This window comes from Quercus lobata, chromosome 6, assembly GCF_001633185.2.
Source record: "Quercus lobata isolate SW786 chromosome 6, ValleyOak3.0 Primary Assembly, whole genome shotgun sequence".
NCBI classification, from domain to species: Eukaryota; Viridiplantae; Streptophyta; class Magnoliopsida; order Fagales; family Fagaceae; genus Quercus; species Quercus lobata.
The window spans coordinates 3,914,774-3,986,862 of NC_044909.1; the positions used below are offsets into that span (position 1 = coordinate 3,914,774).

At 35.9% G+C, this 72,089-nt stretch overlaps 5 protein-coding genes, 1 long non-coding RNA gene and 1 pseudogene across 8 annotated transcripts; 1 reads left to right on the forward strand and 6 right to left on the reverse strand.

Moving 5' to 3' along the window:
- Nucleotides 1-12,713: 12,713 nt before the first annotated feature.
- Nucleotides 12,714-14,044, reverse strand: LOC115994720. Its single transcript, XM_031118949.1, has 3 exons — nucleotides 13,768-14,044; nucleotides 13,508-13,687; nucleotides 12,714-13,433 (listed from the first exon to the last, which is right to left on the reverse strand). Exons 1-3 carry the CDS (start codon nucleotides 14,042-14,044, stop codon nucleotides 12,943-12,945), a joined length of 948 nt encoding a protein of 315 aa, XP_030974809.1. The 3' UTR covers nucleotides 12,714-12,942.
- Nucleotides 14,045-21,150: 7,106 nt separating this feature from the next.
- Nucleotides 21,151-29,778, reverse strand: LOC115994488 (signal peptidase complex subunit 3B-like). Its single transcript, XM_031118657.1, has 6 exons — nucleotides 29,410-29,778; nucleotides 29,235-29,282; nucleotides 28,494-28,556; nucleotides 24,784-24,837; nucleotides 21,892-21,978; nucleotides 21,151-21,547 (listed from the first exon to the last, which is right to left on the reverse strand). Exons 1-6 carry the CDS (start codon nucleotides 29,533-29,535, stop codon nucleotides 21,422-21,424), a joined length of 504 nt encoding a protein of 167 aa, XP_030974517.1. The 5' UTR covers nucleotides 29,536-29,778; the 3' UTR covers nucleotides 21,151-21,421.
- Nucleotides 29,779-30,861: 1,083 nt separating this feature from the next.
- On the reverse strand, nucleotides 30,862-33,810 carry LOC115994489 (probable aquaporin NIP7-1). Its single transcript, XM_031118658.1, has 5 exons — nucleotides 33,409-33,810; nucleotides 31,970-32,194; nucleotides 31,684-31,878; nucleotides 31,455-31,516; nucleotides 30,862-31,354 (listed from the first exon to the last, which is right to left on the reverse strand). Exons 1-5 carry the CDS (start codon nucleotides 33,586-33,588, stop codon nucleotides 31,168-31,170), a joined length of 849 nt encoding a protein of 282 aa, XP_030974518.1. The 5' UTR covers nucleotides 33,589-33,810; the 3' UTR covers nucleotides 30,862-31,167.
- An 830-nt stretch (nucleotides 33,811-34,640) lies between these two features.
- On the forward strand, nucleotides 34,641-38,341 carry LOC115993699. 3 transcript variants are annotated; one of them, XR_004093048.1, is made up of 5 exons: nucleotides 34,641-34,802; nucleotides 35,628-35,726; nucleotides 36,898-36,986; nucleotides 37,645-37,709; nucleotides 38,202-38,341. It is a non-coding gene; the product is annotated as an uncharacterized LOC115993699 (long non-coding RNA). The 3 variants fall into 3 exon arrangements; XR_004093049.1 differs by having other exon boundaries at nucleotides 35,628-35,633; XR_004093050.1 differs by lacking the exon at nucleotides 35,628-35,726.
- A 7,068-nt stretch (nucleotides 38,342-45,409) lies between these two features.
- LOC115993641 (probable aspartic proteinase GIP2) lies at nucleotides 45,410-46,955 on the reverse strand. The gene has a single exon (XM_031117588.1). The coding sequence runs from the start codon at nucleotides 46,776-46,778 to the stop codon at nucleotides 45,531-45,533; it is 1,248 nt and encodes a 415-aa protein (XP_030973448.1). The 5' UTR covers nucleotides 46,779-46,955; the 3' UTR covers nucleotides 45,410-45,530.
- Nucleotides 46,956-53,359: 6,404 nt separating this feature from the next.
- LOC115994722 lies at nucleotides 53,360-53,752 on the reverse strand. Its single transcript, XM_031118952.1, has one exon. The coding sequence runs from the start codon at nucleotides 53,750-53,752 to the stop codon at nucleotides 53,360-53,362; it is 393 nt and encodes a 130-aa protein (XP_030974812.1).
- Nucleotides 53,753-65,014: 11,262 nt separating this feature from the next.
- LOC115994725 lies at nucleotides 65,015-66,494 on the reverse strand (annotated as a pseudogene).
- Between the last annotated feature and the right edge of the window lie 5,595 nt (nucleotides 66,495-72,089).

Here is a 72,089-nt window from a genome sequence, read left to right on the forward strand (position 1 = left end):
TTCATATTAATTTTTTTTTTTTAAAAAAAAACCCCAAGATAGGGAGTGCAAGGAAAATTGTGGTGGGACTGGGATCCACCCAAGTGGGAAGGATTTTTGGACCTGCATAATGATTAACTTGTGATGTAGATTTAGGTGGAATAATTTCTGTGTTTGGTGTGCAGTAGATACAAGGGGGGACTGGCTTGTCCAAGTGGTGAAAAATCCAGATCCCAGTCTCATCTTAAAAATAGAAATAAAAAAATAAAAAATAAAAAAAGAAGAAAGAAAAAGGAGTAAAAGGAAGAATATTAACGAAAGTTAAAGAAATGACGTGTAGATTCATTGTGGATAAGTTCCATACCAGGGATTGTGATGGGAGGACAAGTGAGTGTGGTGCCCATGGTTTTGCCGATGGCCCATTGTTTGAAAGGATTGGTTTCGTGTCATTATTTCATTCATCGGATACAGCATGTTTACTATTATAAGATATAGGTCTCATAATCGTATGAGACAAATAACTTTCGAGAGACTCATCAAAAATAGCTTACAAGGGTGTATTTGAATACTGCTAAAAATTAAAAATATTGTAATAAAATAATTTTTAAATATGTAAATAGTACTGTAAAACGTATTTTTAATAAAAAAATTGTTGAATAAAATACTTGGGAGTCCCGTGAATAATGCACGTAACCCACTGAAAAAGCATAATCTGCTCTTCTAATAAAAAAAGAAAAAGTGAAACGTTGGACGTGGAACATAGACTCAGTATCGAAACAGGTACTTAAGATGTATTTGGATACTGCTTATTTTACTAAAATTGAAAAATTATTACTGAAAGTACTGTAGATTGATTGTAATCATAGGCTTGTATGTGTGAGAAGAATGTGTAGAAAATATGATTATAAAAAATTTAGAACGTCAATTTATAGTAGACTTGACAAATAGGTTAGGGAAAAAGTATTTTATATTAAATGATAATATATCATTCATATCAAAATTCAATAAGTGAGAAATATCTGTGTAAAAATAACTACCTACTAACACGTGTCTTTTATTTGTTAGTGAGGTAGTTATTTTTTTGCTGACATGTCTTACACTTATTGAATTTTGATACCATTGACATGATATCATTTGATATATACCAAATACCTTTTCATAGGTTAGGACTCAGGTAAATCGAATTTAGGTTAGACTTGAATGGATCATATCCAATTCGTGTTAAAAACAAGTTGTCCTAAACTAATTACAAAGCTTATACCTTTACCTGATTTCTTAAGTTTATACATTTCAAGGTTTACTAATCTTATTATCAACACAAAAAAAAAAAAAAAAAAAAAAAAAACTAGGTGCACTTGTCACTTGTAAATAATGAAATAAAGATAAATAATCTACAAAGATAATTTAATATAGGCAAAAATGCAAAACTGACTCTCTAACTTTCAAGTTTTGTCATTTCGGTCCTCTAACTTTCAATTTTGTCATTTTAGTCCTTTAAGTATTAATTTTTGTCAATGTAGTCTTCCGTTAGAACTTAGTTATCTTTTTCTGTTAAGTGATCAAAACTACACCATTTTGACCTTTTTTTAATAATAATTTTCATAGTTAAAAGAAAACTAAAAAAAAAAAAGCTGTAAAAAGGAAAAAGAAAAAAACATGTCGAAAAACATATCGAAAATGGCGAACGCAAATCCAGAGGGAATCGACAGAGTTCGAATGAGTTGGAACGTGTGGACATGAACGAAGGTTGAAGCGAGCAAGTGCGTAATCCCACTCGCTGCCTCCATTTCTCCAATCCGCCCTCACCCTGACATCCTCACGCTCCCCTACGCTCTGCTTCACTGCAAAACCTGTGCCTCTGTTCTCAACCCTTAAGCTTGTGTCGTCTTCGTCTTCGCTGCAAAACGGGTTTTCGTTTTCGTGCTCAATACTTGCATGATCGAGGAGGAGATGGGCTATGTCAAATCGGCTTTGAGGCGTGCGGCGTGCCATTGGCTTGTTGCCAGAGAACGCCCTTGTTGGCTACGTTTCATTTGGGACTCAGATGTAGGTTCATGAATTGGACTTCTCCAACATGTTCAAGGTTTTGATTTCTCAGGTAAGGGGAACAACGTCATTCCCCTTACTTGCTTTTTTTTTTTTTTTTCCTTTTAATTATGAAAATTATTATTAAAAAAAAAAAAAAAGAGTTGAAAGTTAAAGGGTCACTTAATGGAAAAAGATAACTGAGTTCTAACAGAAGACTACATTAACAAAAATTGAAACTTAGAGGACTAAAATGACAAAGTTGAAAGTTAGAGGATTGAAATGACAAAAGCTAAAAGTTAGAGGGTCAGTTTTGCATTTTTGCCTTTAATATATGAAACTTTTTTGAGTAAAATATACTGTGTTAGGTAAAGAAAAATAAGTTTCTTAAAAAAAAAAAGTAAAGAAAAAGAAGTAAATATTTAGTATAAATTGAACCTTAATCTACTAGAAATATTCATATTTAAGAATTGCATCTTAAGTTGGAGATTAATTTTGTTAATATTTTCATTTTGAATATATAATTTAATATAACTTTATTATACAATAAAAATGGGTAAATAAATTACATGGATTATATATTACTTTGTAGGAATTTTCAAGAGATTGCCTGCAATTAAATAGAACTCAAAAAAAAATTGTAATTCTTTTCTTTTTTTCGAAAGAGAACATCCAACTTTATATGTAGCTTTTGGTTAAGTTTAATTAGACTCTTCCAAACTTATCTTCCTCTTAAAAAAAAAAAGTTTTGACTCTTTTAATTTTTAAATACACTGTGTCAACTTCAAATTCCTAATACAATTACACAAAATTAGAAAAAAAAAAAAAAAAAAAAACCCTTAAAAAAAGTCTACTAGTGTTACCCATAAGTTGATTCACCCCAACTCGCCATATAAACAAGTCAAGTATGACACCAATTTGTTATGGAACAGTTTTAGATTTATGATATATTAATCTCTATTTGGGGTGTGGTCTGTATGTCCAAATAATATAATGATGCTTAAAGTGAATTTGGTTAGCTTATACTTTGATAATTTGTTTGTTTAAAGGCAAGGTAGAAAATGATTTTAAAGTTTAAACAAATAAGTTAACTTATGTGCTTAAAGTCAGCTTAAAACTGTTGTTTTACTTCAGTCTTAAGCAAAAAAATTCTCCACAACATAAGTCTAGCCCAATGCCTACTTAATTTCCTTTGATTAATGATTAGTACTTGAATAAGATTTTCAAGAATGCGATACATGAGTAGTTTTCAGCTAGTTCTCAAGAATCTTATAGAAATTATTTGTGTTGTAATTACAATACAGAGAGGAAATAAAGATTGACAAGGTGAGAAAATAATTATACTTTTTTAGTCAAACAAAATAAATTAGGGTATAATTATTTTATAAAAAATAAAAAATTCACAAAGTCATGGAATCCGTATAAATAAATAAATAAATAAAAATCCATTTTTCCATAGAAATCCATTGTAAAAATAGGAATGCCTTGGGTAATTCCCGCTAGTTAGAGATTAATAAGATAAGTGTTAGAGATATATTAGCCCATTAGCATAGGCCCAAACCTAATTCTATTTTGTGTGCAAGCCAAGTCTCCTACTTGTACTAGAAGTCTATTAGTTTAGGGTTTAGTCTACTATATGCACACATGTTATAATTCATTGTAACACAGGATTTGTACTACACTTTAATATATTATTGATGTAGCCCTTTAGGGTTTTCTCCGTGGATGTAGGCCGTTAGGCTGAATCACGTAACTCTCGTGTGTTATTATGTTTTATACTTTATGCTTTCGCTTCCGCATCTATACTAGCATATTCAATATGGTATATGAATGCTAATATTTAACATGGTATCAGATCCACCTTCCTGTGGCCATGATTTTCTGTCTTTACGGTATATTTAAGAGCAATCTTTGTCTTCCTCGATGTTTTTCTTTGCTGCGTTCATCTTCTTTGGCTTCTTACTGCTGCCGTCAAAACTCTCTGGTATAGTCAAGCCATCATTAGAAGTCGCATCAACATTGCAAGACCATTGCCTTCCTCAAACTACCATCACAGAGTCAAACTTTATTCAATGGATTTTCTCAACCTTATTAAATCTCAAGATTTCATCAAACTTCCATCTTGAGTTTAAGAGGGAGTGTTAGAGATATATTAGCCCATTAGTATAGGCCCAAACCTAATTCTACTTTGTGTGCAAGCCAAGTCTCCTATTTGTACTAGAAGTCTATTAGTCTAGGGTTTAGTCTATTATATATACACATGTTATAATTCATTGTAACACAGGATTTGTACTACACTTTAATATATTATTGATGTAGCCCTTTAGGGTTTCCTCCATGGATGTAGGTTGTTAGGCTAAATCACGTAATTCTCGTGTGTTATTGTGTTTTATACTTTATGCTTTAGCTTCCGCATCTATACTAGTATATTCAACATGATGTATGAATGCCAATATTTAACAATAAGAATCTTAAAAAGTCTGGTTCTTAAAAAGTCTGGTACTTAAAAAAAATAAATTAAAATGTCTAAAATATTGAAATTAAGACGTCGTGAACCAAACGGCACGATAAATTGATAACAAAATCGAAAGTATAAAAATTCAGCTAAAAGGACCAACAAATTAATGAACTGAAATTGATGGCACACTGAAGGATATATTATATAAATAAACATATATATATATATATTTATTTATTGTACAAATTTAGATTGTAAACTTGCAAAAGATGGCCAATATTATATATATTTTCAAAAAATTGTACAATCATTTTTTGTGTGTTTACTTGTATTAAGTTTACATTGCAAGTATAATGTAAATATAAAAAAAGTAATTAATATATATATATATATATATTCTTTTATATAGAAAAGTTGTGCAAATAACTTAGAAGCATTTCTTTATTTATTGAATAAAAAATGAGCAAGAGAGCATTTCTTCGTACGCTGATTGCTGACACAATTTGTGACACATTTATTAGCACTATATTTACGTGTTGAGTTTTTAGGTAGAGAAGAAATCTAGGAGAGAGACTGAGAGAGAGAGAGAGAGAGAGTAGAGACTAATTAACAATAAATATGGTGAGTAATAAATGGTGAACATTCAACGTCTTCACCAATAATTCTACGGATTTAACTAAGCAATCTGCTACATGGTGACGTTTTGGCCGGGTTCCCCTAGACATGATTAGGTTTTATATCTTGTTCTTGTGCTTTGTGGTTCAAGATAACTTTTGAAGTATATTAGAATCATTAATGAAGATGATGAAATATATAATCTGATGGGCCTATCTTAAGGGGCCTGACGGATTGGGACTGTTTGGCCTGTGTGAAGATGGTCCCACGCGCTTTTAAGGCCCATCGCTGACAGACACAGTATGGGCCCATGATCCGAAATCCGTATCGTCTAGAAAAGCCCTAAGATCCGAAAAGGGGAATCCCGGCCCACCACGCTTTTGGAGAATTTGTATCAGAGTCCCACATTGGAAAGATCTGGAGGTCAAGAAGAAAAGCCACCTCTCCACTGCTATAAAAGGACTAACATTCTCGCAAATCGAGGTATGATTAATTGACCCTACCTAACACTCTAGAGTAAAGAGACAAAGTCTGACTTAACCTTCGGAGAGTATTTGGTCGGCCCCACACCGGTGCTCTCTAAAGGTTTTCTTTCGATCGTTTTTATCGTGCAGGTTCGATTGAGTCGCGAGTACGGTGTGACCCATTGGTGACAATTTTCAACGTCATCAGTTGGCGACGTCTGTGGGAATCGACGTGTAACACCTCATCGCTTCCTAGACAAAAGAGTTACATGGTACTCACACGCTCAATGGCAACCACAAATGACGTTCAGGAAGAAGAAGCCCCAACGACTGCCCTTGAGAAACAGGTCAGGACGCTCGCCACAACCGTGGAGCGCCTCACTAAACAAAACCACGACCTAGAAGAACAGCTGAAACAAAAGAATGCCGCGGAGAATAACCAAGGAGCGGATCAAGAAGGGAACAGTGCTGATAGGAGAAATCAGGACGGACCACAGGGGAGTAACGCCCTGAGTAAACAAGTGCGACGGGACATTAGCATCCCTTCTCTAACGGATACGGCTCCACAATCCGTTATCGCGGAGATGCAGGCGATGAAGGAACAGATGGATGTAATGATGAACGCTCTCAAGGGGCGAGTGTCAAGTGATCTTGACGACCTTGTAAACCGGACTGACTCGCCATTCACGGCAACCGTCAACTCTTTCCCCCTGCCGAGCAAGTTCCGTATGCCAAATATGGATAGTTACGACGGAGTCAAGGACCCTCTAGATCACCTAGAGACTTTCAAGACCCTGATGCACCTTCAGGGAGTGGCAGACGCGATTATGTGCAGGGCCTTTCCTACAACCCTGAAGGGAGCAGCAAGAATTTGGTTCAGCCGGCTAGCGCCCAACTCCATTTGCACCTTCAAGGAACTAAGTGCTCAATTTACTACGCATTTCATCGGAGGACACCGACATAGAAAATCCACGGCTTGTTTAATGAATATCAAGCAGCGAGAGGAGGAGACGCTGCGGGCCTACATATCACGCTTCAACAAGGAAGCACTCTCGATCGACAAAGCCGACGACAAGATATTGGTAGCAGCATTCACGAACGGGCTGAAGGGGGGTAAGTTTTTGTTCTCCCTATACAAAAACGATCCCAAGACCATGACGGAGGTGCTTTACAGGGCCACCAAATATATGAACGCTGAAGACGCGCTACTAGCCCGAGAAGATAGACCCAAGAAAAGGGAAAGACAAGAGGATCCCCGACAGGACCAGGGACGGAAGAAAGGAAGAATGGGAGATCGAAGGGAGGACAGACGTCCAAAACCCACGGGCGGAAGATTCACAAGCTTCACCCCGTTGACCTCGCCGATAGACCAAGTCCTAATGCAGATTAAGGACGAAGGGTCCCTGACGTTCCCGGGAAAGCTGAAGAGTGATCCCAGCAGAAGGTCCAAAGACAAATATTGCCGCTTTCATCGTGACCACGGCCACGACACGGCCGATTGCTACGACTTGAAACAGCAAATCGAAGCCCTTATCCGACAGGGGAAGCTGCAGAAGTTCGTCAACAAGGGAAGAACAGATCAACCCCCACAGGAACAACACCTCCGCCGAGAAAACGAGCGACCAAGACCCCCAATTGGAGACATAAGAATGATAATCGGAGGAACTGCTGCGGCCGGATCGTCAAAGAAGGCTCGCAAAACATACCTTCGGATGGTACAGAATGTCCAGTTGACGGGTAGAGTGCCAAGGATAGCAAACGGAGAAGGCCCTATTGTTGGGTTCACGGAAGAGGATGCACGACGCCTACACCATCCACACGACGATGCCCTCGTCGTCAGCGTGCGGACAGGAGACTACAACGTGCACCGAGTGTTGATCGACAACGGCAGCTCGGCCGACATATTGTACTATCCGGCATTCCAGCAGATGAGGATTGACAGGGACCTGCTAATACCGACAGACGCCCCGCTCGTTGGTTTCGGAGGGAGTAGGGTATTCCCTTTGGGCTCGGTAACGTTACGAGTGACAGTAGGAGATTACCCCCAACAAATCACCAGGAACGTGACATTCTTGGTGGTCGATTGCTCGTCCGCCTACAATGCCATTCTTGGACGACCTACGCTCAACTCGTGGAAGGCGGCAACATCAACTTACCACCTAATGATCAGGTTCCCGACGGAGTATGGGGTAGGAGAGCTACGCGGAAGTCAAGTTGCCGCACGAGAATGCTACGTCGCTATGATGGAGATGCAAGACCAAATCCAGGCCTTGAACATAGAAGAGCACCGAACGGTGGCGGAACCAACAGAGAAGCTGGAGGAGATAACTCTGGACAGTTCCAATCCGGACAGAACAACCAAGATCGGAACGCTTGCCAAACCCGCAATCCGTCAAGATCTCGTAGCTTTCCTGAGGAGCAATAAGGATGTGTTCGCCTGGAGCCATGACGATATGCCGGGAATCGATCCCTCCGTCATGGTACACAAATTGAATGTATTGCCCTCATTTCCACCCGTCCGACAAAAGAAGAGAGTGTTCGCAACGGAACGAGACCAAGCAATAGCGGAGGAGGTCCGCAAACTCCAAGAGGCAAGCTTCATCAGGGAGGTCTACTATCCCGATTGGCTGGCGAATGTGGTAATGGTAAAGAAAGCGAGCGGCAAATGGCGTATGTGCGTGGATTTCACCGATCTTAACAAAGCATGCCCCAAAGATAGCTATCCCCTTCCAAGAGTTGACGTTCTAGTAGACTCGACGGCTCAACACCAATTATTAAGCTTCATGGACGCTTTCTCGGGTTATAACCAGATCCGCATGCACGAGGCCGATCAGGAAAAGACTTCGTTCGTAACCAGCCAAGGGCTATTCTGTTACAAAGTAATGCCATTCGGCTTGAAGAATGCGGGGGCAACATACCAAAGGCTAATGAACAAGATGTTCGCGCAGCAAATCGGCAGGAATGTTCAAGTCTATGTCGACGACATGCTGGTGAAGAGCCGAAAGGAGGAAGACCACCTGGAAGATCTTAAGGAAACGTTTGGTACGCTTCGATCCTACAACATGAAACTCAATCCGGGAAAGTGCGCATTCGGCGTAACGGCAGGCAAATTCCTAGGGATCATGGTATCCCAGAGGGGGATTGAGGCTAACCCGGACAAAATCCGAGCCATAGTGGAGATGGCCCCCCCGCGAAATGTGAAGGAGATACAAAGCCTTAACGGCAAGGTAGCGGCATTAAATAGATTCGTGTCGAGAGCCACGGACAAGTGCTTGCCCTTCTTCCGCACATTAAAGAAATCCTTCGAGTGGACGGACGAGTGTCAGCGAGCGTTCGAGGAATTAAAGTCATACCTATCTTCACCACCCCTATTGAGCCCCTCGCAACCTGGTGAAGAACTTTTCCTCTACTTGGCTGTCTCCTCCGTCGCCGTCAGCGCAGCTTTAATTAGAGAAGAGGATAATGCACAGAAGCCTGTGTACTACGCCAGCCGGGCGCTCCGCGGCGCCGAAGAAAGATACCAACCTATGGAGAAACTCGCTTTCGCATTGATAACAGCGGCTCGCAAGCTCAAACCTTACTTTCAAGCCCATACCGTGAACGTAATGACCGACAAGCCCTTGCGAAGGGCACTGAGTAGTCCTGAAGCCGCAGGTCGACTGACGCTGTGGGCAATAGAATTGAGTGAGTTTGATATCAAGTACCGTCCGCGTGTGGCCATTAAAGGACAAGCTGTAGCCGACTTCATAGCAGAGTTTACGCGTGACGAGGACAAGGGGGCAGAAGAACCCCCCAAGTGGAGCATCTACACCGACGGGTCATCCAATCGGCGAATTGGAGGGGCCGGCATAGTGTTGCTGTCACCAGAAGGAGACAAGATCGAATGTATGGTCCGTCTCGACTTCCCAATTACCAACAATGAAGCAGAATACGAAGCGGTGGCGGCAGGACTTGACCTAGCCAAGGCCGCCGGAGCTGAAAGTGTAGCCGTCCATTGCGACTCTCAGGTCGTGACCAATCAAGTAAACGGAGACTACGAATGCAAGGGGGAAAGGTTGAAGAGATATCTTGATCAAGTGAGGGCAAGAGTTAACGGGTTAAAAGCGACGGTCGTCCAAATCCCAAGGGGAGAAAATGAGCTCGCCGATCGGCTAGCCAAAGCCGCCTCAGCAGAACATGTGACGACGCCGGGTAATGTACTTTCCTTTGTTCAACTCTTTCCACTAATAGACCCCGACAATATGCAGGAGATACGCTCTGAAAGAAACTGGACCACCCAGATAACTTCGTACTTGAAGGACGGGTTACTGCCACAAGAGAAGAATGCAGCGAGGAAGCTGAAAGTCCAAGCTGCAAGATTCGTCCTGATAAAAGACATTCTTTACAAGAGAGGTTTCTCCCGCCCTTACCTAAGATGCCTCGGGGTTGAGGAGGCAGACTACGTAATGAGGGAAGTACACGAAGGAATATGCGGGAACCACTCTGGATCGCGGTCGTTGGTGCACAAACTGGTACGGGCTGGGTATTACTGGCCAACCATGCAGAAGGATGCCGAGTCTTACGTTAAAAGCTGCGACAAATGCCAGAGGTTCAGCAATTTTATCGGACAGCCAGCTGAGGAGCTGACCCCTATCACGGCTCCATGGCCGTTCGCTCAGTGGGGACTGGATATCATGGGACCTTTCCCAACAGCGGTAAGGCAGCTGAAGTTCTTGGTAGTGGGTATTGACTACTTCACAAAATGGGTAGAAGCGGAAGCCTTGGCCACCATTACAGAAAAGAACATTAGAAGTTTTGTTTGGCGGTGCATCGTATGCAGGTTTGTTTGGCGGTGCATCGTATGCAGGTTTGGTATTCCTAGAGTCCTTGTCTCGGATAACGGGAGGCAGTTCGACAACAGCCACTTCCGGGATTTCTGCACACAGCTAGGAATAAAAAACCACTACTCATCACCCGCCCATCCTCAGGCCAATGGCCAGGTTGAAGTCACGAACCGATCCCTGCTAAAGATTATCAAGACTCGGCTCGAGGGGGCAAAGGGAATATGGCCCGAAGAATTACCGAGCATACTATGGGCATACAGGACAACGGCGAGGACTCCGACAGGAGAGACGCCATTCCGACTGACATACGGGAGTGAGGCGGTCATCCCCGCAGAAGTTGGCCTCACAAGTTACAGGGTTCACAACCATGACGAAAGCAGGAACGACGAATCTATTAGGCTACAGCTGGACCTGATAGATGAGGTAAGGTCGGTGGCGGAGCAAAGGATCGCAAGATACCAGGATCGCATGGCCAGACATTACAATTCCCGGGTCCGACACAGAGACTTCCAAGTAGGAGACCTGGTACTTAGGAGGGTCCTGGGTGCAGCTAGAGACCCTACACAGGGAAAACTCGGCCCCAACTGGGAAGGACCTTACAGAGTCACGGCATGGAAAAGGAAAGGAACATACCACCTGGAGACTACAGAGGGGGAGAAGCTACCGCATCCATGGAATGCTGAGCATTTGAGGAAATACTACCAGTGATAGTAACACGGCGAACGGCAACCAATTTTCCATTTGGCTTTTATTATAACTATTTATAAGTTTTTTCTTTAAACTGTGTTTCTCTTGCTACAATCTTGTCGTGCCTTTTTTTTTTTAAGCCCAAGGGGGCAGGCACTTTTCCTTTACGCATCTCTATAATTAGATACAATTATGATCTTCTTCTACATGGATGTCATTACAATTGTCCTCAAAGTTAACGAATGCTAGTTAAAAGTCCACAAGATGGACGGACACAAAATAAAGTCCACAAGATGGACGGACCATCTTACACGGATGTCACCATCCCACAGATGATTACTTGAAATTCACAAGATGAATGCCCGACAGATCACCAAGACGGTGAGAATTACACAAGTCCATAAATTGGACGGTATAGCCTCCACAAAGTGGACGGAGACGGAGAGTAATTCTACGAGTCCACGGTATTTCCGACACAAAGTGGACGGATCACCCAAAACAAATACGGAGAGTAATTCTACGAGTCCATAAAGTGGACGGTATTTCCGCCACAAAGTGGACAGATCACCCAAAACATTGAATAATCCTACATGTCCATAAAGTGGACGGATCACCAAAACGGTGAAAATTATACAAGTCCATAATTGGACGGTGTATCCGCCACAAAGTGGACGGATCACCGCAATTCAACACGTCCATAAATTGGACGGTATGTCCGCTACAAAGTGGACGGATCACCTAAAATGTTGTTGAATAATCCTACATGTCCATAAAGTGGACGGATCACCAAAATAGTGAAAATTATACACGTCCATAAATTGGACGGTGTTTCACCCACAAAGTGAACGGATCACCTAAAATGTTAGTAATTCTACATGTCCATAAAGTGGACGGTATAGCCGAAACAAATTGGACGGATAACCCAAAGCGGTGAATAAATTACACATACATAAAGCGGACGGTGCAACCGCCACAAAGTGGACGGATCACTGAAAACGGTGAGTAATTTTATAAGTTCATGAATGATATGCTCCCAACACGGACGGTTCTAAAACGCCCACGATGTGGACGGACAACATGACGATATAAGTCAGCTTAAATAAAGCGGACGGATAGTATATCGTATACGTAATAGACGGGTCCGATTAGAGGTGAGAAAAGTTTTTAAGTGGACGGATCAACAGACCAGTTTATGCAAATTAACACTTAACATACAAGTAGACAAAAAAATCCTTAACGGATACAAATAACGAAGAGACAATGAATGGAAAACATTGTTCAGTACAAAATCATTCTTAAAACAAACCGTCTACAAATTACTAACAGTACATAAAAAGGGGACGGATCCTCCTCAACAATTACAAGGGTTAGTCTGCTTTCTTGGGGTCGGCAACAGGCACCTCATTCGGCACAGCGGACTCCCCGTCTCCTTGGACAGCATTTTCACCAAAAAGATCTTCAGTATTTTCGGAAGCGACGGGTACAGCAGACGTCTGGTCTTGATCAGTAAGTGTTATCATGGACACGTCCAGATCTGGGTAGGCCTTTTTTATCTGACGGAGTGCATCGTCAAAGCCTTGAAGGAACGATCCCCCCAGCTCCTTCAGCAAAGCCTCCGAGTCGTGATACTCTTTGACGGCGACCTCCCTGGCCTGACGGAGTTTCTTCTTCAAATCCTTTAATTCATCATCTTTTCCCTTCAAGGCCTTCCCAGCTTCCTCCGTCTTCTGTTCAAGCTCTTTTCTCGTCATCTCTGAGAGTTCAAATTTCTGCTCCATTGTGGACTTCCACTTGTGCAGCTGGCTAAGCTCCTCCTCCGTCTGCCCAGCTTTTAACCGTACCCGTTCCAGAGCCGCTTCACGGTTGAGGCAACGGTCCATCAAGCCCTTCATCATAACCAAGGACTGAAATAAACAAAATTAAGTGTTAAATATGAAACTAAGAAGTGGACGGACATACTCCGAAGGATAAAGTAGGTTACCTGTCCGACGGCGAATAACCCCGTCTCCCCCATTGCCTCCGTCGAGTGATTCCCCAGATCCTCATAGTCCTCTGCAGAAATTATGGACGAAAGCTTCTCCAAAGCGAACTTCGAGTCGTCACGGAGAAGGGGAGGGGGTTTCTCCTCGTTGACGGGTGGGGCATTCATTAGGCCCTTACCGACCCCATGTTTAACTTGGGTGACGGTCTTAGCACCCTCAGCCATTAAGCCCACCACAGGTTCCATTGACACCTTTGGCTGCTTGTGTGGACGGTCAGATTTTGGGAGCTGCTTCCTTTTAGCCGATGACCCCGCCACATTGGGCACCACGATCTCACCCGTCTTCTTTTGCTCGACGGCGAGAGATTTTATCATTGCCCTTCTCTTGGCGTCGTCCATTTCTGCAATACAAGACGGATAAAGGCATTTTCTGAAATAAAATTTCAACTTCAAAAGTCAAAGTCGACAGACTCACGTTTGTGTATTCTATCGTCGTATGCAATGGCCTCACGGGTAGGTTCTGGACCGTCGCAATACCAGTGTATTGTCTTTGGATTCACTAACTTAGCCCAGGTCCTTTCCTCCGGCTTAGTTTTCCTGCAAATCTTTTCAAGGAAACTAAATTCCTCGAGGCTAACCTGCGGGCGCCGTCTACCTGAAGAGAAAGACGGTCAAAATACAAACATAAAAGTGGACGGATGTATAAAAAAAGGGACAAGCAAGACGGGTGCATACGCAATTGATTTATTATTCCCCAAGTTGTATCGACGGGCATGTACTCCGTCTCTCCTGGACGGTTCATCCATCTGTCACCCTCCATGAAGAAGTAGCGACTCTTCCAGTCTCTATTTGAGTCTGGGGTTTCAAAGATAATCTTCAACAGGGGACCCCGACTAGCAAAACGGTACAACCCCCTTGATCTATCAATCTCATCAGGACGGTAACAGTGAAGAAATTCACGGACCGTCAATCTCCTTTCTCCATCTGACATTGCACCATAAAGAATCTCCATTGCTATGAAGACCCTCCAGGCGTTCGGAGAAATCTGGGTGACGGACAGTCCCAGGTAATGCAAGAGTTCCCTATGGAGTGTAGAGAGCGGGAACCGAAGTCCTGCCTTCAACACCTGCTCGTACACTCCAACTCCTTCTACCCCGTCATAATAACATTTCTCCGACACGTAGGGTAGACGAATGGGAATGTAATCTGGAATCTGGAAATTTGTTCTAAATGTACTGAAATGTCTCTCCCTGATGACGGATGTGAACCTATGCACGGTCCACTCTGGTAGCATGATGAACTGCCTTAGTCCATCAGCACCTACGACGGACTCCAGTGCTTGATTCCCGTCGTCAGCAGGACCCTCTACCTCAATTATCTCCACATCCTCACTTGTTGAGGACGAAGAGGATGCAGACGGACTCCTATCTTCGCCGGGACTATCTTGGTCTTTATGACCGGACGGGTATACATTCTCGTATTCCGTCCCGTCACGAACCACCGACTGGTTACTTGACGCACTAGACATTTCCTACAATTAATGATGAAACCTAAGACTTGACGGGTTTGAAAGCATTGACGGGTATAGTAAGCCTAACAACAATGCTTGGACGAAAAGGTAACTTGAATATGAAATTAAAGTAAATACTTACCACACCTGGCGGAGGACGGGTGACGGTTGTGGTGATTGTTGGTTATCAGTAGTCGACGGATTGCTCTGACAAGGTTGACGGTTCGCTCTGACAGACGTTTTTGTTTGGAAATGCGAAAGTGAGAGATTGAGACGCCTCATATATATAGGGGATGCACGGAAGACGAAGCGACGCATCGATCCTATACAACGGCCATTCAGAGATTGACACGTGGCATGCTCAATAAATGTTGACAACCTGTCAGTACGCATCAACAGATTGTGCCTTACTTATAACCGTCGACTCAATGAATCTTCTTCGGACGGTTGATCCATCTTAAACCGTCATCCTACCCGGCGGTTAACTCCGTCAATCAGTTTAAACCTTTTTGTCTCACGGATCCCATTCCGTCTTTAAAATACCCGTCATGCCCCTACATTAGGACCGTCACCCCATTGATCCTTTGACCTAAAAGCAGACGGATCATTGAGGTGAAGGGGGCAACTGAAGATGATGAAATATATAATCTGATGGGCGTATCTTAAGGGGCCTGACGGATTAGGACTGTTTGGCCTGTGTGAGGATGGTCCCACGCGCTTTTAAGGCCCATCGCTGACAGACACAGTATGGGCCCATGATCCGAAATCCGTATCGCCTAGAAAAGTCCTAAGATCCGAAAAGGGGAATCCCGGCCCACCACGCTTTTGGAGAATTTGTATCAGAGTCCCACATTGGAAAGATCTGGAGGTCAAGAAGAAAAGCCACCTCTCCACTGCTATAAAAGGACTAACATTCTCGCAAATCGAGGTATGATTAATTGACCCTACCTAACACTCTAGAGTAAAGAGACAAATTCTGACTTGACCTTCGGAGAGTATTTGGCCGGCCCCACACCGGTGCTCTCTAAAGGTTTTCTTTCGATCGTTTTTATCGTGCAGGTTCGATTGAGTCGCGAGTACGGTGTGACCCATTGGTGACAATTTTCAACGTCATCAATTAACATGCCCTGCTATTATATCAACAAAATTTTAGTAAATTTTGGAAATACTACTGTAATCAAAATTCTATTACTAAGTGTTTTTAGTATGTAATTTAAAGAACTTTTATTATTTATTTTAAACTATTTTAATAATATATATAATTCTTAGTTTTGATAGAAACCCGAACTCATACTATTTGCCTTCATTATGTAAGGTTTTTTTATTTTTATTTATTTATTTATAGAAATCTTTCAACTTAACTTTATTCAATTGGTTGGTAAATCAGCTAGCATAATATTGAAAATGTTTGGAGGAACATTCTTCATCCAAACTTCATTATTTAAGTTAAAGTAATATTTATTCTTTTATATTTAATATCTATTTATTGTTAATTTTCAATAATGTTATCAAAATATTTTATTCAGTTTATATATGATTTTTAATCTATTTTCATTGTAGGAGAATTGTGGGAGGCTAGAAAGATTAGTCTCATTGGGTGTGATTCGAGGAGTCCAAAGGCCTAACCTTCACCAAACACAAGTGGTCCCGATTTGACCATGAAGAAGATATTTCCAAAGAGTGTCTAGCCTGAGGAAGGTTCTCGGACAAAGACAATTCGAAGAGATTGGGAAGGAGCTCGCATAAAGTCGAGGGTGCTAATTTGAAGAAGGAAGCAACAACCATTGTGGATAAGAAGAGGGGGAAACTTCCCTGAAAAGCTGTCATTACCTCTGCATTAAGTGCACTGCACCAATCAGGCTAGTCGCATTAATGACTGAATGACACTTGAACAGTGCCAACATAGCCTGTTACTTACTTAGCATGGCTTTAAAAGGAAGGATGAGACAAGTATCCTTGATGAAGAATCAACAATCCTCCAAATGGAAGGTTAGGATCAAAGCAAGACTACTATAAAAGGGAAGAGATCCCTAGTAAACAAGGATCGGAGGGGAGATAAAAGCGAGTAAGATTATTAAATTGAGAGAAAAGAATATTCATACTTGTATTTTCCTAAGTGTAAAAGGTTCTTCGGCCATTCCAAAGAAGATAAGATAATTAAATTTACAAATCTCTTGTCATATTTTTATGTTTGAATAAGAATTATTATAAAAAGGTTCAACTATTAGTCTGGATTCCTATCTTTATAAATTAATTGTGGTAGAACTTGATCCAAGCCCAATTCCTTTTTGAGCTGTAGGATTTCTGACCCATACAAGAATAATGCTAGTCATCTATAGAATAGTTATATAATACAAGAGAGGGAATGATACTAGGGTAGCATTAATTTTATTACATATCCTTGAAAAAACCAATGTGTCAACCTTCAAACACACAAAAAAAAAAAAAAAAAAAATTTGTTAAGAAATTTATTTATTATTTTGTTGATATGTCCCATCACATGAATTAGCATATTAGTTTGTAAGTTATATATATATATATATATATATATATATAAAGAAGGAGAAAAGTTAATGAATGCTATAAGAATATTAGTTTAGAAAGTATTTTTAGAAACTTGTTTTGGGAAAAGAAAAAAATAATTAATTTTTAATTGCTTTTTGTATTTTTTATTTCCTATAAAAATTGTGTTAAAATTTTCCTAAAACAATTTATTAACAATTTCTCCGAAGGCACTTATTATTTATTAACAACATAACATAATCCATAAACAATTGGAAGTACTTTTTTGCATTTTTCTACGAGAGAAGAAAGCCAAATTGAGTACTTGCATAAGTTGCATGTTAAAAGTTAAAACTAGATTAGATTCATAGTCGTAATCATTTGATCATGCTGAAAAAGCCCAATCCTATGTTGCGTATATGCCTGCTCTTGCTGGTAGTATGCCAAATTTCTGTTTCTCTCTTTCTCTAGGTGCATGGGAATTGGGGAGAAAATGAAATAAAAAACTATTATTTTAAAGATGTAGCAGCATTTGACATGTAGCAAGCATCTCATACATGTTGTGCTTCCATTAGTTGCTAACCTGCTGGTCGGTTTGGTGCAGAGAGGTTGGTGTTAATCGATGCCAGGTGAAGATTGAATAACCCTACTCACAGTGATGGACAAGAGGAATATTTTGAAAATGATCTCAAATATGAGGGATTAAAAAATTTTAAACTTACATGACAAAAATAAATAAATAAAACTGTAAATTTAAAAGGACAAAACTACAATTTAATCCTAAAGAAATGACTACTTAGAGCATCTTCAGCAGAATCTCCAAATTTTTGTATTATTTGGATAATGAACAGTGATTTTTACCTTTTAACTACTATCTTTTTCAAATACACTTCCAACAGATTCTCTATCCCATTTTCTATCTTATTTAAATATTATCTCTTCATTCATTATTTATTCTTTTTTTAACAACTACACATTTTCTAACATTTTTTTATTTAACACCTAATTATTATAATAGGAAAAAAGCATTTGAAGAGTGAACAGTAGCTCATCAGACTTGATGAGCTACTGTTCATGAGCTAAAAAAAAAGGAATAGAGAGTCCATTGGAGAGCTTTTTTTGAGTTTCACTCTCTATTATAGAGAGAATTTTGGGTTTACATAGGCCATTGGAGATACTCTTATATACTTATTGTTGTATTTTTTTATATATGAGAAAATGATTATAAACTAGGTGTAATATTCCTTTCAATCTCATATATGAGTGCTCTAGACCCACTTATAATTAGAGGTGAATTATCGTACTAAAATATGTTAACTAGTACAATAAATTTAGGGATATAATTTTCGTCACAACTTGTTCAAGTTATCGACAATAAATTGGGAGAGACGAGAATTACTTTTATAGAATCAATCATTATTTTTATTTTTATTTTTTTGGTTATTCATAATCGACTATTTCAATAAGCGTCCACAAACTTACCGGAGAAATGGATGATTCTTGAAGAAAAAGGGTTGCTCTGTCTTGTCAGCCCTCTTTTTGAATACGTTTTTACAAAGGCCCTTTGGTAGGAAAAATCAAAAGGCTGTGGTTCATTTTGAGATTCCAGTCATGGATCAATTTTTAACTGGATGTGACTGTTGATAGTTAATACTGCTCAGCCGAGACTTGAGAGTCGAAAATCATGGACCCTCAAATTGATCCAGCATAACAAGGCACAATAATCTCATCAGCAATAATTGTGAAAGGATAAAACCATGCATTAAAATCTGAGTTTGAAAAGGCTAGAAATGAAAAGAAAATATGAAAGACACAAAAAGAAAAGAAGTGGAATGGTTGGTGGTACTTGTTGGTCCTGGATGGGGACCCGATGCAACGGGCAATGTGTAAAGATGCCTAAAATCCAAACAAAAGAAAGTTGGATTTGACAAGTGAGAACGATTCCACCAAAGATAAGAGGCCTAAAGAGACTAAGCACGCCGACTACCACCAACGATTAAGACCTATGAAAAAATTTTAAGTTTTTAATATTTTGTTGAGGCAAAGTTTAGCCACAATTTCTTCCATTTCCTTTGACCTTGGGGTATTTTCCAAATGAGAACAACATACGAGATAGCAATGTGCTAGATACTTTCACTACAAACCAGTTGGTCCCAAATGTGTTTGTCATACCATAGGTTAAAATAATGGGACCGCTATAAACATCATTACACGTACGTTATATCCATTAGAAATATTGATTAAATTCAATATGTACCAATCCTGGCACAATCTATCTAGCTTGTATGTCACATTTTTTTTTCTTGGGGGGGCGGTTTTGGTTGGACTTAGGAGGTTCCTTCTTGATTTGAATGTGTTGTTTTTAGAGAGAGAGAGAGAGAGAGAGAGAGAGAGATCAGTGACTGTATATAAAATAAGAACAGGTTAAGGAGCCAAGTAAAGGGATCTTGTTGGGCTACTTATAGCACACCCAAGATGTTTGGATTGGAGGACAGTGGATGGCTTGTCTGCCTCTTTGTTTGGAGCATAATGCGAGGCTTACGTGTGTTCCAATATCTGCCTCGTTTCTTCAGGAAAATTTATCTTTTCAAATATATAATTGCTCATTGTTTGAGTGTAACAAATCATTGTCATTGAGATGAGAGCTATGGTTATGATAAAATAAAAACTTTTAGCTTACCTTAAACATGATCATTTTTGGAACTACAACTGCGATAAATAAGAGGAGGAGATACTAATACAAAACAAGGAAAAAAGAGAGAGAGAGAGAGAGAAGAGTTTACTTGCCCAGTTGGTTATTTTTTTTGATGTGGGAATCATGGACTTCTTGCACTTATGATGAATCAGAATCTTGTGTTGTGTTCAATTCAATTGGATGCTTGATTGGGATGTGAAATTTTACTTTATGCGAATTAGATTTTTATTTTGGAATCTGATAAATCATATATCCATGTAATCAAGTGGGATATATGGTACTGAAGGGTTGTTTGTCAAATTGATAACAGGGAGGCCCCATCACACCCTTTCAATAATGATCCATCTTTAATCTTTAGCCATGGAATAGATTTATCATCCATGGTTTTGACACTTACTAGGCTACTAGCACAGCACTGGTGTCCAAGGTTTTCAGACCCGGACCGTTCATTGAACCGTAAAAGGAAGAGGTTCAAGATTTTTGAGGTCGAACCAGGGTCGAACCGTGATGACGTCATAATTAATTTAATAATTAATTAAAGCCTAAATATAGATATTAAATTGATAAAATTAGCAAAATTGACAATATATCAATACATGTGAGGGAAATTTAATGATTTTCAAGTATATATTTAATAATTAAATAAGAAAGTTAATAAAATAAAATAATAACTATGAAAATATTAAAATTTATGATTAATTTTTGAAATAAAGTTGAATATCTTTGAAGGATTTTAATTATAATTTTTTTTAATTCCTTGTAAGAGATGGATAATTTAATTAAGTAGAATAAAATTGTGTTAAGTTTTTTTTTTTTTTTAAATTGCTAAGGGATTGGACCGCACGGTTCTCACCGGTTCGTGCAGTCCAACCCCGGTCTTAACGGTTCATGAAATTAACAAAAAATTTGATTCTTTTTGCTTAAAAACCGGTTTTCATCCCGATTCTCGGTTTTCACGGTCCAACCTCTTAATCCGGTCCAATTCTGAAAACTATGCTAGTGTCCAAGAGAGGAAAATCTATCGTGTTTTCATTACATTCCATTACATGTATCTGCCCTCTCAAATGGGAGTGAATACATCATACATGTGGCAGAAACATGTAAAACCACCTCATCTAGGAGACTCTCCAATGGAATAAAGCCATAATGGCACAAATTGCAATTTGAATTCGACCGTTTTTTTTAGAGGAGGATTTGGATACATTTTTTTATTATATAAAATTGATGAAGTTAATGTATGGATTAAAATCTTATTAATACATAGATTTGAATTAATTAGAATTAACATGTCATGGCAAATTCATAACAAGTATCTTTGCAGAAAACAAAAAATCATAACATGTAATTTTGTTGGAGTAAAACCATTTTAAGCTTAAATCTATCATGTGTTGTTCAAATTCATATCAAGAAATTATTCTTCAAATCACTTGATTTTAAATCCTTAAATCAAAATGCAGCATAAAAATAGATCCATTAGACCCTCAAGATTATAGACCATTCACTAGTAGCAGCCTTTCAATGATAATGAACTACTTGATGGTCATCAAACAAGGAAACTGAATCCTTCATAACAAAATTTCACTAATTTCAGGGTCCTCCGTTCATTTTTGAGACAATCCAAACTCAAATACCCCTCATTGTAACAAAGATTATAGTTGCATTAAAATCCAAGAGAGACATCCTTATCTATATTCTTCTGGCAGACGGTATCCAGTCATAACTATTTTGTCAGCAAACATCTTGCCAGTTTTGGGCATGACATGCCAGTGCAGAGTCAAGTTAAACTCTTTACCCTGCAGATTGCTTCCCTGAGAGTAACAAAAGGAAGAAGACAGATCACCAGTCATACTCAGTAAAATGTAAGCAGTGGTTTTCTATGTTAAAGACAGACTATAAAATTGGACTATATTCACTGTCCTGCTAGATAAGCACAGTGACTACCACCAAATGAGAAGCACAGTTACTATGAAATTCTGAAATATGTATCTACTATGTATACAAGCTTGTTACATAGGCCAGACAGTTCTGGTCTACACATTAAACGTGCTAAATACCAAAGGCTTACCTGATCAATGAAGCGATACTTATTTGTGGTGTGAATCAAAAACAGTTCTGGTCTACACATGAAAAGTGCTAAATACCAAAGGCTTACCTGATCAATAAAGCGATACTTATTTGTGGTGTGAATCAAAAACTTTGCGCGTTCTTTAGATGGTATAATATCATCCCAAAGGGAAACCTGTTCCATAACAATAAGATCCAACCAGTCCATCAAATTATGCAGGATGGACCAGATTAAGACAATAAGCATGCACAAGAAATCTTTTTTTTTGATAGGTAAGAAAGATGTATATTCAATAAACTGCTAAATGCAAAGAAGCACTAGCATATCAAACGTACAAGAAAAGAAGGAAAAGAAAAAACATAAAAGAAGAATAACACTAAGAACAAAGAAGAAGAGAGCTAAGGAAGGACGGGAGAGAATCACTAGATGTGAGTCCCCAAACCCTAACCCAATCAAAAAGGAAACCAAAAAAAAGTGCGGGCATTTGGTCATCGGATCTATCCAAATCCTCAAATGTTCGCCAATTGCATTCCCTCCAAATACACCATATCAGACACAATCGAACTAAATTCCAAATGTGAGATGAACGCTTCCCCAGCCAATTCCACCAGCTAAAAAGAAGATCTGACACCGTACCAGAGGGGACCCATGAAATCCCAAAGATTCTATAGACAAAGCACCATAGCTGATAAACCTTTCCACAATATAACAACAAGTGATCCATTGTCTCCCCACAACATCGACACATAATACACCAATCAACAAAGTCATAGCCCTTAAGCCTCAAATTATCTCCTGTGAGAATCCTATCCCATACCGATATCCAAACAAAGAAAGAGACACGCCGGGGTGCCTTAACCTTCCAAATACCTTTCCATGGAAAGACAATGGAAGAAGAACAATGCAACTTGTGATAAAATGAGCGGATAGTAAAATCCCATTTTTTTGTCAACTTCCATCTCATACGATCACCTTCAGTTACAAGGGGTAGATTGGATGCCAAGAATCGGAAAAAATCATCTACCACATTTGCCTCCCAATCATTAGGACCCCGAATGAAGCGAACATCCCAAGTTCTCCTGTTCTCCGCTCCTTGGCACAACAAAGATGATTCTACGGAAGCTTCTTTGTTTTGCAACAAGAGTGTACAAGATCGGAAAAGCCAACTGGAGAGGAAAATCTCCACACCACCTGTCTGTCTAGAATTTCACTCTATCCCCCACCCCAACCTTAAAGTGGACATTTTTGCGAAACATTTCCCATCCCATCCGAATACTTCTCCACAGACCACACCCATGAGCACCCCTTCCCAACTTAGAGGTCCATCCCCCCCATTCTTCCCCAAATTTCAAAGCTACCACCCTCCACCACAACCTATTCTCCTCGATCCCAAAATGCCAAAGCCACTTTCCAAGTAAGGCTTTATTGAACGTGGTTAACTTCCTAATACCCAAACCACCATTAGGCATGCACACCTTATTCCAACCCAACAAATGTGTCTTAGTGTCACCCCACAAGAAGTCCCTTTGCAGCTTCTGAATTTTGTTTGCCACAAGTGTAGGAATGGTGAAAAGAGATAAGAAATAAGTAGGGAGGCTAGATAGTGTGCTTTTAAGCAATGTCAATCTGCCACCTTTTGACAAATACAATTTCTTCCAACTTGCTAACTTTCTTTCAATTTTTTCTAATATCGGGTTCCAAATAGAGGGGGCTTTATGGGACACCCCCAGCAGCATACCAAGATAAGTCATTGGCGGGGACCCAACCCAATGACCCAATATCTCTACCAAAGCATGCACATTATTTACCTCTCCTATAGGAATCGTTTCGCTCTTAGCCACGTTAACCTTCAAACCGGTCATAGCCTGAAAACAAAGTAGCAACAATCGAATATGAAGGATTTGCTCCACCGCTGCCTCACAAAACAAAATGGTATCATTCGCAAATAGTAAATGCGAAACACATTCTCCTCTGCCCCTCTTGCCATCTGCCCTAAAGCCACTAAGTATCCTGCCCCCTCCATTCTCTTCACCATCCTACTAAACACCTCCATCATAATTAAAAATAACAAGGGAGACAGCGGACATGAAAAGTGTGGAGAATTGGACATGAAAAGGCACCCCATGGCAGGGTGAGATACCATTTGAATGGAGTCCATGGAGTGTCATGAACGGGTCTGAAATTTAGAGTTTCCTATTGCAGTGTACAAAGAATCCTATTAAAAGCAAGATTGTGAAGAGCCACTGGTGGAGATTTTAAGGCGGTTGGGCTGAAAGGTGGGAAAGCAGGGAATGGAGACTGTCGGAAAATTCTCTGGTCTATGAAAAGGTTTCATACTCTCCATGGAAGAGGGAGTGTCTTTCCTCTGGACCTGTGCATTCATGGATTAATATATAGCCACAGAACACTTGAGCACGAGGAAGTGTAACACTTTTAGAGGATGTGCCATGGGAAAATAGAGGCACAACAGTCATTTGTCCTAAACGTGAGGTATCCAATTTCAATGGACAATCTCCTTTAGGCAACTTAGAATTCAGTGGCTATGCTAACATAAACTTCGATAAGTGGCTGTACTAACATTATTTGTTGCTTAGTTAGCAAAACCAGGGCAAAAGTCATGGAGAGGAAAAGTACTACTCTACAGAAGACTGCTTATGTCTTCCATCAAAACCCAATTTTGCCAAATGCTAGCAGTACCAAATAAGTATACAGAATCTGTTTCCAAATAGTGCAGTTACGTAGCTGTGGTGAGATAAAAAGTATATTTTAATAAGTAATATTTATGGCCCCAAGGGGATGGGGATTGGGACATTCAAGCTAGCAACCTCCATTTCATGAGGCAAGGTCCCAAGCTGACTGTCCTAGTCCATATTATCCAGCAACATAAATGTTAAGCATCCTTTTAAACTAACCAAAATAAGAACAGAATAAAAATAATAGCACTGTTGTAATAGTGCATCATAATGCACTAGAGCATACCTGATTCAGAGAATTCTTTGGGGTTTCATACTCAGCAGCTAGAAAGACAAAGACCTACAGCACTAAAGTAATGGTGAGAAAAAATGCATGCTTCAACTGTTACTCAAATTCACTAGACAGCGAGTAGTAATATAGAGAAAAGGACAGTTTGCAGCAAAAAGAAAATGAAGCCCTGTGACCAGTGTATTCAATGTATATAGGGTAGTTAATAGTTACGCAAAGTTTTGACCCTAACATAAACTATTTAAAACATAGAAAAAATCAACAACATTTCAGGAGATCTTGAATCAATGTAATGTTTCATTGATTATAATGACTATAGAATAATGTAGAATTTATGAACAATGGATTCAAATCTATACGGTCTTAAAGTCAATGTAACAAAAAGAAACTCTAGAGCTCTCCTGCCAGACTTAGTTGTCCAGCATAGAGAGATGCCAGTAAATAAATCCTTAAGAAATAGGAGGAATATAAAGCAGTGAATCAGAAAAACGAATCGGTAGAAATCAACACATAACTGGCTGAAGTGTGCATAAGAAGGATCTACTAATTAGGCTTTATGAAACGTCCAATAGTAAAAACACTCTGGTGACTGGACTACATTATAATGACTTTTCATAATATGCTTGTGCTACATATGATGCAGAACAACCAAAACAAAATTGAAACAATAGAAAAATAAAGGGATATGACCTAGGAGTCAGCACCTAGGCTTTGCTTGGAATCAGTACCAAGTGAGGAAACCACTAGGAGTCAGCACCTAGGGTAGACCTAAAATCAGCATCAGACTAAAGAAAGACCAAACGTCCATTTTTTTCATTCATCAAAATATCAACTATCTCCTTAAGGAGTACAATAGGTTGCTTATAAAGGATTGCTAAACCCTAGTTCTAATTGGCTAGGAAACCCTAATTGCTTTATTACGAAAATAATCTTGCTTCCAAATTAAAATAATAATAGTCTAATAAACTATTAGGACCTAAAACATAAAAAATACAATTGACTTGCAAATATAAATAATACTAAATAAAAATCTTCTTGCGTCTCTCGCATCATTCTCCTCTGGTTGGAGAAAACTCGACCTCGAGTTCTAAAGCGTTGAAGGATTAGGATGCTAACAAGTAACAATTGCTTCAAGTCTAGAATCACCCTAGGGGGCATGGAGAAAAGAAAAACCTTGAATTCCACCATGTCAAACTCTTCTGGAATAACAAAATCAATGTGTGGAATCAACATAATCTTATCTTGAACCATTGGAAGCACTATGTTATCCACTTTCTCCACTTTAACAAACTGTTTGTCTTCATGCATCTTGGAAGGCTGATCAAAAGCAGATTCATTAGCTTCCAATATCACATCATGTGCACCCTATAACATAATACTCTCTTTAGGCACCATTTCTTCACCTTGCTGCTCTTCAATAAATTCATTTCCTTGCACGCATGTTAAAGCAACACTTGTCGAGGCATGTACATCTGTGTCAACATTAGGCTTTGGTGTTACTTGAACCATTGGAAGCACTATGTTATCCACTTTCTCCACTTTAGCAAACTGTTTGTCTTCATGCACCATGGAAGGCTGATCAAAAGCAGATTCATTAGCTTCCAATATCACATCACGTGCACCCTATAACATAATACTCTCTTTAGGCACCATTTCTTCACCTTGCTACTCTTCAATAAATTCATTTCCTTGCACGCATGTTAAAGCAACACTTGTTGAGGCATGTACATCTGTGTCAACATTAGGCTTTGGTGTTGCCTGAGGATTCTCCACGACCAAGATATCATCATCAATGTTGTCTTCTATGGGGGCAGCAATAAGTTCATTGTGATCAATTATCCTTGGTTTCCCAATTGAATCAATTTGAGTCTTCATTTGCTTCATCTGAGCAATTCTGTCCTGAACATCTTTCATGAGCTTTATAGATAATTCTTGTAATTCCTTGGTAGATAATTCTTTGATAGATTGTTCAAAAGTGCGTTGAGGACATGAAATGGGATGAGGATGAGGATTCATCGTATTTGCTTCAACTTGAAAAGTGCCACATTGAGATTGGGGTAGATACTTAGCTTGATAGTATGGTGACAAATACTCATCACAAAGCTTTTCTTTCATATCTTCCCACACACTAATGGTAGGTTCATACTTCATATAGCGGGAATATTCAAGATTCTCTCAAAATCTTTGTGCTTTACCTCTTAACTTCAACTTGGCATACTTAACCTTTTTGTTATCTACAAAATTTGCTTGCTCAAAGAATTGCTCCATCCCATTCATCCAGTTGACAAAATCTCCTGGATAAGTTTCATAACCATCAAAATAAGGTGCTTCTAATATTTCCATGATTCTCTAAAATAGTGCGTCAACAAATAGTTGGAAGTTGGAACAAGAACCTGGGCTGCTGTGATGTTCTTTGGACAGGTCGTTGGAATGGGCTTCTAAGACTATTCTCTCAAATAGTTGCCGGAACTAGGCTGGTTGACAAGTTTGGATTTCGTGGGCTCGATCTGGTATTTTTTTTTTTTTTTTTCTTAAAAACTGGTGTTGTAAAATGTGGGCTTTGGGCTTGTTAACAAATGGGTCAGGCAAGGGTTATGTCTCTAAAATGGGTTAGTAAGAATTTTTTTTTTTGGCTAAAGGAAGTGAATAACACAGAGGGAGCTGTACTGGGTTACCTTTGAGATCAACGACAGTGAGCAAGAGAAGGTCATGGCGGCGCAAGGCAAGGATGGAAGGTGCTCGTAGTGGGTTGCTGGTGCAAAAGGGATCCGCTGCTAGCAGCGTATCCGGCAGTGATTTTGAAGGCTGGCGACTGTATTTATTTTCTGCTTGGCTGGGAAATCTGGTTTACTGTAGTGGATGGTATTCCGATGGTTAGGAAATAATGATTGCACTGGATTTTTTTTTTTAATTTTTTTTTTTGGTGATTTTTTTGATTCTGGGTTGACTACGCTTCAAAGTTCAAACAGATCGGTGTTTGCTCTGATACCAAAATTGACGCAAGACAACCAAAACAAAACTGAAACAATAGAAAAATAAAGGGATATGACCTAAGAGTTAGCACCTAGGCCTTGCTTGGAGTTAGCACCAAGTGGGGAAACCATTAAGAGTTAGCACCTAGGGTAGACCTAAAGTAAGCACCAGACCAAAGAAAGACCAAACGGCCATTTTTTTCATTCATCAAAATATCAACTATCTCCTCAAGGAGTATAATAGGTTTCTCATAAAGGATTGCTAAACCCTAGTTCTAATTGGCTAGGAAACCCTAATTGTTTTATTACGAAAATAACCTTACTTCCAAATTAAAATAATAATAGCCTAATAAACTACTAGGACCTAAAACATAAAAAATACAATTGACTTACAAACATAAATAATACTAAATAATAATCTTTTTGCATCTCCCGCATCAACATAGCTAGTGATATTTGTGATATCATTTCTGAAGGCCCATAGTAAGCCATTCAAGCTTCAATCACTTTTGATCTAGTACTGAGTCACCCATATTGATAGGATAATAGCTTAGATGCAAAAAGTATAATTTCCAAATCTAGGAAAAGAGGAAGTGTAAGAATGCTACAAAACTTCAAACACTAACAAAAGAGATTGTAAAAGCTATGTGAAAATAACTAAATCTATAATTCCAATCAAACACTGAATAGGAGACAAGACATAAACAGCAGGTGGTAATTGGTTGATTGATTAACCTGTTTAGTGTTCCACGTGAACATCGACTGCAAATCAGCTGAGATATTCAATGTCAAGCTAACCTGTATAAAAAAAAAAAAAAAATTTTAAAATTCATAAGGTTTCAAAATAAGACAGAAAGCATGGTTCTTATAGAGTCTACACACATAAAAACATCAAAACACAATAACAGAACAAATACTTCATCATCCAAAAACTTACCTACTATACGCAGCTTCAAAAGAGAAAAAATTGGTCACAAACATTTTCATTTTCATAAATTATAACCATATACCTAGTGATGCTTGGTTTCACTGAGACCAATAATTACATACATATAAAGTACATTATTGGTCCCTAAACCTTAGCGCATAAGCAATTTTATTCCTTCAAATTTTAAGTGATCAATTTTAGTCCTTGAAAAACTTAAAGTGATCACTCCCTATGGAGTGATGGCATGTCAATTTTTAGTTCGGCCATGTCATATCAAAGGGACCAAAAGCGATCAAACTTCAGGATTAAAATCACTCAAAAGCTACGCTTTCGCGACAAACAGTACATTTAAGCCTTTATTCTACATAGATTATTGTCATAATCATTACACATTGCAAGCACAAAGATTTCGAATTTGAATCAAACTCAATTGAAAATTTCAAAATTTTTGTACAATCTAAAAGCCTATGACACAATTAACACATTATAAATACCCAAAATCCAGAATATTAAACGAAATTGAAAAAAAGAAAAAGAAAAGTGATTACCTCCTCGTTTCCATTGCGTTGCTTCTGAAACCAATTAACATTGAGTACCTAAAATTACAGGACAAACAAACACATAGGATCAGACAATCAAATTCCCAAAATTTTGAAAAAACAAAACAAAAAAAAAAACAAAAAACAAAATTGAATTGAGGTTGTTAGAGAGAGAGAGAGAGACCTGGACTTGGGCAGAGGGAGTGGGGGAATTGAGGTTGTCGGAGAGAGAAGCCATGGCGCACATGAGGGCAAGTACGGTCACCCCCAACGTTATCAGAGCGTTGGCTCTGTACCCAAACGAATGCATTTTTGGCTTTTCTTTTTTTTTTTTTCAACCTAAACAAACTAAGATCTAATATACTAAGTAATAATCTTAATTACTCTCTCTCTCACACACACACTCTTTTGTCTCTCTGCCTGTGTTTAAGGTCGGAGATTTAAAAATCTTTCTCCGACGAATCGAAGATTTTCTGAATTTAAAGAGTCAGCTTCAAGTTCAACATGTTTTACTTACGTTACTTTTTTTGTATTTACCAACGGTGAGGGTGGACTACGACTACAACAGTTTGGGCTGGGCCCGACAGCTCTAAAAGAAACTGTTGTTTTACTATATGAGATTGTTTTATTTTTAAATGATATTTATTCCTGAGGATAACTTTTTATTATCAGATCAAGACATCAATCGATTTTTAGTGTAAATAAGAATTGAATCTCAGATCTCTTATGTAACCATCAGAAACTTTAACCTTTTATATAGAGGTAAACTCCAAAAACATTAGATCCACCCCTATGAGAGATATTGGTTACATATTTTGAATGCCTTATATATCCTCTTAAGCTAAGAAAGGGGCAAATGTCAATCATCTAGCTAGAATTCCATTGGCATTTTCTCTTTCTCTCATCTTAATATCTTATTATAACTCCATGTTTTTTAATTAAATAAAATTGAGTTTCTATGGCCCAATAATATATGATAAATCTAGAGGTAGAAAAAATTTATAATTGCTGAGATTGGAGGTTGTTATTGATAGGTAAAAAAGTGATATTAGCAGTGGGTCGATGAAAATTAGAAAAAAAATTGACAAATTAATTATGAAAAATATTGTGTCTGTAGCATTACTTCTTTATGTATTGCAAAATATGGTTACTTTAGATGATATGGCTTCCATATCTATGTATAAACTACATTGATGGGCATGGAGAAACAATAAAGAGCCCCATTAAGTATACTAATTTTTATTCTAGCCTATCCCTAAACAAAAAGTTGGGAGCTGTTATGCAATTCAAGGAGATCAAGCAGTTGGAAATGGGAGGTATCAAAACTTCTGGGTTGGTTAAAACACTTTGTTTGGTAACCTGATTTTAATGGGTTTAGTTGGACTTAGGCTAGGTAGATTTTTTTTTTTTTTTGGGGGGGGGGGGGGGGGGTGGTGTTAGTGCCTATTTTCAAGCAAATCAAATCACATACAAATATGAAATAAAAAGGAAGTCAAGAAACCTCCCCTTATGTTTCTAGTACATTAACATGTACTAAGAATCGTTCTGTTTTTGCCATTGAGTTCAAGAAATGGCAATAAGAAAGAAAAAAAACTTATGAGCATCAGTAAATCACAAAGTTTAGGGACTAACTCAATTTTATCAATGCTTATTTACTTCATTATATTTACTGTATTTTGAAGCATTAAAGCATGTTGCATTTTCAAGAAACTAGAAGAAGCTGTTATTCTCAACACATACAAGGGTTCAACTCTGTCTTATTGAGCCCATTCCCCACAGAAAATAAGAAAAAAAATGTAAAAAAATAAGTCAAAGAACTTCAAAATGTGGTTGCAACTGAATCTTCTGCTCCTGCATTAGTTTGGTTATAAGCATCCATAAAAGATGTCTAATCAAATACATTTTTCTTGTGCACTAATTTGAACCAAAGTCCATGGAATGTTTAACTAGATGGGTTAGGCATTGAACTACATGGCTGGCATTGAAGACGCAGAACACGAAACAGTAGAGCACCTGTAACAGCTCCAATGACTGGGGCAGTTACATATATCCATAAGTCATTGAACTTCCATGAAATGATTGCAGGCCCTAATGACCTTGCAGGATTCATTGATCCTCCTGAAACTGGCCTGATATGCAAAGCCAGAGAAGTTTATACAAGAAAAATAATAGTAAGAAAAGAAAATGAAATTCAAATCAATTGCAAATAAGTTTAAAATTTGAACCTACCCTGTGATTAACACAGCTAGTGCAATGGCTATTCCAACAGCAAAGCCAGACAAGTGGCCTACCTGCAAAATGTTTTCAATTTAACTAATGGAAATTATAAACTCTTCATTAATGCTGTTAAAGGTATCTTGGACCCTCTTGGGTCCATGTATTTCTAAAGCAAGCAAAATCCTAGTCCTAATCGTAGTACAAGCTGAACCAACACACAGTAAAGGTTCAAAATTCTTACAGATTGTGCTTGGTATGTCAATGATGCAGCTAGGAACATGATTATAAAACTTGCAATGAGCTCCACCCAGAAGGCAGAATTGCAACCTTGTAGTGGCCTGGTGATCATAATTTCTGGTTTTAAACCATAAACTGACTGTCCAACATATGTTGCCAATACAGAACCCAATATTTGTGCTATTATATAGAGTGGAACCTGTTACACAGTCACACAATTAAGGGACAACTTCAATTTTAGTACCTACACTGCTACACATTGTACATATCCAAAAACTAAAATTATATACCTTGGACCATGGAAAATGACCAAAGCTTGCAAAAGCAATTGTGATAGCAGGATTAACATGCGCACAAGAGATAGGCCCTATTGAGAAAATCACAACCACCACTGTCAATCCTGCTGTGGCTGCATACTCCAGGAGACCCACTTCGCCTTTCAACAGCTGGGTGCATGCTATGATCCCACATACTGAAAACATCAAAATGAAAGTCCCTACCATCTCTGCTAAAGCCTGCATATATTTTAGATCAAACTCACATGTATGATTACCAAAATAATCTTTAGTGAAGAAGTCACAGCCTTCCAATCAAACTTTAGACAAATTTTTATATGCTAAAATTTTGCTAATAGTGTATAGAAAGTTTTAGAGCTTCTAGCTTTTGCTGAATTGATTAGCATATTGAGCATATGATTACTTTTGAATTTGAAAACTGGAACTTATTTAAAGCATTTTCTTGCTTTAGAAAGAAAAGGAAATTATGTCTACATTGTTGATTGAACAAAGCATTACACTACCCTTTCATAAAATTCCATTCTAGCAACTCCTAATTCCTAAGCTAGGCTTGTTTATTAGAGTTCAGCCCCTCTCTGTCTTGTGCTTTCTTTACTATACACAAGGGATCCAGATTTGAATATTGTTAATTTACTTCTCCTCAGTTGTTGCTTAAATGAGTCTATATGCTTGGTTTCCCATGCTGAACCAACATCTTATAAGTCCATATCATAACTAATCTAAAATTTAGCAAATGATCAAGTAATTGGATGAGTAAGTAGTAAAGCCAGGCCATTTTTGCTAAATAATTTTTTAAAATTAAATATAGAGTTAAAATTAGCAATGTTTGAAAGTTATTTGATAAGATAGTCTTTGAAAACATGAAATCACTCTTTCCAAAAGACCATTTCTATTTGAACATGATGTCTAGTATGGAGGTGAACCTCGTCTTTTGAAGAGACTTCGATACTCATCTCTACAAATACAAGAGTCAAAATATCAAAAGGGCTAATTTCTTAAACGTTTTTATTAATGGGTGTCCTTGTGTGCCAGTTAAGGAGGCTTGACAAGGGTTTCCACCTTCATTGGAAAATAGCAAAAATTAATAAAAATATGTTCTTTAAACTAAAAGTGTCTTGACTCCTTAAAAAAAACGGATCGACTACATCATAAAATTTTACCTTGATAAGGGCATTCACTGACAGAACCCTTTATTTAATAACTTTCAAACATTAAGCAAATGTTTTAAAAAATTATTATTTAGCAAAAATGGCCAGTAAAGGCCGCATATTGTGTGCAAGTAGTTTGAATCACCATTAAGAACAAAAGCATTGCCTCAATCCTTGGGTGGATTGTAATTTGTAAATGATATCACAAGCTCATTTAGGAAAATTAAGTGGCAAGCCAATTATTCTAAGCCCATTAGACTGTGAAAAGGGCCTAATCTCTCTTACCACACGTCCAAGATTTAGATCCATTCCTCGTGGAAAGCAGCTAAAGCCTGAGTTGCTGAAGACATTTCCACTCTTTGACATGGCACTAGAGCCCATTTCTTGATCATCTTTAGACTGGTCACAAGTTGATGCATTGTTTGAATTGTGATGAGGTAGTTGCTCTTCCAACAAGGCTTTCATGATCAACTTTCACATTCACTCTCAAAGAACAGAGTTTTGTAAGTTCAAACAAGCATGTAACTGAGTCTTTAATGATGTTTTAGAATTCTAGAGGTGCAAAGAACATGTAGAATAGAAAAGCATCAGTTTTTTACTTGCAATGGGAAAATGGGATAGTCATTGGTCTAAAAGAGGGTGGGTTAAATATAGTAGAGTTGTTTGTTGTTCACACAATTTTGGTGCTTTTGGAGTTGGAGGGTTGAAGTTTTGAGAGGAAAATGAAATTGGGGTTGCAACACAATTCATGCGTCTCTTTCAAAAGGAGGAAAAGAGTAATCCATGCTTCTTAACTGTCTCAATTTAAGACGTCAACCATCTTTTCCCCAACAATCTTAATTTGGTTCTCCAAACACAAGCATTTTGATGATTTTGTACACTGAAAGTCTCCTCTTTTTTTTTTTTTGCCCATTTAATTTTTCCAATGGGATGTGGGGCTTAAAGAGTTTGTAGATAGCCTCTCACTCCCAATTAATTTGTGTTAGTATTTGGACCTAACTTGACTCTATTGGATTTAGGCACAAGCACAAATTGGTTGTTTATTAATCTTTGTAATGTTTCCTCTTATATTTATTTGATACACATGATTTCCAACAGTTTCCCCAACTTTGTTTGCCGAAAGCACAGCTTGGTAAATTGGTTTGCTTGATGTATGGTATCATTTTCATTTTCATTTTTTGTTGGCCACAAATAGTATCAAGTTTCTAATTTTGTGCACAACTCCCAGATGATTTACACTATACAATTCCGATGTGAACTTGAGATTGACCTTATTCTCACATATTTGTCTCCAAAATCCCTCATCTATATATATATATATATATATATAAAACTGAAGCTTTTGAAGCTTCCACAATTTTTCACATCAGCACAATATTAAAATAATAATAATAATAATAAAACCTTTTTAAAACCGGAACCCAATTCTACCACTATTTTATTTTCCTTTTTTATTTTAGGTTTTATAAACCGGAACCCAATTCTACCACTATTTTCTTTTTCTTTTTTATTTTAGGTTTTATACCCTTTCTCTCTTTTGCCGTTCTCTCTAGCCTCTGCCTCTCTCAATTCTCAAAATCCCTAAACCATATCCCATGGGCATTCTCTCACTCCTTCAGTGGCAAAAAGTGCCAGCCTCCCACCACCGTCATATACCGCCAAAGCCGCTACCAGTGCAGGTATTTTAATTTTTGTTATCTTAGATTTAGGTATTTGGATAATTGGTTTTGATTAATGTTGAACCCGTGCAAAATCGAAGATATCTGCTTCTTCTTCAACTCTCTCTCAACCTCTCCATCTTTTCCCTAAAAAACACAACACGAACTGACCTCTGACCTCTAGCCTCTAGGTTATTGGTGTTATATACCATAATTTTATTGGTCTTTATTTGTTTAGGTTGATTGAAATAAATAAAATTTACTGGTAATATGTTATTATGCTATAAATTGTTGTTAATTTTAGTAAATTTTAGTTTTTGCAGTAGGGTTAAAGGTATGGTATTCGTTTAGTTTGGATTTTTAGCTTTTAGTTTAGCTTTTTTTCTTAACCTTTCTGAGATTTTTTACCCCAGCTTCATTGATTTCTGTTTTGTATTCTAGAGTTGATTAAATTGTAGTTTTAGCTGCGTTTCTCTTTGTATCTGTAATTGATTGAGTTTGGGTTTGGAACTCTATAACTGAGTTTAGTACTGTGTTTTGACAATAATCAATTTTATTTTATTTTGTGTGGAAACTGAGCTATGGGTTTGAATTTGTTTAGTGGTAGTCTATGGTTGGTTTGCATTTATGCTTGCTTTCAATCAATTTGATGTCAGAATTATGACTTAGGATTTGATCTGCTTTTGTTTACTTCAAATTAATTTACTTTGAAGTTGATTAAATTGTAGTTTTAGAACGGTCTCACCACCCTATTACCTTGCAATTCAGAAAACCTGTTAAGCAGTCTTCTTTTCGTCTTTCCTTTTTCACTGATTTTTTTTTTTTTGTTTTTGCCATTGATTTCAGGATCAGGTACTAAGTTTTTGCCCTTCTGATTGATTTGTCATAGTTCCAGAAATCCCCCTACAAAATTCTCTAAGTAGAAACCAATGGCTGTCTAAGTGGGTATGTATTTCTTATTTGAATTGTGATTGTGGGAATTATTGTTGATTGAAGAGATTGGCAGTAAAGATTGGGTTTCTAGGGTCGTTTTTGAGAAAATTCAAATAAATTTTTTGGTGTGTTTTGTTTGATTTGTTTCATGTGTTTTGACGATAATCAATTTGATTTTTTTTTTTTTTTATTATGCTTGAAATAGTTGGTCTTCTTTCACTCTCAATAGAATATATATATATATATATATATATATATATATATATTTATAGATGACCGCAACAATCCAGCTTTATGGATTTCCCTTTACTTCTTCTGATGTTTCCAATTCAAGTCTAAAATTCATTGTTCCAAGGGTGGTTTGAAGGGCCATGAGAATTAGTATTTGGAGAATATCCTATTCCATGAAGCAGAGTGCTTCTAAGTGGACTCACTTTCTTAGCCATCTATGTGTCAATACCTGGTATTTTCTAAAGCACTCTGTGTTCTGCCACTTTCATTATAAATATGATTACGCTAATGGAATTCTTTGTCATAATAGTTGCTCCACTTCTTTTCAATCCTTAAAAAAAACACCATTATCCATATACTTGGGAATTTTCTTTTGTGAATGCATTATTGATTTGAGTAGGTGGTTTTGGGTCAATTTACTATTTTTTGCAAAATGTTTTTGAGTATATGTTGATAAAATTTTCTGTATTGAGCTTTGTTTTCTTTTTTGTATCATAAATTGAAAGATGTATCTTGGAATTAAGTGGTGTGATACGTTATAACCAGTAGTAGAATGTGGGGCTTCGTTGTCTTGGGCTACCCCAAAGATGGAACTCTGTGAATTGCATTTGCAACAGATGGTGAAGTTAACTGTTTTGTAATTCTAGAGGTATTTATTCAGCTTTTTATGTGACAGTTGTTGGTTTCTGTAACTTCAACAGTTTACTGTTGGCTTATTATTTTAATATGTGCTGTTTTAGCTATGTTTCTTTTGTATCTGTAATTGAGTTTGTGCACACGCTTAGATAAGTCTTAGGTTTGGAACTTTGTAATTGAGTTTAGTAGTGTGCTTTGATGATAATATTTTTTGAAGTGAGTTACATCTTCAATATTTTAAATAGATATTAAAATGGTGATAATCAATTTGAATTTTTTTGTGTGGAAATTGAGCTATGGGTTTGAATTTGTTTAGTGGAAACTGAGAGAGGTGGAGTTATCAACTTGCTTTCATTACACAACATTCCTGATAATCTTAGCGAAATTGGTGTGGAGTATGTTGAGGTTAGTTTTTCAGTGTTGTTTAGTTTTTCAGAATTGAATATTATATTGCTCAACAACATTATTTTTGTCTTCAAACACATGAACATATGGACATGCAAGGTATGATGCAGCTGACACATTGATTAGATAAGATACATTATTAGATAAGATACATTCAAATACTTGCAAGGCTACATGACTATAACTGAAAGTAACTGCATAAAACAAAATAGAATTCTTAAATCAATTAGAGGATTTAGTTTAGGCTTTTGCTTTTAATATTTGGGTTCCTTTGCCTCTATAAATTACTGGTCACTATGGAAAAAATGAGTTAAAGTTAGCTAACAGCAGCAACTATGGTGATGCAGGTGATTGTTTTTTCATTGGATAGAATCATAAAAAATTTTATGCTAATCTATTTAATTCTTGAAGAAAATAACATATATAGGAAGAGTTCTCATTTTTTTTTTTTTTTTAAATTTTCATGAGGGTAAGCTGCCCGCTCTCACAATCAAATTGTTTGATGATATGAAGGAGATTAAAAAAGAAAAATTTGCACTACACTACACTGTTTCATTAAAATCTGCACTATACTACACTGTTTCAAACTTTCTGTACTGCACTATTTCTCTTCTATTAATGTTTCTTGGCTGAAAATTGGATTCTTACTGTTTTGCAGGTAGGGATTTAGCATTTTGATATCTGGCTTATTTGGTAATACAACTACAAGACAAGGAAAGTCAGGTATTTACCAGTCTTTCCTTTATTCTGTACTATTTATTGCATATTTATTGGTAATATGTTTGTAGAAAGAATTTGAAATTGGAATATGATTGCATGTTTAAGTTTCTTGGTTATCTCAAACTTGGTTTTATGTTTGGGTTAATTGTTTCATCTCAAGATTTCCATTGTTTTAATAACTTCTATGTACAATTTGTATTTTATCAAATAATCATGTTTTTATTTTATTTTTTTTTTTTTTAATTCTGAAGTTAGTATGTGAATGCTATATTTTTCTTCAATTAAGAAGAAAAATACAACTAAATGACTATAATCTCAAGTAAGGATGGGAATTCTACTCCATCAAGAAACTTTTTGACTCTTTTGAAGAAATTGACAAAGCAATTTAGCTTGATAAAATGACAGAAGTACGTATTCTTTAATTTAGCAAAATTACAAATATGATATTTAAGATGTATATGTTGTAATACATTCCTCAACCTGTTCTATTGCTAGGCTTACATCAGTGAAACTTGATGTTCAAAGCAATGTGCAACTCACACCAACATCTATACCCAAGGAAAACAAAAGGGCATATATAGGGACTGCTACAAAGCAACAAAGGAAGAAGATGCAAAAAACACTTTAAAGTTGTCTTTCAATCTCTAAGATTTTCTATGCACAATTTGGTTTTAATGGATTTGTGATTTTGGTACTAAAGACATAGTGGAACAAAGGAAATTTTTTTGCTTTTATGCATAATTTGGTTTTAAATTGAAACAGAGAGGAATTAAACTCCTTTATTTAGTTATTTGAGGATACAACTCTACTTCAACGTTTTTTAAATATTATGAATACAATGAATATTTAGTGGAAGTCATGAAATAAATGAAATTGAAAAAAAAAAAAAAAAAGCCATAGCAAAAATACATGGTATTGGGACTTATGTGCAAATTAAAAACTGTTGGGAGGAGCTTCAGCTTAAAACTGTGATCTATGTGTCATCTTTTGGGACAATAATGATATTTTATGTCCTTCTATTATGGATATAATTTTTATTTATTTTTAATTAAAAAAATTAGTAGCATTCCCGTGCGATGTTCTTTTGTAATACTTATTAAACCAAATGTAAAAGCATATTATGATTATTGTAATATATTACTTCATAATATCTGTATTTATCTCATTTTTAATATTACTTCATAATATTACATGTTTCATCTTATATCAAAGTCAATTTAGCTTTCAATAATTGAAATTAGAGAGATGTTTAAATCTGAATGTGTTAACATTTGATTTAAAACTATCCCGTGCATCGCACGGGTTTGCGACTAGTATTTGTTTATTTATTTTCGTTTACTCTTTTTTAAAAAAAAAAAAATCACATTTACTCTTGTTGGGATTTTGGAAATTACATTTCGTATCAAGAATGACTTCATAGAAAGTACCAAGATAAAAGAGAGGAACTTTAATATTGAACATTGCTTGATGTCTTTTGAAGTGGGCCAACGAAATCATGCCATAGTGGTCATAACATAATGTAAAGTTGTGATTTACAACTATGTTTTATGTTGGATTTAATTCCTTGTCAAATTTGATTCTATTTTTGTTTAATCATTTTCCTGTATTTTTGTGAGATTTAATGAAAGGGCCGTGTGTGAGAGATTGGTGAAAATTCTGTAAAGATGAAGAATTCGCGACTAGCTTGCAACTAGCTCATGACTGCCCACGTGAGAAGCACATGCTAGAATTTGAAGAGTCTCTTTACTAGGCTGGATTTTGTGAGTTACTTCGTGACTTAGGCAAAGTCACAAGTGACCCATGAATTTCTTTGCCTGGAGCTTTTTGAGTGTGCTTTTTTTCATACCTTTATCAATACTATACAAGTCCTCATTACCCACGAAATTGTAAGGAGTTTTTCTAAGAAACTTTTGAGAAAAAAAACCCTAACTAAACACTTGAGAGTTAGAAATTGTATACCCATAATCATCTACACCATTTCTCTAAAGTTTTCCTTTACTCCTACCTCTCCATCTACACATTCTTGAGAGGTTTTTAGCCCAAACATTTATCTCACCTAATCTAAGTGTTGAGAGAAGTTTTGGTGCATATGGGAAGCATTGGAAGAAGCCATTACTCAATGGCTCCTTCCAATGGTAGATGTAATTTGGGTGGGCTTTGGCATATGTGGACTGGGCCCTCTTTTCCAAATAATAATTTTTATTATTTTATTTTTCGAGTCAGTCAGTCTGTGCGCAACACTTTTTCTTTGAATAGTGTGTCTATTCACTAACGTATATAAATTCATAGTCCCTTATTCATGAAAACTAATTTTTTAGAAAAACTCTCTCAGAGAGAAAATATTTTTTGCATTCATGTGAGTCAAAGAGAGAGAAAAAGACATAGAGTAGTTCATAGAACACAGACATTGTATGCTTCTTTTCCGTGTTGTAGATCATTTTATCTTGAGAGGCAGACGCCCATGAGTCTCAAAGCACCACAGACACCCATGAAATCTGCTTTAAGGAGATTGTGTCAAATACAAGACTTGATCTGAATCATTCATCATTCATACATTTGGTCTGTAAGTTATTAATTATTTACAGATTTCTTTTTATATATATGTACAATATTTATTTATTACTTTTGCTATCATATCTACTTGTGTTATTGCTTATATTTAGATCTATATGTTGTTCTTTTTGGTTAATCACAAAAGTAAATTATTGATTTAGGCTGTGTTTGGCAACATGTAAAATAATTTCCGAGTGTAAAATATTTTCAGTTGAAAATATCTTAATGAAAGGAAAACATTTTCATCTGTTTGGTTGTGTTCTAAGAAATTCGCTGGAAAAGTATTTCCAGTGTTTGATTCTCCAATGTAAAACATTTTCTAGAGAACAAATAAATTGCAACCCAAGAACAAATCACTGTTATTACCTCAACCAAATCATGAAAACAAAACTAAAAAAAACACTACACTGTAAATGGGAACAACCCCATAAAATCCTAGATCTCAAGATCTCAATTTGAGAATGTGGATCTTGAGGGAAAAGAAATGAGGAAGATGGGTCGGTGGTGGAAAAGGGATGGGTTGGTGGAGGTGGTCGTGGAGATGGGTTGGGGGAGGACGAGGGATGGGTCGGTGGAGGAAGAGAGAAGTGCTCAAACTACCTTCACCAGCGGTGGGCTTGTAGGCACGACGACGGAGCCGTGGATTTGTGGCTGTTTCTGGGCTTCACCGACAGTGCTTCTCTCCTTCCTTTGCTTGGGCATGGCATGAGTGATGAGAGTGTGAGTGAGGAAAGGATTTTTGTGAGGAGTGGAAATGCTTTGAAGGTAATTTCAAAGTGTAAAACATTTTACACTTTAAGGGGGGGTATTTTACGATCAACTGAATGTATTTTCAGTTTGACCGTAATTTCTTGAGATGCCAAACACCATTAGTGGTGTAAAACATTTTCCAAAGATCAATTACTACCGAATCAAACACAGCCTTATATCCAACATTATACTATTTGAGCTTTCACATAAGATATCATTCTAACACTAACTGTTGGAAATTGTTTATGCATTATTTTGAACTGACTCATTTGGACCTCTTATTGACAAGTTTAGAAGTGGGCCAAGAATTCTTGCAATAAAAGTCTCAATAACAACAAATATTCCAACCACTAGGATCCCGAAGAATCTGATTTAGATATGCTTCTGTTAGGAGTGGAATAGATGGATTTGGGTTTCTCTAGCTGATTTGAGGTCAGCTGGTCCTCCAATGGAAAAGAGAAAATAGTAGAGAAAGGAAACAGAGAAATAGAAAAGTAAATTTGGAAACAATCATCTTATTTGATATTTTCTGTACAAACTTCCTTTTATACCCTTGACTAATGCTTTGCCCTCTAACCCGTGTCTAGTACTACTCCAACTAACCATTACTCCAACTAACCCAATATCCTAACTAACTGACCTGCCACCCTGTCACTGCCTTGCATACACAATTGTAGCACCAGCAATTATAACCCAACTCTACACAATACCCCCAAATATCCAACACTACACATGCACAATGGCCTTATAGTCATACCCCCAAAAATATCCCACAAATATCCCATTACAATCATACTACAAAATATCCCCACAAATATCCCTAACAATACCCTCCCCTTAAAACACTTTGCCCACAAGGTGAGGATACTATTGTTGTAGCAAGTACAGGTCTTCCCAGGTGGCATCATCCACACTTTCCCCTTGCCATTGCACCAGGACTTGAGTAACAGTCCTGCTTCTCAAATTATGAGTTCTAGTCTTCAAAATAGCCACTGGTTTAGGACTCAAACTGCTAGTTGCATCCACAGAAGGTAATGAAGGAACCACAGCCACATGCTTGCCCAACTTCTCCTTAAGACAGGAAACATGGAATGTAGGGTGGATTCTAGAATCTGGTGGTAGATCCAACCTATAGGATACCTTGCCCACCCTATGCAAAACTTGAAAAGGTCCATAATATCTAGGTGCCAACTTACCCAAATGCTTCTGCTTCATTGATTTCTGCTCGTAAGGCAGCAACCTGAGGTATACCCAATCACCCTCAGCAAATTCCCTTTTAGTCTTGTGCTTATCAGCATTCACCTTCATCCTTTCCTGAGTTGCTACCAAATTTTGCTTCAACAAGGCCAGAAGTTGCTGTATAGTCCTCAATTGCACATCAACACTATCAACTTTAGTGGTACCTGGAATATAATCCAATAGCTTGGGAGGAAGGTAGCCAAATAAAGCCTCAAAAGGAGTTAACTTGGTAAAGGTATGAAAATTGGTATTGAACCAAAATTTAGCCAATGGTAGCCATTCCACCCAAGTCTGAGGTCTATTAGCTGCAAATGCTCTCAAATAGTGTTCTAGACTCTTGTTAACTACTTCAATTTGTCCATCTATCTGAGGATGATAAGTTGAGACCTCATCAACTCTTGCCAAAAATGAGAGGTGAAAACAGGATCCCTATCACTTACAATTGTAGCTGTTAGCATAAGCACTGCACCAATCTCTCTCAAAATTCTCTCTGGAAGCTCTCTACAATATGTGGTTATAAGGGGTATTTATATTGGTGTGTGTTTGGAATGCGAAAGGTCAGTTTTTCCCAAACAGAGTAGTCTGGCGACTTGACCTCGCGACTTAACTGAGTCGCGGGTCTGAGTCGTGTGCTAACTGCCCGGCCAGATTGGAAGTTTTGTCATGTAGTACTTCAGCTGGCGTGACTCTTCAGCTCCTCTGCATGCTTCACACGTGTGTCAGCTTTGACAACTTGCCAACCGCGAGCTAGTCGCGAGATCCAGTCGCGAGGCCCTATTGAGTGCACATTCTTGAGCTTTTTCTTCACACTCTCTCACACACTATCCTTACATGATTCCCACCTAAATACAAGGTTTCTAAATGTTGAATTACAAGCAAATTTGACAATGAATAAAACCAACAAGATGGTTGATTAAATTCAACCTTACAATAACATATACAATTTTTTTTTATATTAATTTTTAGTCATAAATCAACTCAAAGACTATATTCACTCAAACTAAAAACTCATACAAAATTTAAAAAAAATACAAAAAAAATTATAAAATAAAAGTTTGAAAATAGCAATTATTGGAAACCACATATCGGCAAGATAAGAGTAAGACATGCTCAAAAGTATTGAATTTAAAAATCATTGGAAACCTTACCGAATGTAGCAATAAAGAAACTAATGAAGTTCTTCTTATAGACACTTGCCTACTTAGAGAACGAATTGAGATATTTTCCTAAGACTAGAATAAGAATTAATTGAACAATAATGATCATTAAATAAGATAACTCCAATCAGAATTATGACATTACATATAAACATATGTGAATGGTGATGTTTATCTTTTGGTTCTTCTATTACATGTGAACTAAATTTGTATTCTTAAAAAAATCACAAATTAACTTAAAGATTAATGTTTTTTGGGAATATTTGAAGCAAAAATTACTCACATGTAAAGTAAAAAATTTATAGAGTTACAAAATATTGTTAAGTAATTTTTTTTCAAAAGCTTAAAAAATAAATTTTTGATAAAAAAATTAAAAGTCAAGTGTATTAACAAGATAAGATTTAGGACACGCTCTAAAACACATGATATAAGATTTTTTGGGAGCCAAGCATAATAAAACACTAGAAAAAGAAACAAAGGCATTAAATTTTTTTTGAAAATGCTAAGTTACATTTGGAACAATTCTAGATTCATCCAAGGTTACTACGAGGAAGAATATAAATTAAAAAAAAAAAGTTCTTTTACCAATACATTTTCTATAATAATTATAATGACAAGTGCATTTAGACATAATTATTTATATTGTAGGGTCACAATTTTAGGACCCAAGTCCAAGGTGTATGGAGTCTTAGTCCAATGAGCCCAATACAATGAATTTGTAGAGAATGGGTTGGAAACTGGGGCCTTAGCGAATTAGACGATCGACCAACAAGTCTAAGTGATAAAGAAAGAAGAAATAACATTGGTTTACTGGGGAGAGATGTCCTCGGATTTTATCCAAGGAGGTTGATTTCTAATATATTGTTCGTAATCCTTTGTTACCAATCTGGGTCCCCTTTTGTTCTCCCCTTCTCCTTTATTTTATACCATCTCCCTCCCATTTCCACCGTCCACATGTAGATTTAGATTGGTAACGTTGATACTTGTCCCATCAGCCCATCCCCAAAGTCGTTGAGAGTGGTTGTAAATGCTAAAAAGTATGGTTTTGTTAGTTGCAGAGTACATAATGCAATAGTAGCAGCTTTCTCTTAGATATTTCCATGCCTTCCTTTGTCCTTTTCTTTCTTAGTACTTATCCTATTCCATGGAATGACCCGGAGTGTCACTCTCGATTTCAGGCCGTTCCTTTTGTCCTCAGCCTTACCTGTCCGAGGAGGAGTTCTTCCTTGGACTGGACCCTTGGCCCAACATATACATTGGTATGGGCTTCTTGGTTTGTCACCCCCACATATACATATGTGAATGGTTATGTTTATGTTTTTCTAATAGATTTAAAATTCATGCAATAATTTCAATAAGAAGAATTGTACAAGAATATACATCTTTAAAGGTTTTTTATTTTATTTTTTGGTCACGACTTTAATGTTACCTTAAATAATACACCGAAGAAAAACATAAAGTGAAATTATGCAGATGAGAGATAACTTACACCCCAAATTATGTTGTTGGTTCCAAGTTGACTGAATTGATAAAATCTCTAATAGTTGCATAAAAAATTCGGGATTCAATATCTGTCTACACCAAAAATTGACTTATATCTTGATCTAATAATAAAGAGCTATTATGTGAACTCCAAAATTGCACAAGAGATTGGCCTACAAAAATGCCAATTCGAGGGTGATTCAGAAACTATCATAAAGGCTCTTAATGGAGGGGATATATCATCTTCATCTTTTGGCCATTTAATTAGAGATACTTTAATTGTTGTTAATTCGTTTTTGGATTTTTCTTTCTCTCATATTGTTAGGCAAGGCAATGCCGTGACACGTACCTTAGTCTAGAAAGCTCGTTTATCTTTTCCTTTACTAATTTGGATGGAGGATGTCCTATCTGATGTTGCTGCTTTTGTTTCTGCTGATTACCATATTTCTTAATAAAATTCCTATATAGGCGTGGGCATGTTTCTCAAAAAAAAAATATAAATAAATAAATAAAAAACACGAATTATGTTGAGACAACCATGTATTAACCGAGTATAATCCACACTTGATTTGTTTACAACTCTAACATATGCTCCAAACCAAGGAAAAAGAATACAAGAAAACAATTTACAATGGCTTTCTAGCTACTCGCCAGCCCAGGAATCCAATTTGAAGTTGGAACAAGTTGTTTGCCTCTTCATGAGCGATTGACTGAATCCCAGCATGGAAGTACCCATTTCAAATTGTAGCAACATGTCCTCCAATTGATATCCCCCTAATACAATCGAAGCCTTCGGGTTCAAACCTCCATCCAAAAATCCCAAGCACATAACTTCCTTGGTTACCTGAACCATGGAATTTCTACCAAATATCCTCCACATCACAGTCTCACTTTGTAGCACCAATTCAATAATTGGCACTTTTGGCCCCTCATGTGTGCTATCAATGCCCTTTGAGTTAAAGCAAAGGCCAAAAGGTGCCACCGAAGCCACCCTAGTCATATTCATAGAACTAGCAGCCTTAACATAAGCTCTAATAAACGTACCATATATTGTGCTCTCCATGGTGGTGTAAGGCACAATTGTGCTCAATTTGCTCGCTCCTAATGTTGCTTTCAAGGATAATAGCTTGCCATTTATTTTGATGGAATTGATGCCAATAAAGTAATCTTGTATTGAATATTCATCACCTGGGTTAGTAACAAGGGGTGTGTACATGAGCGACCTTGAAATTTCGGTGCCAAAAATTGAGTCATTAGGCCCTTCGCCGAATGCTATGATGCCATTTGATGATGATAGGCAGATTGTGAATTTCTGGGCAGTGTTGAGCGCTGTGGAAATCTGTGATGGAAGTGAAATACGAGTTCTTCCTAGGCCTAACATTCCTTTGGTGCCACCAACAAGACCATGTAATAAAAATGTCGGTCCACAAGAGAAGAGGAAGTCATTGACGGTGGTGATTGAGCCAGCAGCTTTGGACTGAACGGCTACGATGTCTTCTACAAGATCTCCTCGTGTGGACATTCTTGTGACCCTGTTTTCTGGGAAAAGTTCACACGTTTGAGTACTAGAAAGGCGAGAGTTACTCTCAAAACCATGGGCTTTGGCTCTTGAGCACTTGATTGAGCGATTGGGGATCAGACGGCTAGACGATGACACATGTGTTGAGGCACAATCAGTCCAGATAAATGGACCGCCGAGATCAACTACAAGATTGATGGGAACAAGAGGAGTGCCATGATGAATTCTGGTCACATATTGTAGGGTTGTAACATCTTTGGTGATGGGAAGGACTAGAGCATTTGGTAAGTGAAAACTCAGAGCTTGAGATTCGTGGGTAAGGTACAGAATAAGAAGAAGAAACTGAATTAAAGAAGCCATAGAAGGAAACATGTAAGTGTGAGAGAGAAGAGAGAGCGAGTGTGTTTGGTGTGTGTGTGTGTGTGTGTGTGAAGAGGAAAAAAATAAAAGGTTGTTAAAGGGTGTTCGGCGGTGGGATGCCGCGGCTGGCTAAGATTGAAAGGATAAGGTTTTGGGGCTTTCCTAGTCTTGCTGACTAGATTTTTTTGGACTGTTTTTAGTGATCTTTCCATTGGGAAAGTGATAATAGTGTTTATCTTCTTCTTCTTCTTCTTTATTTTTATTTTTATTTTTTTTGACCTGAAACATTTATCTTCTTTTGGTGGGTACAGCACATGACTCACGTTTTTTTTTTTTTTTTAATCATTGAAAGGATAAGGTTCTTTCTTGGTACCCACTAGGAAAGAACAAATCCGATTTTTTTGTAGACATTGGGTAATTTAGTAATTTTGATAACATATAAAAATGTGCGTAAACGTGGTTCCTTATAACTTATGTAGCATTTCATCGCATTAAATAAGGAATTATTTCCTCCATTTCAATTTATTTGTCATATTTGAAAAGTTAAACTTTCTAAGAAAAAATTATTTATTATCTTGTCTACCTTATAAAAATTTATAAGTTTACAAAATTATTCTAAAATAAATTTATCAGCTTTTTTATAAAAGAGTTATTCTTAATGGGGCAACTAAAAAGGTGTCCAAATTAGATAAATTTTTTAAAATATTTGTTAGTTTTCTTTTCAAATAGTTTTGAAAATAAAATAGGGATATAATAGAAATATTAGTAAATTAATGACTCTTATTTTTAGAAACATGACAATATTTTGAGACATCCCAAAATGGAATAGAGGACAAACAAACTGGGACAGAGAGAGTAATATTCTTTTCAAATAAAAAATTAAAAGTAATTCTAGAAATACAATTTTTTTTTTTTTTAAAATAGTTGATGTGGTGAGCGATTATTGTTTAGTACAAAATTGATGTTAGTGGTGAGCTAAATGACAACCAATAGAAAATTGGCCACATCAATAATTTGTAAAAATATTGTAAAATAGTTTATGATCACAAACTACTAATGTGATGAGTAATTTTTTTATTTTTTTTAGAATACTAAGACTAGGTTTGGTAACAGTTTTTGTTTTCTATTTTTAAAAACTTGTTTTGGGGAATATAAAGAAAAAACAATTTTCTTATATTTTTGAAATCAAAAACATGTTTTGTTTGTTGAAATGAAAAAGATAGGTTTTGAAGAAAAAAATAGAAAATACTAAAATATGTTGTTCCTAGGATTTGAACTCTAATTGCCAACTCATTAAATAAGACAGATTCATTAAATTAAATGTGTGTTTTCATTGACTTTTAAAAAATTAAAAACTGAAAACAGACTTTAAGGGGCCGTTTGGATTGAGTTTTTTGATAACTCAATTCTCAGTTTCCATAACTCATAACTCAAAAATGGTGGGACCCATAGCAAAAAGGTTGTTTGGCCAAACGATAACTCTGTTTCCATAACTCTGTTTCCATAACTCTGTTTCCATCACTCAATTCTCTGATTTTTGAGTTATGAGTTATGGAAACTGAAAACAACAAAATGCTGTTTTCAGTTTCCATAACTCATAATTCAATGGCATTTCCGTAAATAAACACACATGAGGGACCCACAGCCGCAACTTTTGACCACCTTTTGACTTTTTTTTTTTTCTTTTCTGGTTGGCGTTGGCTGTTTTTTTTTTTTTTTTTTTTTTTTTTTTTTTTTTTTTTTTTTTTTTTTTTTTTTTTTTCTGGGTTGGCGTTGCTTTTTTTTTTTTTTGGTTGCGTTGGCTGTCTCTTTTTTTTTTTTCTTTCTGTTGGCGTTGGCTTTTTTTTTTTTTTTTCTGGTTGGCGTTGGCTTTTTTTTTTTTTTTTTTTTTTTTTTTTTTTAATACCTAGACTCACCAAACTTAGAAAAAAAGAAAAAAAAAAAAAAAAAAAAAAAAAACCAGACCGAACAGCCAACCCAGGAGGGAAAAAAAAAAAAAAAAAAAGAAGAAGCTGCTAGTGAAAAAAAAAAAAAAAAACACTGTACCGTGACAGGTGTGGGCCCTCCAAATAGTGTAAAAAATAGTGAGTGATGAAAACTGAGTGATGAAGGCAAACGGATGTGAAAAATTGAGTGATGAGTGATGAGTGATGAGTGATGGAAATTGAGTGACGAAAATTCCTTACCCAAACAGGCCCTAAATTTCCAAAGGGGTGAGAATATCTTAAAAAAACTGATAGTGGTGTATATCCAAAATGGCTTAACTCTTGAATACACAGCACAGACTTTAAATTTCTTTAACTTACACTCATTTTCCAATGTGGGATTAACTCATTGTTCTCTCTCTTTTTTTTTTTTTTTTTTTTTTTTTTTTTTGAGAATATTAAGTATTTTTAACACACACACACACACATGGGGAGAGGGAAAAATGTGTTAAAAAAACTGACAATGGTGTATATCTAAAAAAGCCTAACTCTTAGATACACAGCACAAGTTTTAAACCTCTTTAACTCACACTGATAAGTGATTATTAGAAAATAAAAAAGTGATATTAATGGTGGGTCTAATGAAAACTAATAAGAAGTTGGATACATCAACAATTTGTAAAAATGTTATAAAATAGTTTGTAACCATGACATTACTCATTTATTATATAATTTTGGCAAAGGTTGGATCGGCCATTACTAGGCCTTACCTAGCTCATAATCAATGGTAGCTAACAAATTAAAGGGATATTTTTTTGTTCTTTTGGTAGAAAATGGGGGTATTAAGTATATTTAAGCACTACTCTCCCTTCTAGAATTAAGCTGTGCATTATGCACAAATTTGGGCTGAAATTGGAGAATTGTATAGTGAAAGGCGTCCTTAACTTGATTTCGCGCCTATCTCAGTCTCTGGAAACAGAAAATCATATCCATTTTAGTCCATGCCGTCAACCTAGTAATGGAAAATGCATATGTGACAAACGGAGTGCATAAGTGGCATGTTAGATGCTGATGTAGCTAATAAAATAATATAAAAAATTTAGTAGAATTTTAAAAAATGCCACATCATTATAATTTTTTTTAAAAACCACTTCAAAAAAACAATAAACGAAATTCTAAACTTATGATTTAAAAAAAAAATAATAATAATAATTTATTTTCTTTTCATTATTATTTTTGGAAGAACATGTACTTCATGTTCTTGAAACCCAGCAAACCCATCAACACAGTGAAACCAAAACTAAAACCAAAACAGAAGCCGCCAATCAGATGCCTTTGGTTAACTCCAAGGACTTCTGTTTCCTTCAGGGCCACGCAGAGCATGCTCAAGTTCACGTAGATTTTAGCTCTTTACCTAGAACATTAACTCTCATTCCTTGCAGAGTTGGGGCTATGAAGTTCTTAGCTAACCCTGAAATTGATGAGGTTTTCTCAAAGATCAGATTGGTTCCACTGGGAAACATAAACATTTGTGAGCTTGATTTTGAGGATGATGGGGTTGTAGGGGCTAATGGGTTTGAAAATCCAAAGAAACCAACTTCGTTTGCCAAGGCATTGGCTTAATCTAAAGAAGTTAATTTTTGTAAGAGATTTTTTAAGAGCAAGTCATGGAGCTCTAGAGATTTTGATGAGAGAGAGAGAGAGAGAGAGAGCGAGCTTTAGATATTAAAACTGAAAAAGTAATTTTTTAAATTAAAATTAAAGTTGTGCAATCAAAATTTTTTTTGTTTTAATTTTTTTAATAAAAATATTGAGCATTTTTAAATGCCTAAGTAAATTTTTTAATAATATTTTAAGGGTCATGTCACCGTTATATCAGCAAACAAGGCACTTTATTTGCTACATATGTATTTTCTATTACTGGGTTGACAGCAAGGACCAAAATGAATGCGATTTTCTGTTTTCAAGGACTAAAGTAGGCGCGAAATCAAGTTAGGAGCCAAAATGAAAATAGGCTCAAAATGTAGGGACCAAAAGTGCATTGTTACCTTTGTTAAATAATGACCTATTGAGTTCAATCTTTACATGATCAAAATCAACCAACATAATAGTCTCACTAACCAAAAGATGTGAGAGGTAGAAAACATTTTTTTGGGTATGAAAAGTGGTACAAAAAAATTGTTCATGAAGCCTAGCTAAAATCATACCAATTTTTGATATGATATGCGTTTGAAAATTTCCTCTAGTTTAACAAATTGTGGGCACACTTCATAGGCAATGAGATGTGAAAAACATAAACATCACCATCAACATATGTTTATATAAGTCTAAATACTTATTTTTTAATTTGAATGTTCTATTTGTGGCAGGAAATGACTTGGTAAATGAATAATTGTTTTATTCTTCATTATAACCCTTAGATGAACCTCCAAAATGATTCTACCAATAATTGAGTGCCTTAAAATTTTCTAAAGACATTCATTTATTTTTCTAGTGTGGTATTAATATTATACATAGTTCCCAATAAATTTTATATCAAGAGTTTTTAAACATTTCTTAAGTGTTATCTTTCCAAAATACAACTGGTTTTTGTTTGCCATTTCACACTTTTTATTTTAAATACATACAATTGTATGTATTTGTTTTACTTTACATGTGAGTACTTTTTGTTTCAATTTTTTTTTTTTTAATCTTTAAGTTAATTTGTGATTTTGTTGAGTATGAAAATTTACTTCATAATAGTAGATGAAAAAGGTAAACATCATCATAAACATATCTTTATAATTAATTTCATATTTGTTATAAGAAATGTCTTGATAATTGATCTTGTTCAATTTGTTCTTGTTCTATCCTTAAACAATTCTCTTAAGTCGTTCTACAAGACGGTAAGTGTTTTGAATGTTTTTAGTAGAGTCTTTTTTTTCCCCCTAGTGATATTATGTATGGTTTCCATTTAATTTTAAATTCAAATCTTTAAAGCATGTCTTACCTTTATCTCACCAAAATATATTTATTTTTAAATTATATTTTAAAAACTTATAATTTTTGGTATTTGTTTATTTTTTGTAGGAGTTTTTTTTTTCCCAAATCTTTTGGAAAATATAATCTTTGAATTACTTTATAATTTTTATTTTAAAATTTATTTCTCATATAATAGTAATTGAAAAAAAAATCACTATTATACATAATATATTTATATAAGTTTTAAATTTATTCATTTGATTATCATTAAAGAATGGTACACTTCCTAGTTGCTTAATAGTAGTACAGGTCTTGGTCTTTTCTGCCTTAAGTCTACATAAAGAACGTCGTCATAATAACAGTTGCCTATAAATGGGAAGACTGCTTTTCGTTATATTCCACGGATAGTTTTACTAGTAAAGAAGTGTTTTGTATTTTTTTTTTTGTTAAGTTTTGATTCTTTTTTTCTTTACCAATGTTGCATTATGCATGATTTTTTATAAATAGTTTTAATCTATTTTTCAAATTTCATAAGATTTTAATTATTTGGATTTTTTTTTTGTTTTTTTGCAGGGAATAACTTTTTATTTCAAATGTTTTAGTAACATATAATTTTAAATTTAATTCATGATTTTTAGTATAAAAAATTTACTTCACAGATATGAGAAACATAAACATCACCATTTACATATGTTTGTATAAGTTTCAAAGTACCTGTTAATGTAAATGTCATAGTTGTGATTCAAATAATTTTGAAAAACAAGCATACTAGTTCAATTCTTCCTCGTGCTAAACTTTGACAGATCTAAAAGTGGTTGATGTACAGGTATTTAAGCATCTTAATTTTCATACGAAGGTTCACCAACCCCTACAGTGTTGTCTTAGAGCATCCACAACAGAGGAGCTAAAAATTTAGCTATTTGGTACTACAAAAAGTTACTTTATCTATTTTACCTACTCACATGTTGCAGCAGTGGATCTATTTTAGCTTTTAACATATTAAAATAATATAAATATCATAGTAAAATAATATATCTACTACAATAAAATAATATATCCACTACAATAAACAATAATCACAACAACCCGCAACCGCAACTGCAACCGCTACCGCTGCCACTACCACTGCCGTCGCCGTTGCCGACTCTTCCACCACCAACCCCACCACCGTCGTTGCCACCACCGACTTTTCCGCTACCGCTGCCGCCGCATGATAGCAAATAATCGTCTAGTGTTAACAAGTGATTTTTTTAACCCCAAATTATACTTATACATTTTTTTTTTACTAAAACAATTTCTCAATCATCATGATAGCAAATAAGAAACTAGAGTAACAATAATATTTTGTTTTAACCCCAAATTATATATATATGCAAATATATCTTTTGACTAAAAAAAATTTCTCAATCGTCATGATAGCCTATTATCATCTCAATTATCCAGAAACAATCTTGGAACAATGTGAATTATGAAATGAAGGAACTTTATAAGAAAACATATAAAATAGAACATATATTATAGCTAGAACAATATAGTCCATAGATTACTCACATACATAACTCAAACCAAATTACAATAAAACTCACACACTCGTACAAGTTCCTATGACTCATGCTTCTCAACATATAAAAAAGGAAGTTCCTATGACTCGCCTTGCAATTGCCATAAATGTTTAATGAGGTCCAACGGGAGTTGAAAATGAATTTCTCAGTCTCTAATGCGCCTATACCTCTCAATGTATGACATAAATCCATCACTTTGTTCACGTAACACTTGCATAGAAGGATTATCCACTCCATCAATTTGTTCATAATCCAAGTCTACCACTTCATTATCATCCCGCTCATCTTCAACAGTCATGTTATGGAGAATTATGCACGCTTTTATGATCGTTTGGAGTATTTTAAGATGGAAAAATTGTGCAGGTCCACGGACAATTGCGAAACGTGCTTGAAGCACTCCAAATGCACGCTCAACATCCTTCTTATACGCCTCTTGGGCTGCTGAAAATAATTTTCGCTTATGTCCTTGTGGAGCTGAGATTGTTTTCACAAATGTTGCCCACTTTGGATATATGCCATCAGTAAGGTGATAACCCATTGTGTAGTCATGACCATTGATTGAGTAATGTACTGTAGGAGCTCATCCTTCAGTAAGTTCATTAAATATATGAGATCTCTCTAACACATTAATATCATTATTTGACCTAGGTAACCCAAAAAATACATGTCATATCCAAAAATCATATGATGCTACTGCCTCCAAAATAATAGTAGACTCATGAATATGACCACAATATTGACCTTTCTATGCAGATGGACAATTTTTCCACTTCCAATGCATGCAATCAATTGATCCTAACATACCTGTAAAACCTCAGCATTCGCCATGAGCTAACAGTCTAACAATGTTTTCATTGTTTGGCTTTTTCAAGTATTCCTTAGAGAAAACATCAATTACCGCAATAACAAATTTTTTCAAACTTTTTAATGTAGTAGTTTCTCCAATCCGCATATATTCATCTATCAAATCACCCGATACTCCATACGCAAGCATTCTAAGTGTAGTAGTTAGCTTTTATAATGAAGATAAACCAAGTTTGTTAGCACTATTTTTTTTTTTGGACAAAGTAAGAGTCATGAGTTTCTACCTTAAATTGAATACGGAGAAAAAGAGAACGCTTCATCCGAAATCTCCCATGAAATAAAGCGAGTGGATATATTGGTGTGGGAGCAAAATAATCAAGAAAAAACCTCTCACTGCCTACTAAATGATTACGTCGGATAGAGTGACAGCATTTAGGTTGTGATGTTTCCATAACAAGTTCTTTGATTATCTTATCCTCATCTGAGTCATCAAGAAGCAACTTGCGAAACAAAGAGCAATTCATGGATGCAACCTTTAAGACAATTGGAAAGCAATTATTACTATAGATGCAAGATTAAAGTCAAGTGACATAAACTACAACAAAATGAACATAACCAATTCACGCACAAGTCACAACACAAACAAGATGAACAATAAATTTAAAGGTTTATACATACATCTAGTTTAAGATTAAAGTCAAGTGACATAAGCCACTACAAAATAAATATAACCAATTCACGCACAAGTCACAACACAAACAAGATGAACAATAAATTTAAAGATTTATACATACATCTAGCTTAAGATTAAAGACATAAGCCATTACAAAATGAATATAACCAATTCACACACAAGTCACAACACAAACAAGATGAACAATAAATTTAAAGGTTTATACATACATCTAGTTTAAGATTAAAGTTAAGTGACATAAGCCATTACAAAATACATAAGTTACTACCAAAACACATAAAGGCCTACATAAGCCACTACAAAATACTTAAAGGCATAAGCTACATCCAAAATGCAATCAAACCCATTAATTACGTGAACTTCGTCTTGCCATGATTTCCTCTTGGAGTTGTTCATAAAAAGTTTTTTGTGTTCCAGTCAAGCCACATGTATCTTTCATCATGATTCTCTCCTCCTCAAACATATATTGCATCTCAAATTTTTTCTTCTCAATCATGACTCTTTCCTTCTCAATCATGACTCTTTCCTTCTCAATCTTAAGTTTTTCTTCACTTCTTTCCTTCTCAATCGTAAGTTTTTCCCTCTCAATAAACATTTTTTCCTCTTCCAATCGAGTTACCTACTCAATAAATTTCAATTTTTTGGTCAAATATTCCCCTACATCTTTTCCGGTGGCTTTGTTCTTTCGGTTGGCCTTTTCGGCCTTCCTACCAATTGACCTCTCAAAATTGGAATCATCACCAAGTCCATACCCACAATCCCCTTCGCCAATAGATTTTGACTTCGGAGTTGAAGGCATGGATGCTCTCGATCTTCCATTAGGACCAGCAAACTTTGGTTGGTCCTTTAACATGAGCCAACAACGTTCAAGAAGAAAGGGTTTCTTGTGCATCTCTTTATACAAAGCCTTCGCATTGCTGATCTAAAAAAAATTAAAAGAAATATAACATGATTAATATCTTCAAACTATTGGAGAATGGGTATGTTAACACTATTGCAATATAATTTATACGTTATCTTATTTGATTATACCACTTTGATAATGTGCGTTATTTAGCCATGCACCCGGACTTATCAAGGAGATAGTAGTACGTGTGGTACCAAATGTATTGTACTGCATGAAATATTCCCAAACATTTTGACGAAATGTATTTTGTGTTTGTTCATTACTGTGTATGGCATCAACACTAGTATTAAACCATGCTGACACTAGGAGTTGATCTTCCTCTACACTAAAGTTAGAGCCCCGTTTTCCTTTTGTAGAAGATGCATTTTCAACTTGAGGTGGAGAATCAGAAACTGACATAAGAGTATTTTGAGATGTTCCCAAAAGTTGTGAGTCAATATCTATATCCCCCATTCATGATACCTGTGTAATATGTTAGGTCTCTACGTGACTCCATGTCTCTATGTGACTCCATAAAATTAGAAGAAGAAAAAAAATGTAAACTTCCCTGCACACAGAAAATTATCAAACTAACATTTATATCAAAACTTAAAATACTTAAAATTATAACAATAGAACATGATTATGCATAAATACTTAATTTGACATGTAGCTTAATCCCACTGATAAAGAAAACAATAAATTCATTTTTGAGCATCTCAAAACCAAACTAACAATTTCTCATTAAAATGACTACAAGAAATCCTTTTTGTGTGCTTCTGTTTCTAGTTTTGTGTAACAGAACATAAAACTAGGACAAGAACTTCTATTACAAGAAAACCACACAACAAATTCCTACAAACAGAAAATTCCCAATATATTTCAATACAAATACATTCTATCCATTCATGGATGCTCTGAATCAAAACGAATGGATGCTTTGAGATCAAATGACAAAACTTTTCATTGAGCAAGAACAAAAAAAAAATTATTGCATCTAAAATAATAAACTAAAAGAACAAGAAAAAGAAATCGTTGACCACATTCGTTGATGTTATACCCAAATCAAAAATCCCCCATTCTTTGATGTTATACCCAAATCAAAAATCCCAAGCATCCACATGAAGAAGACAGAGACAGCTTACTTGAAGTGGATCGGCAGAAGAAAAGTGGGTCTGAGTTGATCGGCGGCATGGGTCTGAGGTGGATGGCGGCATGGGTCTGACTGATCGGTGGCTTGGGACGACTGGTGGGACGATGACGTCGAGCTTCGGTGGCGGCGACGTTGAGGATGAGTCGGGCCAGCAAGAGGAGGCTTTGCAATTAGGGATGACAATTTTTCCCTGCGCCTCCCCGCTTCGCCCCGCGCAGGTTTTCCCCACCCCGCAATGGTGGTGGGGCGGGGACGGGGTAAGATTTTGTCCCGCACCACAGGGCGGGGTGGGGATGGGTTTAAACTTTTTAGACCCCCCACCCCTCCTCGTCCCTGCCCCGCCCCACGTTGCTAAGGGTTATAATTGTAAATTTTTCATACCCCAAAACCGTACTATTTAAACAAACATGTCAATATTAGCTCATTTTATTCTACCCAATATGGTTCTCTACCTTTATTTTGTTATGTGTTATACTATGAGATTTTTTTTTTTTTTTTTTTTTAATTTTTCTATTATGATTGTCTTGTTAAACACTTAGATATATTATTCAATTTTTTCTAAAAATTGATTTGATTTAATAGGATAAATTTAGTTGTAATTTCAAGTATATTTTTATTAATGAAATAGGTTTCATTAAAAAATTGTACTAGTTGTAGGGCAAATTAACAAAAAGTAGAGTTTTACCGGGTGGGGCGGGGATGGGGTAAGACAAAACCATGCGGGGTGGGGACGAAGACCCTGTCCTTCAGCCCCACCCCACCCCATTGCCATCCCTAGGGGTGTCCAAACCAACCCGCCAACCAACCCACCCGGCCAACCCGGCTGAACCGATCTAAGAACCGGTCGACCCGACGCCGGTGACGGGTAGGCATCAGGTTGCCGCCCCCAGAACCCAAGGTCGGTGGGTCAGTTGACAGATCTAAACATGAAAACCTGAAAAAAAAAAAAAAAAAAAAAAAAAAAAAAAAAAAAAAAAACAATCTGATCGTATTACACCAGAAAAGTCCTCGTTTTCCATTGATGGGAGCGTTTCGCCAATGGTTTTAGTCTGATCAGTCAAGAAATGGCCAGATCTCTTTGAGATCCGACGAGATCTCATCGACATTCGGCTAGATCTCGTCGAGATCCAGCTAGATCTTAGCATATCCGACCTGATTTGGTACAAGTCCGGTGGATTTCAGTAGATTCTAGCAGAGTTTTGCAACTTTCAACCTTGATTGAGAACCGATTGGTCTCCGGGGAGGTCTGGCCACCCGAACTAACCTCTTTCACCGGTTGGCGGTGGGTCTAGAAATGGTAGACCCAAAGTAATCGGGTTGGTTCCGGGTTGGGCACAAACCCGACTCAGACCGACCCGTGGACAGGCCTAGCCATCCCTATTTGCAATAAAAATGTTGGTCCACAAAAAAAGGCACGTGTCAGAGCATTGTATTTTTGCTTCAACTCTCTCTCTCTCTCTTCTTCTTCTTCTATCTTGCTTTGTCCTCTCTCTCTCTTAAGCCACTGATCAAAGTGAACCTATCGGTGGTCTGGACATCGGAGCAGGGGCTGTGGTGGTGGTGCATTGCTGTGGTGGTTTGTCCTCACTCTCTCTCTCACGTTACAGTTTCGGTCTATACCGGCCGAAATCAAAATTCAGCCGGAATGTATTTCTCACTCTCTCAAAGAAAAACCAGTACAAGTTCACCAAAAATACCACTAATATAAAGGAAATGCACGCGCAAACCTGTAGAGGTATGCCTAAAAAACCAAGCTAATGGAGGCCGAAAATTGTCCAAGAAAAAAAAAAAAAAAAACTCATGAAAATTGCTCAGAAAATGCTAAAGTTTCAAGCGGAAACTTCCTTATTGCTTAAGAGGAAGACAAAGCAGAGATAGAGGGGGGATCAAAAACGAAAAAGATGAAAAGAATGATGGGAAAAAAGAGAAGTGGAGAATTGAAGTCAAAAAGTAAAGATAAGGATGTGGATGTAAAAAATTGAGGAGAAAGTAAATGGAGGTGTTTGGAACTTTTTTTTTTTTTTTTTTTTTGAGAGAAGGCGTTTGGAACTTGGATCATGGAGCTGGAGGGCATTTAATTGATTTTTAGCCCATGTTTCTCCGCCTAGCACCTTCTTATCATTTTGTTGTCTCAATTTACAAGATTGGCTCAGAAAATTTGGTGGCCTAAGTTGATATATTTAAAGAGGTTTTTTTTTTTTTTTTTCTCATTTAAATAATATATAATTAGTGTTAATATAATAATTTTTTTAATAAAAAATCATTCTTTTTATTTTGTGATTTTTTTTTTGAAAAATGTTAAAATTATAACAAATTTTACTACAAAAAACTTACAAATAATGTAGTAATGAATGTTATTAGTAACACTTTAAGAACATAATAAACAAGTATTTAAATGAATGATGTTAGGTGTATTATAAATTTTAAAACATGAACCTTACTAACATGTATTACTAACCACAAAAAAGTAATTCCTTCTCAAAAAAAAAAAAAAGTAATTCAAAAATACATTTAATAAGTTGTTGAAGTCCATAAATCATATTAGCTGTCATATCAATTTGTAAAGGTTTTGAAATAAAATTTATAGTATTTCTAGCATTTCCTATCTGAATTATTTATTATGATTAATGACACGTGTATTTGTATGACTCATGTATTTAAAGTTGTATTATCTCGTGGATTCTAGTTAGCTTAGGTAAAATCTGTGATGGTTGTATAAGAAATCTAGAGTCCAATTCTTGCTTACACCAAAAACTGATTGCTGTCTTGGTCTGATAATAAAGAACTATTATTATAAGTGGACGCTATAGATTGAAACTCTCTCAAAAAAGTTGCATTATCTCTAACTTTACTCAATTTTTTGGGATTTCTTAAAAGTAGAAAAAGCTCAAAAAAGTGTAAAACTAATTTTTTTTCCTATATCTCAAAATTTTTTTAATATCATTTATTGCCCCAAAATTTGGGGGCCTTTCTCTAATAGGGCCCTAGGCAACTGGCCTAGGCCTAGGATCGGCCCTATCAATTTATTTGTGTTTTGATTATATTTAAAGTGTAATACATAATTATTAATTTATTTACACATGGTTGTTTATGCTGGTGGTGGTCTCTAGCGGTTGTGGTGGGTGGTGGTTGGCTATGGTGCGGTGGTGGCTGTGTATGTTGAAAGGAGAGACAAGGGAGAAAAAATAATTATTTAAATGAACTAAGTAATAAAGAAACTTTTTTTTTTTTTTTTTTATAAAAGAAATAAAGTATTGAGTTGGACACTTCTGCATAAAAAAAATGGTTAGCTCAACGAGAGAGAGAGAGAGAGAGAGAGAGAGAGAGAGAGAGAGAGAGAGAGAGAGAGAGAGTGGTTGGTGTGTGTTTGTGAAGAGGAAAAAAAATAAACGGTAGTTAAATGGCGCTGTGGTGGGAGTGGGATGCTGTGGCTGGCTAAGATTGAAAGGATAAGGTCTTAGGGGGTTTCTAAGTTTTGTTGACCAACCACCGCACATCTTTGGTACGGTGGTCACTACATAAGTATAAGTGCTTGTGGGGTGTGGGGGTAAGGGTCGGGGTTCAAGTCTCCAAGAGGGGACTTCACACACATATTCGCTTAAATTAGACTAAAATAGAAATTCCATTTTGCATATATAAAAATAATAATAATAATAATGTTCTGTTGACTAGATATTTTGGACTCTTTTTAGTGGTCTTTCCATTGGGGAGTAAATAAGCAGTGTTTATCTTCTTCTTTCTTTCTTTTTTTAAGTTTTTACCTGAAACGTTTATCCTTTTTAGGTGGGTACAGCACATGACTCACAATTTTTTTTTTTTTTTTTTAATCTTGAAAGGATAAGGTTCTTTCTTAGTAGCCACTAGGAAATAACAAATCCGATTTTTTTGGGGACATTGTCTAAGTAGTAATTTTGATAACAAATAAAAATTTACATATAGGTTGGTCCTTGTAACTTATGTAGCATTTCATAACAATAAATAAGAAATTATTATTCTTCTAAAAATAATTATTATCTAATTTCGGCAAAAGTTATTTATTTTTTTTTTTTATACAAGATAGAAATTCTACTCTAACCTAATATATGTGTATATGTGTGAGAAGCTTCCTCCTAAAGACTTGAATCCCGACCCTTACCCCTCACACTCCACAAGCACTTAATACTTGTGGAGTGACCACCGCACTAAGAGTGCACAATAGTTTTTCAAAAGTTGGGTCAGCCTTTAATAGGTCTGATATAGCTCATAATCAATGGTAGCTAACAAATTAAAGGGAAACTTCTTCTTTTTTTGTTCTTTTGGTAGACAATGGGGAGTTATATTTAAGCTATACTTTCCCTCGCAGAATCAAGCTATGCATTATGCATAAATTTGGGATGAAATTGGAGAATTGTATCATGAAATAATGACCTATTGAGTTCAATTTTTACATGACCAAGAACAACCAACATAATAGTTTCACTGGCCAAAAGATATGAAAGGTACAAAACTTTATTTCTAGCTATGAAAAGTGATACAAAAGAATTGCTCATGAAGCCTAGCTAAAATCATACCAATTTTCGGGTGTGATACGCAATTCATAGGCATTAAAATGTGAAAAACATAAATATCACCATCAACATATGTTTATATAAGTCTAAATATTTATTTGTTAATTTGAATGTTATATTTGTGGTAGGAAATGACTTGGAAAATGATCATACTTGTTTAATTCTTCATTATAACCTTAGATGAACCTCCAAAATGATTCTAGCAGTAATTGATGTCTTAATATTTTCTTAAAACTTTCATTTATTTTTCTAGCGTAGTATTAATATTATACATGGCTCCCATGAAATCTTATATTAAAAGTTTTTAAATATGTCTCAAATATTATCTTTCCAAAATACAACTGGTTTTTGTTTGCGTTTTCACACTTTTTATTTTATAGACATATAATTGTATGTTTTTGTTTTACTTTACATGTGAGTACTTTTTCTTTCATTTTTTTTTTTTTAAATTCTTTAAGTTAATTTGTGATTTTGTTGAGTATGAAAATTTACTTCACAATAGTAGATGAAAAATATAAACATCACCATAAACATATCTTTATAATTAATGTCATATTTGTTATAAGAAATGTCTTGATAATTTATCTTGTTCAATTTTTTCTTATTCTATCCTTAAACAATTCTCTCAAGTCATTCTACAAGAAGGTAAGTGTTTGAATATTTTTAGTAGAGTCTTCATTTTTTTTCTTAGTGATATTATGCATGGTTTCCATTGAATTTTAAATTCAAATCTTTAAAGCATGTCTTACCTTTATCTTATCAAAATACGTTTAGTTTTTAAATTATATTTTAAAAACTTATAATTTTTTGTATTTTCTTTTTTTTTTTGAGTTTTTTTTTTCCAAATATTTTAGAAAATATAATCTATGTGTTACTTTATGATTGTTATTAGTTTTAAAATTTACTTCTCATATAATAGTAAGTGAAAAAATATCACTATTATGCATAATATATTAAATAAGTTTTTAATTTTTAAATATGATGATCATTAAAGATATAATTTTTGTTATAGCTTCTACCTACCTACTAGTGGTAAGGTTGCTGCTCATAGTAAAGTCCACAAATGTGTATATGATAGCCTACTAGTGGGAAGGTTGCTTCTCGTAGTATTCGACGTATAGTTCTACTAGCAAATGAATGTTTTGTATTTTCTTTTCTGTAAAGACTTTGTTTTCTTTACCAATATTGCTTCATGCATGATTCTAAATCATTTTAATATATTTTTTCAAAATTTAATTTTATAAGATTTTAATAATTTGGATTTTCTTTTTTTATTGTATTGTTGTAGGGGATAACTATTTGTTTCAAATGTTTTAGTAACTTATAATTTTAAATTAAATTCATGATTTTTAGTATAAAAAGTTTATTTCCCATGCAAAAAGATATGAAAAACATAAATATAAACATAAACATTTACATATGTTTATATAAGTTTCAATGTTCTTGTTAATGTAAATGTCATAGTGTTGATTGGAATAATTTGAAAACCTAGCTAGCATATTGGAATAATGTGAATGTCATAGTATAATTCTTCCTCATGCTAAACTTTGACAGATCTAAAAGTGGTTGATGTATAAGTAGGTGAGCATCTTAATTTTCATATGAAGCTTCATCAACCCCACAGAGTGTCATCTTATAAATGTTTTCTAACAAATTTTTATTCTAATTTTTTAAGCATGTCTTAGGTTTTACCGTGCTAAAATACATTTCCTATATCAGCTATGACATTCACATTAAGAAACACAGTGTGACATACATAAACATATGTGAATGATTATGTTTACAACAGTTTCACAACAAATAATAAGTGGTAAGTAGTCATTGGTCTTAATTTGAACTTACAATTAAAATTACTTTTTGGCACACCTGTTACAGCCAATAACAATTGAGCACTTAAGTTTTGTGTTGAAAGTGTTATGGATATATTATTTCTCAAATTTATGTATACACATATCTAGCAAATTATGTATACAAGGTGTTCGCGGTGCGGTTTTGGGCCATTTTAAGCACTACCATATAACTGTACTACACTTCAATTTTGCAGTCACATGTGCGGGGCAGTGCAGTTCAATGCGGTGTACAAGGTGCAATTTGGTAAGTTTTGTGATGGTATATTTTTCAAAATGTTGTGGCCAATTTTTAATTTACTATTAATAATCATGTCAATATGACAATAAGTTTTTTTAAAAAAAAAAACAATATAACATGTGTAACAAAAAAAAAAAAGCAACTCAAATATATACAAGACAAAAAAAGATATCTATGACAGATTGACCGGAAACTAAAAGTACCACAAATATATAGTATATACAAAATATATATATATATATATTAAACTTTCGAACTTTTGATTTTGTAAGAGTAAGAGTGTGAGACGGAAAGGTAAATGATGTTTTAAACTTTTAAATTTGTATTTAACCAAAATGAAGTTGTTTTAACATGAAATCGGAATGAACTAACACTAGGTTGTGGTTGACCACTTACTTCATACAATATTAAATTATTAATACACACACACATTGGGGGGTTGGGGGGGGGGGGTTCACCAAATTGCTTAAACCACATGACCGCATCCAAACCAACCAAAATCGCTTGCAAAATGAAGTAATCACACTACAAGTAGTAATGAATCGTACCACATTGTAAGATGTGGAGTTTAGTTTTATGATAAGAAAACTACACACATTGTGTGTGTGTGTGTGTGTGTGTGTGTGTGTGTGTGTGTGTGTGTGTGTATGGGTGCTATGTAGTTTTCTTATCATAAAACTAAACTCCACATCTTACAATGTGGTACGATTCATTACTACTTGTAGTGTGATTACTTCATTTTGCAAGCGATTTTGGTTGGTTTGGATGCGGTCATGTGGTTTAAGCAATTTGGTGAACCCCCCCCCCCCCCCCCCCCCCCCAATACTATACTTATCTTGTTTTCATCTCTGCTTTCCACATAAGAAGAAGGCCTCAACCCATATAACAATTCCTTTTCCATTTCTTCTTTTGTGAGACCTCAAAGGCTCAATTTCTCCAAGCTAAACTTTTCTCCTTCCAACGTTACGTTACAAGGCCTAGTTACAGTTTTTTTTATTATTATTTATTTTTAAAGATAGTTTTAACCTATAGCGTTCACTCTTGATGTTAACTCGTTATCATCAGACTAGGATATGGTTTTTAGTGTAAGCAAAGATTGAACTCCAAATCTCTTATTCAACTATTAGAAACTTTACCAATTAAACTAACTGGAATCCCTAGTTTGAGTTGGGTGCTCACTTCCTGATTCCTTGAGCTAGGTCATCTAGCTTAACCACCAAAATCAAAGAAAATCAAATCAAATTTTCTTTGGTAGCATTTACTTCTAAAACATTTCTCATTCTCCTCCCCATAGTACACATTCTCCCTAGACTACTTTATTAGGATCTCTTTAACTAACCTTTAGTTGATTTTCCTGATAATAGTTTGCCCAACAATACCTTTTTTGGCTTGATCATAAGCTATTTGACTATCTTCTTAGGCTAACATTCGTTCAACGCATTTTAATCCCCTCAGTCTGAGCCACTAGTGACAATCGGTCATTAGGAATATTGGGCTCATGTTTGGTCTCAATGAAATTGGCCCGTTAAGCCTCCATAAGTTAATTATGTTGCAAAATTTAAACCCCAATTAATTTTAATAAATTGCCTAAGTTGATTAATAATGCTAATTATGCAAATAATCACAGTTCAACCGACATAAATAGTAACAGTCTCATTGGCCAAAGGATAAAAAACAAGGTAGAAAACAACTACTTTTGAATACGAAAAGTGGAACAAAAAAATTGCAAACGAAACAAAGCTAAAATCAGGTACATACACATTTGAACAGAAGATACAACCTCGAAAGATTTTGTAGTGAGAACAGTTTGTATTGTGAAGCAGAAGCGAAGAACTGAAGCCTAGCTTTGAAGAAGCCAAATCAAACTCTAACATATTATCCTCCAACTGATGTCCCCCAATAACAATGGAAGTTCTTGGCTTTGATCCACCATCCACAACTCCTAAGCATAGCACATTTTACTTGACTTTCACCATCGAATTGGCACCATAAATCCTCCAATACACACTCTTGCTTTGCAAGACCAAATCAATAGTTGGCACAGCTGGTCCAGTCATGGTGCTATAGCAATGGTCTTTGAGCTGAAACATGCTCCAAATGGTGCCACGGATGCCACTCTAATAATCTTCCTTGATGCAGCCTTCTTGACAAAATCTTTTAGGATAGCCTTATAGATAGAAGTATGCAAAATAGTGTAAGGATTTATGGTACTAATTTTTGTCCCACCAACTCCTTTTTTGTCGACGGATAGCAAGGAGGTATTAAATTTGACAATTTGTCCATCTATTTTGATGGACTTTACACCAATGAAATATTCATCAGATGGGTCACCTTTTGAATAAACTGGCGCGGTGCTTACGGGGTTGATAATTAGTGGGGTTGTGTCCATAGTTCTCAGAAATCGGAAACCGGGATGAAAACCTGTTTTTTAAGCATAAAGAACAGGGCATATGTGGCAATTCCATGAACCCCTAAAACCGGGGTTGGACCGCACGAACCGGTGGCAAGAACCGTGCGGTCCAACCCCTTAGCAATATTTTTTTTTTTAATAAAAACAACTTAACACAATTTTATTCTACTTAATTAAATTATCCATCTCTTACAAGGAATAAAAAAAATTGTAATTAAAATCCGTCCAAGATATTCAACTTTACTTCAAAAATTAATCATAAATTTTAATGTTTTCATGGTTATTATTTTATTTTATTAACTTTTTTATTTAATTATTAAATATATGCTTGAAAATCATTAAATTTCCCTCACGTGTATAGATATATTAGTCAATTTTGCTAGTTTTATAAATTTAATATCTATATTTAGGCTTTAATTTATTATTAAATTAATTATGACGTCATCACAGTTCGACCCCTGTTCAACCTCGGTTCGACCTTAAAAACCTTGAACTTCTCCCTTTTACGGTTCAATGAACAGTCCGGGTCTGAAAACCTTTGTTGTGTCTTGTGATGAGCAACTCTAACACATTTTTGGTATAAGGTAGCATATAATAAGGTCCACCACCAATAAAAAATGTCTCCTAATCCTGACTGGGATGAAGAAGGTACACAGAGCAAACTTACGCTTAAGTTCAAATGCATTTGCAAGTTGCATTGGTAAATGCAATTTGGGTCCTTCCGAGGCCTAGAATGCCTTTAGTACCTTTAGCAAGGCCAACTAAGCTGCCTGAATCTGCACAAACAAAAGGAAATCTAGGCACATTTATATGTAATAAGACACTTATCCCATCAGTTTCATAAACATAAATGTTATCCTCACCTAATCCCCCACTTCGAAGTGAATTATTGAATGGGTTATATGAGTACAAAGAGCAAGTGTCGTTGGTGCACCCTGGCCTAGGTGTCCCATTGCAGCCAAGGCACCCTATGCCCTTAGCTGTTTTACATTTGGATGAGCCACAAGGAACCGGGTTGTAGGATGAGGAGTTGTAACCATCACCACAGTTGAACCATAGAAATGGTGCCCCAAGGTCAGTGACTGCATTCTCAATAAATTCAGTAGGTCCAACTTCAAATGAAGTATAATATTGGAGTGTGACATCGTCTTTCCTGATGGGAAGGTGAAACGCCTGGGGTTTAGAATTTGCTCCATTTGAACTAGAGAAGAAGACAATAGCAATGGAAAAGAGGAAGAGTAGAAGCCATTGAAAAATTATCAAAGCTTCAATGGAATGGAAAGAATGCAATACACAACTAGCTTATCTACTAGTGTTGAGTGATGGATACTGCATAGTCTAGCGTCTCCGGTTTTGTGTGGTCAATGTTGGCAAGCCTTGTCAATTGGCAATATTGATTACAAACTTGCACGTGCTTTTATCATTTAGCAGTATTTTGTACTCTCAAGCATATAAGGCTGCGTTTGTTTCGGTAGTAAAAGAAATCCGGAAAATATTTTACACCACGGGGCGTGTTTGGGAACGGCCGGAAAATTCAGTCAAATGGAAAATGATTTCCGTTGATCGTAAAATATCAAGCCTTTCGGTGTAAAATCAATTCCACTTCTATTTTACCTTCAAACTAATTATACCCATTTTCAGCCTACCTGAACCGAGAGAGAGAGAGAGAGAGAGAGAGAGAGACAGCAAGAAGAGATCGCACCAGAAGCTGAAGCGTTGATCGCACCACTGCCCCCAACCCCAGATCACACCGGTCTCGTCGCACCCCAGCACCGGCGAGATCGCGCTGCTTGAAGCACTGCCGAGATCGCGACCCAAAGCTCATCGGCGCCGCCAAGATCGCGAACCAAAGCTCACCGCTGTTCTCATTCTCAACCTAAAGCTCATCGGTGCCGCCGTTCTCATTCTCGTTCTAGCCATCGTTCTCATTTTCGACTGCCTGAAGCACCACCGTTCTCTTTCCCTCAATCTGTCACTCTTTCTCCCTTCGATCTCACTCTTTCTTCCTCTTGCTCAATGTTATTATTTTGATTTTTGGTTGGGTTAAATGTATATTTTGAAATTTTCTGTAATAAAATTTGTTTGGATGCTGAGAAAATGACTGAGAAAATGTGAAAAATTTGTAGGAAAATAGCATTTTTATAATATTACCAAACACTAAAAATTGTTTTCCAGACTATTTTCCATTGCACAACCAAACACCCGAATTTCATTTTCCTTACAGGAATTCACTTTCCCCTGCATTCATTTTACACTCGAAATTCAATTTACATTGAACCAAACGTAACCTAAATATACATTTTTTTTTTTCTTTTTGGGTAGAAAATATACATCATTTTATCTTTAGAGCATTCCTATCAGCTGTTGTATAAAAAATACCATTTTGACACACCAAAAGTCTACTTTATTATTTTAACACATCACTTTACAATATTATTTTCATCCCATGTTTTATTCTACAATTCTATATATTAAAATAATATTTACAACACATTAAAATAATATATTAAAATATTAAAATAACATTAAAAAAAACCAACCATTGTCATTCCACCCAGCTCACTGCCACCCCCACCACAGCTTACCCCACCATAACCAACCACTGTTACAAACCCACCACCACATCCCACCATTGTTACAAACCCATCACCACCAACCAAAATCAACCAACCAACCACTATTAAAAACGTTGCCACAAGTACCAAGAGAAAGAGAGATCAACGAGATGGAGGGAGGAGAGGTCGGCGGCTCTAGGCAAGACGGCTCTAGGCGAGATCGGTGGCTTCAGGCAAGATTGGCAACTCCAGGCAAGGTGGCTTTAGGCAAGATCGGCGGCTTCAAGCGAGACTGGCAACTCCAGACGAGATTGTTTGCATGGCAGTGGCTCGAGGTTGGCAGAGTAGATTGAGGATGAGAGAGGAAGAGGATGAGATCATGAAAGTGAAGAGGAACAGACAAAGGCAGAGAGGAGAGAGCTTCAAAGGTGTGAGAGGAGAGAGGAGAGAGGGAAGAGTTAATTAAAAAAGGGTCTGTCTAGGCCCACCATGAATAAAATAATAATAAAAGTTTTACCATTCATGAACAGTATGCTTTCAAATTTGAGATTTTATTGTTCATTCATACCAAATATTTTGGCATTTAAAACACCTAATGAGAGTGGTTTTTGGTATTTGGTGTGTCAAATGCCAAATATTTGGCATTTGACACATCTGGTAGGAATGCTTTTATGCATGTGCACCACCACCTTCATCGATAGGGTAGAATGGCATCGTGTTCCCTTAAACACTTCCCTTTAATGGTGTAAATAGTCCTCCATTATGTAGGCGATTTTGACTGATTAGTTACCGAATTGTTTAGCCAAATAACGTTACTTTTTCCTACCCTATTTTGGAATTTGATAATACAAAAATTAAGTTCTCCTTGGTACTCAAACGTTCTCAACAAATACGGCTGAGGTAACAATGGTTGATGTGGCTATTTCCAAAAAATGTACTCGACATTAATAAAAAAAAAAAAATGTTGTTTATGGAAAGTAAAATGTTGTTTACGAATGCGAGTTTTGTGTTTTTTATTTTTAAGAACTCAATTTTTGTAATAACAAGTTTTTTTTTTTAGTAGAACTCGATATTAACAAATTGAGTTCTTTGTAATTTTTTGAAAAATAACTTAAAGATAATGAAATCGAGTTCCTTTAAACTTTTGGGAAACAAGGGAGAGAGACTGAGCGACTAAGGGAGATGAGAGGCAGAGAGGGACGAGAGTGAAGAGAGAGAGTGAGATAAGATAATTAGAGAAACATTTCAACAAAACTTAATATTATTAAAATCAAGTTCATCGGAAAAAAAATTACACGGAACTCAATTTTGTTAATAAAAAGTTCTACTTGTTTTTTTTTTTCTTTTTTTTTTTTTGAAATAGTCGCATTAGGCCATTAGCCTTGGCCACGTCAACCCTGATTAGTGAAAACTCAATTTTTCAAACATTGAGTTCCATGCAAAATTTGATTTTAGCATTATTAAGATCCAAAACAAGGTTACCACCTTAAATTTTTTAAAAGGGTGACTATTTGGCTGAAAATTTCACTAAAAATGGCTAATTAGCCAAATTGCCCATTATTAATGAGTAGGGATTAAGCAGGTCAAAGGTAGTAAAGTCACCTACAAGCTTCCTTTTTTTTTTTTCATTAAAATTTTTTTGACATTTTGTTTGTCTACAACACACCCAAATTCAAGGTCAATTTCACAATATGCTTGGGTATTAACATGTGATGGGCTTACAACACTTATACATGTAACCACCATAAGTACTTGGTGAAAAAATAGATTTGGTTCACCAATGAAAAGTTGGCATATAAGCTTAGAGTCGATTTGGGTATGATTTTGAGTGTGTCACATCAGTTTTCCACTTAAAAATAAAAACAAAATCAACATGTTGCATATGCATTCTAACTATAACAATGCTACAAATCCAAAAATATTTACAATATTTTTCATAACAGTTGAGTTAGCATATTTTTACTAGTTTTTTTTTTTTTTTTTTTTTTTTTTTTTTTTTTTTTTTTTTATTTATCTAGACTCATTGTAGACATTATTATTTTACTTACCACTAATAATTTTTCACATAAGCCAGGTGTCAAATTTTTTGTTTCTAGAGACTTTCTCTTCCAACAAGACAACGTGGAAAGAGAAGGAGCAAGTGGCAGGGTTCCTAAGGTGTAAACCGAGCCAAGAATCTGATGGGCTTTGGTGTGATTTTAAAGCCCAACCTCCTCCCCCCCCCCCAAAAAAAATGTAATTAGATTGGGCCCAATCGTACCAATACTAGCAAGCTGGATTCCTGATCAATATGGATCCAATCCAAGCAAAATTCCTCCACATGGGCCACCATTAGCATGAAGGGGTCAAGATCACAGAGAAGAAAATGAAGTTGGAAAATCAAACACTTCCGATCGTTACAGAAATTGAAGAGGTGGTTCCTTGACCAAGGTCATATGATGGACCAAAGACAAAACTCAAGTTTTGAAAGAAATTCGGAAGATGAAGTTAACAAATCGAAAATCACACTGCTGGAAGCAATACTACCAAGTATCCAACATGATATCAAAACCAAGGGAGCTGAAACTGAAAAAATGACTTTTAAATCAAATATACCAGATAATTACAAGGAGTTATCTTTCAAAATGACTTTAAGGTATTAATTAAGAGACTTGACTTAAAATCACATGAGACCTGAAAATCATTGAACCACCCCTATTTTTGCTTCATATTATTTAATTTATTTATAGAACAATGCTCCATCCATGTTTGCCAGAAATATTTTGCTCTGCGGTCATTGCCACTGTAATTTCAGTGCTAGTAGGCTATTTCATTCTTATTATTTTTCCTACCAAAATTCCTGCAAGAATTCTACCGCTCTACAAACCACGTCACTATTTTCAAGTGTGCTTGTAACATCTTTGGTGATGGGGAGGACTAGAGAATTTGGTAAGTGAAAACTCTTAGCTTGAGATATGTGGGTAAGATACAAAAGAAGAAGAAACTGAATTAAGGAAGCCATAGAAGGAAACATGGAGAGAGAGAGTGGTTGGTGTGTGTTTGTGAAGAGGAAAAAAAAAAAAATTATCATAAATTATGGATGCTTAGTCCTATTTTTTAATAATTCATATTCAAAATAAACGATTTTTCAAAATAAATTATGATATTTCCTAAAATGTACATTGCTTAATAATGACATGATGATATTCATAAAAGAAATTATGCGTAAATAAGTATAAGGTGGTGGGCTGTGCTAGTGGTGTTGGGCTGCTTCCTACTGCACTAGGCCCAAGTTTTCTGGATAAGGGAGTTGGGACCGGTCTAACTGCAACTCAAGTTGGTCCGGCTTGTGCGCAAACTAAGCTTGGTTTGCCAGGAACGTACTTGCAGCAGGTAGAGTTGTTTTAGGCAAGTTGTGGCAGACAGACATAATAATAATAAAATAAATAAAATATATGGCTACTCAGTAGGAAATGACCAAACAATCATCAAACATAATCACAGTAATAATAATCATTTTTACAAAAGGAAAAGAACAGAACAAAAGGGAACAAATATTAATATGTATGGGTTAATCAGAAGATAAAGAAATCAACTAAAATCTGGTCCACAGGAGCAAAACCAGAGAGAAAAGAACGTTCCTTCTCAACGCAATTAATCTCTCAAGAAAAGTCCTGCCATGGAGAGTAACTATTTTGAGAGAAACGGATCTAAATGATTTATGCACAGAGGCTCTTTTTGGTTTTAACAGAGAGCAGA

Excerpts from the sequence above, each read along its gene's own strand:
- LOC115994720 (XM_031118949.1), bottom strand. The coding sequence starts at position 14,044 with ATGGAGATTCTTTATGGTGCAATGTCAGATGGAGAAAGGAGATTGACG. Across the intron at positions 13,688-13,767 it reads GGGAATAATAAATCAATTGC|GTAGACGGCGCCCGCAGGTT; the intron begins GTATGCACCCGT and ends CTTTCTCTTCAG. Across the intron at positions 13,434-13,507 it reads CGACGATAGAATACACAAAC|AAATGGACGACGCCAAGAGA; the intron begins GTGAGTCTGTCG and ends CTTGTATTGCAG.
- LOC115994488 (XM_031118657.1), bottom strand. The coding sequence starts at position 29,535 with ATGCATTCGTTTGGGTACAGAGCCAACGCTCTGATAACGTTGGGGGTG. Across the intron at positions 29,283-29,409 it reads CTCCCTCTGCCCAAGTCCAG|GTACTCAATGTTAATTGGTT; the intron begins GTCTCTCTCTCT and ends CTGTAATTTTAG. Across the intron at positions 24,838-28,493 it reads TCACGTGGAACACTAAACAG|GTCTTTGTCTTTCTAGCTGC; the intron begins GTTAATCAATCA and ends TTAGTGCTGTAG.
- LOC115994489 (XM_031118658.1), bottom strand. The coding sequence starts at position 33,588 with ATGAAAGCCTTGTTGGAAGAGCAACTACCTCATCACAATTCAAACAAT. Across the intron at positions 31,879-31,969 it reads GTCATTTTCCATGGTCCAAG|GTTCCACTCTATATAATAGC; the intron begins GTATATAATTTT and ends ACTGTGTAACAG. Across the intron at positions 31,355-31,454 it reads CTAGCTGTGTTAATCACAGG|GCCAGTTTCAGGAGGATCAA; the intron begins GTAGGTTCAAAT and ends TTTGCATATCAG.
- LOC115993641 (XM_031117588.1), bottom strand. The coding sequence starts at position 46,778 with ATGTTTCCTTCTATGGCTTCTTTAATTCAGTTTCTTCTTCTTATTCTG.
- LOC115994722 (XM_031118952.1), bottom strand. The coding sequence starts at position 53,752 with ATGGGTTATCACCTTACTGATGGCATATATCCAAAGTGGGCAACATTT.